The sequence below is a fragment of the Culicoides brevitarsis genome, chromosome 1, assembly GCF_036172545.1.
Source record: "Culicoides brevitarsis isolate CSIRO-B50_1 chromosome 1, AGI_CSIRO_Cbre_v1, whole genome shotgun sequence".
NCBI classification, from domain to species: Eukaryota; Metazoa; Arthropoda; class Insecta; order Diptera; family Ceratopogonidae; genus Culicoides; species Culicoides brevitarsis.
This window is the reverse complement of record NC_087085.1, coordinates 995,014-1,046,051: the sequence shown is the minus strand read 5'-3', so window position 1 is coordinate 1,046,051 and position 51,038 is coordinate 995,014. Positions and strand designations below refer to the sequence as shown.

Sequence of the window (51,038 nt, the reverse complement as noted above, 5' to 3'; positions counted from 1 at the left end):
AATTGAAACAAAAATCATGAAAAATTAGTCTACAAAATCCCATTATGACAATTTTAATAACATCATTAAATATTTTAAAATTTATTCTAATTATTATTGAAAAATTTCCATTTTATTTTTCGTGTCAAATGAAAATTTTCCAATATAATCTCATTGAAATATGAGTAACGAAAAAATCTCCATTTCAACTTTAATTGGCTTTTCAATTAATTTCCACTCTAAATTATAACAATAAACAAAAATAAACGAAATTGCGCAAAAATAAATTACATCTTCAATGACGAGGCAGCGAGAGAAGGACGACGACGTTTCATTATTTGATCCTTAATTTATGTTGTTGCGTATTTAATTAGGGTTCGACAGCATTTCAAACGACAAGGTCGCTAAATTTCTTATTCCGCGCTAAGTGCTCGAAACGTGGGCAACTTATAACCTTCAAACCCTTGTTTTATTTAAAATTTTCTTTCTTTTTTTTCCGCTCGACACGACAAGCAAAGATAAATAGATCACTTCAGATAAATTCCGATGAATTTTGTAACGCGTAATTCATTACGCAAACATCCCCATTTCGGAGCTGCGAAACAACTTGAAATCGAGAGATGCAAATAATTAGCTATCAGGGTGCTTTATTTCTCTATTTATTTGAATAAAATTTCGAGGAAATTTTAATAAAACATAAAATAAGCACGTTCCATTGTGTTCCGAATTCGAATTGAATTGTGCTTCGCGCAGCACGGGACAGAATAAATATAAACAACAAAACCATTTGTTTTTAGTTTTACAAAATAAAATATACAAATAAATAGAAATTAATGTGAGAGCACGTTGCGAAGCTGCTGCAGCTTTTCGGTGTAAATAATTTTTAAGGTGTCGGCATTCCAAAGAAAATTAATGTGGAATATAATTTGTTTCCTGCGCTCAACAAATATCCGACAAATATTACTTTTATTACAGCAACGGAGATAAATGAAGCACGAAATTAATGTTTTATTTATTTATTTTTACTTTTTTTTTTAGGGAAAATGGCAATTAATTGGACAAACGAGCTTTTGATGATTGCTGTTAGTGTTGATGGAGACGACTGTTTATTTACTTTTTGTTTTATTTTGGAGAAGCACTTTTCTATAATGGGCTTTTATTTTATTCAATTCGAAGAAAAACGCATTATTTTAAGTACTTTTGGCTTTGTCTGGATTTTTACTTTGAAGTTTTTAATGATTGCATTACATGAAAAACTTTCGCGAAAATTTTTTAAAATTTCTGAAAAGAAAAAAATTTGTTTAAGAAAAAATTTTATAAAAAAAATAAATAATTTTATTTAAAAAAAAATTATTTTAATAATTAAATTAATTTTATTTATTTTTTAAATTTAATTTGATTAATTAATTTTATTATTAATTCATTTAAATTAAAATTAAATAAAATTATTTTTAATTTTTTTTTTAATTTTATTTAATTGAAAAATACGTCAAAAAACAAATTAAAATAAATAAAAAATAAAATTTAATTTAATTATTATTATTATTTTACTAAAAAATTTTATTTTAATAAATTTAAAATTTTTTTTCACATTTTCTATTGATTACTTTTTTACTTTTTTTCACTTAGGTTAACTTCCCATGAACTAAGGATGAAAAAACTACCAAACAATAGTTTCACTCATCTCGTCATTCAAGAGTTGCAACTCAGACATCTCCTGAAAGAAAGAAATAAAGGAAAAAAGTTAATGAAAAAGTGTCTGACATCACACAACGACACGATGAAGCGAATGGGAACGAAGTTGAATGCACTTTTTGCCATCATCATGTCATTTTGTCATTGCATTGATGGAAGTGTGTCTTGCAATAATCCAATAAAAGAAAAAAAGTTAGAAAAAAGATGTCATCCAATAAAATAACATAAAATGGGAATCCCTCATAAAATATTAAAGAATGATTTTTTTCGTTCATCTCGTATTTTTTTTTGCTTTCAAATCCAATTCAATCTTGTAAGTAGAAGAACCTTTTCTTATGGGTCTACCACCTTTTGGACAGTTTTCATGTTTTTTCTCTGTGATAAATGATCCGATTTCGTTTTTTTCGGTGATATTGATATTTTTATTATCTTTGACTATTTCTCATTCCCTTTCTTAAAAACTTGAAGAAATTTGAAAGTTGTCGTCAGAAAATCGAGAAACGATAGAAAATTATGTATTTTGACCCAATGCACATTTTAAATTTAAAAAATAAAAAAAATTATCCTAATGCACATTTTATATATTTTTTATAATTTAATATTAATTTTTGAAAATTTTTTGCTTTTGTACTTTAAAATTTATTTGACAAAAATTTTTGTATTTTTTGCCCAGTTCACATTTTAAAATATTTTTAATTTCAAAATTAATTAATTTAATATAAAATCTAATTTTTAAATAAAAAAATCTAAACTTTGGTCAAAATTTTGGAAAGAAATGAGACAAATTTTTATTTGCAATAAAAAATGCCCAATGCAAATTTTGACCCAATGCATATTTTAAAATTTTATCCCAACTCATATTTTAAAATTTTATCTCAATGCAAATTTCGAAAATTCTAACCACGTGACAAAGCCCAATGCAAATTCAAAATTTCTCAAATTTTCATATTTAACCCCAATGCACATTTTTTTTGTTATTTTGTACAGACAGACAATTTTTTTTATTTTTCTCCAAAATTCGTTTAAAAAAAATCAAGAAAAAAGGCAAATGAAAAAAAAATCTGTAGCAATAAAATTTTTTCGATATTAAAAATGTCCTCATATCCCATTTTTATTTTTTTGACGATCACCTGTGCTTCTGCGAAACCCGGAGGAAAAGGAAAGGCCACACTTATGATAACTCATTTTTATAATCTCCTTATCCAATAAAGCAAAATATATGTGGGTGTTGTGACATTTTATCTTGTTGTGTGCAAGTTCTGGCAGGTAGACCAAAAATGGAACACATTGAGAGACAGAAGAAGAAAAAAAAATCGAAAAGTTTGCAATTTTTATGTGTAACTCTCGATTCATTTCTTTCTTCTTCGATTTTTTTTTGTTTTTGGTTTCATATGTTTGACAGAAAGAACTACGAGGTCTATCTAATGCCAGTTACGGCTTTGGTTTTAGGGTTTTATTATTATTACATTACTATCTATCTTTTTGGAGCGCACCAAAAACGAAAAAAACGAAGAAAAAACTAAGAGAAAATATCATAATTTATATTCGTTTCATGTAAGACTTCTTCTTCTTACTTTTTCTGCTTTTTTCGATAATGTACACATTTACTTCGTACATAGACTCAACTACTTTTGCTCTATTAGATATTTATTATAGTTTTCTATGGCGGCACGTATTGCCCGCATTATGTGCATCATCATGACATTATGCGAAATCTACAAAAATATACGTTTTATTTCATTTTTTTCCCTTCTCCATTATTTCTCGTGTACTTTCTCATCGATATTGGGAAAAAATAAGAAGCTTACGGAAAAATGGTAATTTTTATGACCTTCTTTTATTTTCTTCTCTCATTTTCTTCCTTTCACAGTAACACACATTCCCGCTAATTACAAAAGAATGACTTTACAAGAAAAACTTTTCATGGATGCAAAAAAGTTCATAACTCAACTCGCCACACTCGTGTCTGTCTGTCGTTCGCATTTCGTTGCATTTTTCAAAAAAAAAAATTAATGATTGTGGCGAAACGAAAATATGACTTGAATAATTTATGTTTTGCAAACACGTCAACAATAATATTATTAAATATTTTTTTGTTGTATTTTTTTTTCGTAATCCTTATTATCGTTGCAGTCATCCAGCGACGAGGCAGTTGTTTACTGCATTCAAATTAAAAATTGTGGCGCAAGGGTTTGTGGCTTGCATTTATTATTAACAGAAAAGTAGCAACGATGGGCGGATGCAGCAAAAAAAAAATATAATGAACTGGGTGATAAGTAAGATTAATTAATGAATGTTGGATGAGGGGAAATTTGAGAAGAAAAATGAAAAAAAAAAATTTTTTTTGTTTGAAAATATGTCGATAAAGTTTTTAATAAAATTAAAAATAATTATTTTTTTTAATTTTGACAAAAATTATTTTTTTTTTAAATTTAATTATTTTAATCTAATTTTTTAAAAAAAAAATTTTAATCTTTAAAAAAAAATTAATAAAATTGTAAGAAATCAAATGATTAATTCATTAAAATTTTAATTTAATTATTAAATTAATTAATTTTCATTAATAAAATTAATTAAAATATTTTTTTCATTTAATTTAATTTTTTTTATTAAAAAAAATAAACTAAAAAAAATATTTATCGAATAATTTTCTTCACTTTTAAAACAATTTTCTGACAAGCCGTTATCACAATACTTCAAATGTTAGATTATCTCCATTAAAAAATGCCATAAATCTCTTTGTAAATTTACCGTCCCTTGAATGACTTTCGTATTTCCTGCCTGTAAAGTGTTGCACTATCGAAAAACGTGAAAAGCATGCTTTTCATATCATTACCATCAATAATTTGTTCCAATATTGACACTGCCGATAAACACTTCATTTCATTGTTTTAATAATAATTTTACAAAAATTCGAGAATATAAATTACATTATCTCCATATGATAAATAAACGACACTCCGATAATGTAACAACACGTGAGAGGTGTGTAAAATGTTTGTTTTTGTCATTTTTTGTTGTTGTTGTCTCGAAAATTGTCATATCATATTTTCCGCCACACTGAACTCTGGCACATATGAAATAATTGTATTCATCACCACAAAACCAACAAAATGGATATGATTTTAATATTTTAATGCATGTGAGTTGTGTAAAAGCCATTGTTCAAAAACCGGATTCGTATTAAAAGTCCTATCCTTGTGTTTGTCTCGGGGAAAAAGTTTTGAAAAATTAATTAATAATTAAGTGTGGTTGACCAAAATAACCAGAAAATGTCATAAATTGTGACAAACAACAACAACAATGTGAAAGGATAATTTATTAAAGGTAATTGTCGAAATAAAAATTTTTTTTTTTTTAATAAACTGGCGGAGACGAGAGACACGCGCGCTAAATAAAATGTATGATTATCATTATTTATTAATGGCAAAATGATTATTTTCCAATTTTTGGGGACGCAGCGATAAATTTTAACAATGTGATAATTTTTTGATGATTATAATAATGAACGATTCGATGGACAAGAGTGCGTGACAAACTTTAAAATATGACAAATTTGTGTGTGTCACACGCAAAAAGGGGGAGACTCAGATGCGGAAAAAGTTTATTATATCGGAATGGAGTTCGATAATAAAATATTCAAATTCAAAGTTTTTTAATATTATTTTTTAAAAGCGTATTTTATGGAAAATTTTTAATTTTAGGTAAGAATTTTTTAACTGAAAAAAATCTATGCAATATATTTAATGTAATATTTTTTTTATTTTCAAAAAAAAAATAAATAATAATTTTTTTAATGAAATTTAATAAATTAAAAACAAAAATAATTATCTTGATGAAATTTTAAATTTTTTTTAATAATGTTTATTTTTAACTTAACTTTATTTTATTAAATATTTCAAATATTTTTAAAAGCAATATATTTTAAAAATATTTTAATTGTTAAAAAATAAAATTTAAAATAATGTTTAATTAAAATAAAACTTTAAATAAATTTAATTTAGGATTATTAATTTAATTATCATTAAATATTAATTATAATAAAATAAATAATATTATTTTTTTTTTTAATAAAAATAATATTAAAAATTTTAAATTTAATAATTGATAATTTTTTTTTATTATTTAATTAAATTAATAAAATTAATTATTAAAAAAATTAAAATTTTATTATACAAAAAAAAAAAATAAAAAAAAATAATAAACCTTTAAAATGTTAAAGGTGCATTGAGTATAAAAATAATTTTAAATAGAATTTTCTCATCTGCAAAATTTTTCAATTCATAAAAAAAAAATTTACTATTTTTTATCTTGACAGACAGAACACAAAACAAAGAAAAATTGGCAATATTGCAGAAAACTCACACAAAAAAATACATAAAATTAGAATGTGCGTCACAATTGTCTGTAAGTACTTAAATTTTTCTTTTTTTTCTTGTCATGTCGCTTCTGTGAAATTTTCTTCCTTTTTCAATATTTACTCCAACTGTGAGATTGGTCACATAAAGTATAAAAAATAAAAAAAAATCTTACCATTTTTATCATCTCATGAAAAGTGAAATGAATGAAAATGCGATTTTTCTTGCTTATCTTGACGTCATCTATTTTTTCTGTATTTTCTTTTCTTTTCTTGTCACTGATCCAAAATCAATGTCTATCAACTATTATCTCATTATCTTATTTTTTTTTGTATTATTTGTGTTAGGAAAATATTATTATTAATATTATTACATTAAATATTTATTTATTTTAAAATAATAAAAAAAACAAGATTTTTCTTCTTTTTTTGTAAAATTTACATTTTTCTCTTTTCTGAATCGTTTCGTCTTTGAAGCTACCTAAATAAAATTCTTTATCCATAATATTATTTATGTTAAAATTGATACAATTAAAAAATTAATAACAAATAAGATCACGATTTCACTGTCTTGTTTCCTCATCGTCGTTCGCATGTCTGCCGTTACTCTTCCGTTGTGTCAGTTGCTGGTCTGTGCTGAGCGACGTTTCGTTAACCACGGTAGTCGGTTGCATTTTATCATTTGCCGGATTGTCCCATGGCTGACGTTTGCCGCTACCGAAGACATTGTAGAATGTGGCACAGAAAATATAAACGCCGGCAGCGATGAAGAATACTTTTTGCCATGCCGCAATTGTGGGCTGTTTAAAGAAAAATTTTTTTAAAGAAAAATTTTTGAAAAAAAAATGAAAAATTTCAAAACTTACCTTTCCTTCGACCAAAATTCCCGCCGTGATTGGCGCAAGAAGTCCCGCCAAATTAGCGGTGCAGTTTGTGAGTGACATGAGAATGCCAGCGAAACGCGGAGTAATATCCAAATGGTTAATTTTGAAGCCGGAATAGATGCCGCCATTCAAGCCGACGCCAATTGTGAGCAACGCAACAGTTAGCACACGATCGCAGCCAGTGTAGGAAGCGGCAATTAGGCACACAGCGGGACCATATTGCCCAATGCTGTTGATAATTTTACGAGTTTGTGTGTGGTTAAAGCGTTTCGAGGAAATCATCCAGTCAGCTACCCAAGAAATCATAATGGAGAAAATCCACATTGCGAGGTATGGGAGTGACGAGAGGAAACCGTTCTGAAAAAGGAAAAAAAAAATAAAATAATTTTTAAAATTAAAAAAAAAATTAAATTAAATATTAATTAATGATAAATTAATTCGAATAAAAAAAAATTTAAAAATTAATTAAAAAAAAAATAAAATAAAAATTAATTATTTTCTTAATGACAAAATTTTCAAAAAAAAAAATAATTTAATTAATTTGAATTATTTATTTATTTAAAATTAATTTTAAATTTAATTTAATTATTAATTAAATTATTTTTTTTATTAATTTTATTTTTTTTTTAATTTGACTCTACAAAAACAAAATTCAAACAATTATTAAATTAAAATATTTTTTATTAATTTAATTAATTTATATTATTTTTTTAATTTTAAATGTATTTTTTAAAATAAAAAATATTTTAAAAATTATAAGAAATAAAATAAATATTTTAAATTGATTCAATTTCTAATAATTTCAAATTATATTTTTATTTTTAATTTAATTTTAAAATAATTAAATTTTATTATATATTTATTTTTTTATTTATTTTAATTAATATTTTTTTTAAATTTTAATTTATCAAAAAAAAACTATGAATTAATACCATGAAATAAGATGATAATATTTTAAATTTATTTTTAAAAATTTAAAATACTTACAGCTTTCAATGAGAATCGCAAAACTTGGTTCATGTAGGAAGGCAATTCAGTCATCAAAGTTTCGTAACCGTAATTCTGACCCATGTGAGCGAACAAAATCGCATAGAAAGGCAACGAAAACGCGATCGATTTGTATGGAATTGGCGGCGATTGCTAAAAATCAAACAAAAAATTACCAAAAATTCATTAAAAACCCCAAAAAACTTCCTTACCGTGACAGGAGCTGCTCCCCAAAGCGCATTCGTGATATATTTCCGCTCCTTCTCATCCATTTTCTTATCAGCTTCGGGATCTTCGTAGATCATCCATACAAATGCCAAAGACCAAATGACGCCAATCAATCCAAAAATGTAGAAAATCGAGGGCCAGCCTCCATCAAATCCGTATTCCGCGAGCAATCCAGACAACGGCATCGAAATAACAGTTCCAAACTGCGCGCCCGAATAAACTGCCGCTCCAACGCGACTTCTCTCATTCGGCGGAATCCATTTCGCGAGCAAGGCATGAGTACACGGCACAATTGGTCCCTCGCCCAAGCCCTGAATGAAACGCACGACGCACAACCAGAACAATCCTCCTTCGCGCGCCGCCACGGGCACCAAAAAAGCAAATGCGGAATTAATGAACATTCCCCAGCCGAGGAAATGCAAGGCACCGTAACGTTTTGCGAGCAATCCGAAAGGAATCTGCGGAAAAAATAGGAAATTCAAGACGAGACACGCAAAAATTAATCAACTAAAATCACCTGAGTTAACACGTAGCCATAGAAGAAGGATGACAAGACATACGCCTGCATCGTTGCTGTCCACACAAACTCGCCATCTTGTTGTTTCTCCTGCAAAAAAAAAGACGAAAAATATGATCAAAAAATTCGGTCATGAATATTAATAAGCCAAGCAAGACATGTGAGTTTAATTAAGAAAAATCTAATTTCACAAGATAAATTTCGGTAATTTACGACAGAGACGAGAGTGAAACGAAAAAGTTGGTGCTAAAATTGAATTTTATTGTCGAAACTTCCAAACAAACACTTTGATTGTTGTTTCGTTCAAGGCTAAATGCAAACTTTTAAACAGAAAAATAATTAAAGAACATGCGACAACTTCGGGAAAAAAAGTCGAAAGAAGAAGAAACTTAGGTGACAAATTTATTGCAATACTTTTCGAGTTTCTTTTAAATGGATTTTTCTTTAAAATAGAATTTGAAAGTGGTTTAAATTTATGGAAATATTTAAAATTGATAAAAATTTGTTTGGAAAAGTCAATTAAATGGAAATTTATGGCAATTTAATGACAGTTAATAAATTATTTTTTTTGTCTTTTACGCTAAATATTTTAAGTTAAAAAAAAATAATTTAAAATACGATTAATTTTTGAAAAATATTAATAATCGAACAACTTCATAAAATCTTATAAACAAATAAATAAAATTTCTTTTAATTATTTAAAAATTATTCTACCTAAATATTTTTTTATTATTATTTCATTTAAATAAAATATTTTTCATATTTAAAAAAAAAACATTTTTTAAATATAATAATTTAAAAAAATCATGAAAAATAAAATAAGTTATTTAAATATTAAATTTAATTATTTTTAAAAATAAAATGAAAAGTAAATTTAATTATTAAAAAATATTATATTTGATTACAAAATAAAATTTAAATTTAATTTTTTTTAAATAGGTAAAGAAATTTTTTTTATTTAATTTAATTTTAAAAAATTATTATTTTTTGTTAAAAAAAAAAATATATTTAATTAAAAATGAAAAAAAGTAAGTTATATTTTTAAAAATTATGATTTTTTGTAAAAAAAATTATATTTAATTAAAATGAAAAAAAAAAATAAATATTTTTAAAAGAATAAGAATTTAAAAAATTGATAAGTTAAAACAAAAAAAAATATAAAAAAATAATTTTAAAAATAAAAACTAACAATTTGTAGAATTAGTTTTAAATTAATTGTTTTAAAGCTCAATTAAATAATTTTTTGATTTATTAATTATTATTTTAACTCAAAAAATTATTTAAAAAAAAATTATTTAAAAAAAAATCTTCAAAAATTTAAAATAAATAAATAAAATTAATAAAAATAAAATGAAATGAGCAATATTCCCGGTTTAAAAATTAAATTCAAGTTCAATATGAAATATTCAACAAAAAAAAAATGGAAACATTAAAAAAAATTCCATCGATAAAAACGCAAACAAATCTTTAAAATCTGATGCAACTTCCAAGCAGAAAAAAAATCTTTTTTCCCTCTAATCAATCAATCAATTAAAAAGCTCAGAAAAAACCCCGACTTACCGTTGTATTTCCGTAATCTGTATTCGGACATTCATCATCGACTAGTTCTGCTTCTGACTCTAATGCTGTATGGTTGACCATGGCAACAATGGCTACCTGTTTTTCGAGACGAGAAAAAGTCGCATCAATCATGTTTGCGTGTCAAAAAAATGTGTGTAACCTTTCACTTACCGACATGTTTGTCCGCATAACATACGCATTCGCCATGCCGAGGAACAACATGAACGTTACGAAATGCCGTTTTCCCAATTTACCTGAAAAAAAAAGTCAAATAAAAAATATTATCTAACATGTTTTGATAAAACAAAAAAATTAAACAAAAGCTGATAACGAAAAAAAAAATTTTTTTTCAAAAGAGTCAAAAAATGAATCAGAAAATGCATTTACGCACCACACCCATATTCTGTGATTTATCTGTCGCTACAATGTCAGTTGTTTGCTATTTTTGTAGCAAATCTCTCAAATCTTATCAGATTTTTATCGCACCGTTTTACGATGTTTACAACTGGAAGCAACCAGTTAGACGCATTATTTTGCTTTTATTGCTCGTCACATGTGCTCACAATGTATTTACGCATTTATTTAAATGGCCGACGACTCGAGAGATAATCGCTCAAGGATTTTTTTCTTTGGTTTTTATCTCTCCCACGACGACATTCAGCGCAAATATTTGCTCACACGCCACTATTATGCATCGCCATGCAAAGTTTTTCCCATTGATAAGAAAATAAAACGTGACGTTACTCGCTCCCTCGTCGCCAAAACACACAAAAATGCAAGTTAGTAGCTCTTTAACCCTCCGTTACTATGCAAAAAGTACAAATTTTTTGACACTTGCTGCACGATGTGCGAGTTTATTCTCGGATTAAGATAAAATTTCATATAAAATGACATTTATGCTAAATAACTGACAAGATGACAAGAAGGAGATAACGTCGCGTTGTTTGGAGCGTCGAATACGAGAAAACGGAAAACTTTTCGTTATCGCGGAATTTTTGTCTCGTGGCTTCCAACTTTTTTTTTTAAAAAGCAAATTTTAAAAAATCTTCTGTTATGACATGAAAATGTGACGTTGGTGCGTGAATGACGTAAACTTGAACGTGAACACACAATCTGAATGATTTTTCAGAATATTCGCGTGAAATTTATGATATTTGTTTGTTTGTACAAACAAAGGAGTAAACACAAAATATTATGTAAAAAAATTAAGGCTAAGTGTGAGGTACAAAAGATAACGTCTATTTTTGGCGTCAATTGTCTCGCGTGAGTCATTGGATGCATTCATCTCGGATTTTGCATTTTTTTAATTAATTAGAAATTTTGGAGATGAGTAAATGGTTGAAGGTTAAGAATTTTATTCAACGTGAATTGGAATTTTTATTGAAAATTATTTTTTTTATTTGTGAAAAAAAAAATAATTTTTTATTATTTTTTTTTATTTAATTAATTTTTAAAAGAATATTTTTTTTCAAATTAAATAAATAAATTAATTAAAAAAATTAATATATTAAAATAAATTTAATTTAAATTAAATAAATAAATTTATTGAATGTAAATTTAATTTTACCTTTAAAATATTTTAATTTAAAAAAAATTTTTAATTTAATTTTCTGAAAAAGTTATTTTTCGAGCAACTATTTTTAAGCAAGAGAGATTTATCAAAAGACAGAATTAATTTTTTTTTTCTGTATAAAAATTTTAATAATTTATTTTAATTCTTTAGCATTGAAAATATTAAATTTAATTTAATTAAAAAAATTTAAATTAAATTAAATTTTTTTTTTATTTAAGCATTAAAACAAAATATTTTTTTAATAAAAATAATTTATAATTAAAATAACTTAAGATTTTTTTTTTAAATTATTCAATTTTAATTTTTTTAATTTAATAAAAATAATAAATATTAAAAAATTCTTATAAAAATATAAAAAAAATATTAAAAATAAAATTTAATTGAAAATTTAATTTTTTGTCACTAAAAATTTTTTTTATTTAATAATTAATTTTTTTTTAATTTTTTTAGGTATTAAAATTATTTTTTTATTAAATTTTTTATTTTTATTTATTTATAGAAAATTTTAAAATTTTTTAAACTTTTTACCAAAAAAAACTTTTTTTATTAAATTCATATTTTGCCCTTCATTTGACCAATTTTCATCAATCTAATTTATTATTTCTTAATTAAAATTGACAATTAAAACAACTTCAAACATTTGCATCATCATTACAGCTTTGCAACTTGAATCAACTTTGCGTGACCAGAATCTTCAACGTTTTGCAAAAAAAAATCAACACTTATCATCATCATCAACTAAAAATCACTCATCAACAAACGCCGTCATCGCAAATCACTGAACGACATTTCAAGCAAGTCACTCAGAAAATTTTAGAAAATGTCGCACGAGATCGATTTTTGTTGTTATCTACACACATCAAAGCTGCAAAAAATAAACAGAAAAAAAAATAAGTCACGAGGAACAGCAACACATTGATCTAAAATAATAATAAATAATCAACTAAATGAACTAAAAATAGCTGATGGCAGAAATTCTTCGAGTGTCGTTCGTTTTAATTATCGTCGCAAGCATGGCAAATCTCGCATGTTCAATTTTTTTTGTTTTGATTTTTTTTTCAGCGAAAGTGAAATTTTTTAGCGGCTGACAATTTTTTTGTCATAAAAATCTTTTTTTTATTATTGTTCATGAAAAGTCGGATGAGTCCAATTTCGTTCTTATCATAAAAAAATTGCAAAATTACCGAGAAAAATACATTCAATCAAGCAAAAACCTCGTTTTATTCGGAAACAATAAAACACACGTCTGATTCATTCATTTTTTTTTCTATTCATCATCGCCAGCAAAAAAAAAAAACTTCGTTTTCACATTCATTCGACGACTCGCGTTCACTGCTAAGTGGGCAATAAATTTACTTCATTATATTGACGAAACGAGCGGTCCGTCGTTCATTGTGTCTGTGTGTGTTTGTAAACAATTTACTTTTGTAATCAAGTGACCGGCAAATGACTTAACACGTGCTTTGCTCGTTTCCCCCCAACAAACTCATTAAATCGACTAAAAGAATTGCGGAACGCAAAATAATCGCCATAAAATAGATCAAGAGTTATTATGTAATAAAAATAAAATCGAAAATTCGCGGCGAAAAAAAATATTTAAATAAAAATTATATTCAGTTCATTGTCCTCTCTCTATTTTGCTCTCTCACTCTTTGAACGGCAACTCCACGCCGCGGCAAATTTTCTACGTTATCTGTGTCAATGTCACTGTGAACGGTCATTTTTATTGATTTTTTTTCTACTTAACACATGGGATTTAATATATATTATTTTTTATATGAAAAAAAATTTTTTTTCACGTAAATTGGTGCTAAATTAGATTTTATAGGCAACGATGCGAGACGACATCTCATCAGTGTTTTGTACATTTTTTAATTAAATTAAATGATTGATGAGGATTTCTTGATAATAATTATGAGTTTTAATTACCTCAAAAGTTTAAAAATGATTTTTTTCTTTAATCAATTTTTGATTTTATCAAAATAAAATTAGTTTTTAAATAATTTTTTTAATGAATTTTATTAATTTGAATAAAATTATTTTTTTATTTTAAATTTATTTTTTAAAAATTTAATTATATGATGTTTGAATAAATCAATAAATTCAAAATTAAATTTGTAAAAAATAAAATTTGAATATTTTTAATCCATTTAATTTTTTTTTGTTTTCACAAAATATTTTCAAAAATTTTAAAAAATTATTTGTTGTTTTTAAATATATATTTTTTTTTAAATTTAATGAAATTATTTAAATTTTTATAATAAAAATAATTATTTTTTTAATTTGTAAAATTTAAAGCAAAAAAGCTTGTACTTTAATTTTATTAATTTTTTTTTTTAAATTTTGTCATCTAATTAAAAAAAATATATAAAATATTCATGATTTTTAAATTAAAATAATTATTTAAAAATTTAATTAAAACTAATTCTACATTTAAAAAAATATTTTAATTTTTTTTTTAATATAAAGTTAATTTTATTTAATTTTTATTTAAATTTTAATTTAATATTTTAAATTTTAATTTAATTTTTAAAATCTTTAAAATTTTAAAATTAAATTTTTTTTAAAAAATTAATTAATTAAAAAAAAAATTTAAATTTTAAAAATTAAAAAAATTTTAAAAAAATTTTTTTTATATTTTAGTGAAAAATTAAAAATATTCCCAAAATAATAAATTTCCCATCACAAAAGCAACCTTGAAAAATTTCCAAAGCCTTTTTCCCTAATTCATCATAAAGTGTCATCACCCGCCGCCGTCTAATTATTATTTGCCAAACTCACACCAGATGCGATCGCTACAATTTCTCACACGCGACGACGTGACAATTGTGCTCGTTGTTCGAGAGCGGGTTTGAACAAAAATAAATATCGAGACATTGTTAATTTCATCACGATATGGTCGCATGTCATTGCATTTGTTTACTTTTTACAACAAGGAGTGTCTCATACGAAGAAAATTGAACGAAAAAAGGGGAAATCAAGTAAAACTTACTTCCGGATCTCTCATACTCTGGTCGGATATCTGCTTGGTCATACACGAGCACATGCCCGTTTCGACTTCTGTCTCCAGTTGAATTTGAACGTGAAACCATTTTTTCTGCTTCTTTAATATTTTTTTTTATTTCTATATTTACTAAATATTACTAAGTGTCACACTGATATTTTTCCACGTAAAACTATTTTTTTTTTTGGTTTGATGATGTTGGCTACCTACGATTTTAGCAAAAAAAAAATAATTTTTTTACAACTTTTTATCAGATTATTTTTGTACTTTTTGCGACGCACTCAACAAGAACCAACAACAACAACGACGACGACGACGATGGCTTGCTTGTTTGCTATAAATTCTAATTTTAGTGTAATTACAAGCAGGAGCACTTTCTTTTAATAGGATTATTTTGAAAATAAATGACTTTGTTTTCCGTTTTCTTTCGTGTTTCTATGAACGAGGCGTAATCGGAGGACAAATCTCGTGTTTGATAGTAAACACACACACACACACAGAAGAAGAAGAGTAAACAGAGATTATCAGTTAAAGGGATAACAAAGCTGCTGGAATGTTGAGTGTCATAAACAGAAAGAGGTCAAAAAATTTTTGTGACGTTCTATGAGAGTAATTTTGAAATAATTTTTGCTTTTTATGGAAAAAAATAAAGTATTATTGGGTTTTGGTCAATAAAATGAATAAAATTTGAGTTTTATGTTTCCAGTTTTTGAAAAATTCATTTCAAGATATTTTTGTAAAAAAAGTCAACTTTTAAAATTAATATTAATGGAATTTTTCTGATTTAAAATTCAGAACTAAATATAAAAAAATAGATGAAAATTAAAAAAAAATTAAAATTCTTGAAAATGTATAATTATTCAAATTTTCTGAGTAATTTTTTAAAATTTTTAAGTAATTTTCTTTAAATCCTTATAAAAATTTTTTTAAATTATTTTTTTTTAATAAATAATTAAAATTTGCTTTAAATTTTTGAAAAAATATTCTATTTTTTTTTTACTTTTTAAAGTTTAATTAATATTTATTTACTTTAAAAATTTGTGAAATTAAAACAAATTTTTAAGATTTTTTTTAAATAATTTGTTTTTTATTTTTAAAAATTAAATTTAACGAAAAAATTTATTTTTTTTTATTTTTTAAGCAAATTTCGGAAGAAAAAAAAAATTTAACAGTTGATTAAAATTTTAGTTATTTTATATTCAAATTTTTATAATTTGTTTAATTAAAATTTTATTAATTAATTTTTAATTTCTTTAATTAATTATTTTTCTTTTAATATTTATTTAAAGAAATTCAAGAACATTTATAAAAATTTAATTTTTAAATAATTTTTTTTAATTCATGAATTTTTTGCATTAATTTTGTCATATTTTTTTTTTTACTTTTAATCTACAAGTCACAAAATCATAAAAAAAATTTTCGGCTTTTTAATGTTTATTTTGTGAATAATAATTCAAATATTTATTTACTTATTTATGGAAGAAATATGAATATTTTTTTTCTTCAAAATTTAAATTTTTTAATTTTTTTTATAAAATTGATTAATTAAATTTTATTCAAATTTAAAAAAAAAATATATATTTTTTTTAACCAAAAAGTTTTAGAAATTTTTATAAAAAATTAATTTTTTTTTAATTTTTAAAATTCAACTTTTTTATCATGAATTAAAAAGCATCAGTCCAATTTTTTAAAATTCTCGATTCAAAATTAATTATTTTTTTTTCTAATATTTTTTTTAATCAAAAAGTCCTTTTAACTGACACTCTCTGTACATATTTCCATGATCGAATTTCGCACTTTTCCTCTTCTTCTCTTTCTTCGTCTAAACTAATAAAATAATTGTTCGCCTTCTTATTTTTATTTCTCTCGTTAGTGCAGCTCTTTTTTGTGTGCGAATTACTCCAACAATTAATGAGTATCACGCTGCTCGAGACAAACAACTGAACAAATCACAGTCAGCTTAATTCAATTATAAACAAGAATTAATTGGTAAAGTCTTTCTGTTTTCTATTCTGAACGGAAAAAATGTTTTCTGCATAGTTTCTTCGGAAAAACGTGTCACACTATTCTTCTCTCGTGCGCTCGTTATTTTCCCGAGTAACTTTAATCTGATTGCTTTCTCGTGTCGTCATTGTGTTCATTCTCGTGAAGGAATTTTTTTTTTTATCAATCTCACATTAATTTCACATTTAAATAATTTTTTTTAGATTTTTTTTTTTTTGAAGATTTTAAGAAAAAGTCTTGTTCGAAAGACGAGTAGATAAGAACTGACGAGATAAATCTGGGATGCCTTTAAAAGTGAATTATTTTATCATCGCGATAATTTTTCGTTGTTGTTGTTGTTGTTGTTGCTGCTGTTGATGAATTCAGTTGGTATTTACCCGACTCACAAGTAATTTATAAATTGTTTGACGTAAAATAATATTTTAAGTAATATTTGTCTCATCAGCTACTTTCAACTGATAAGCAGAATTTTTTGTCGTATTTGTTAAATAAACATGATTAGAAAAAAATTTATTATCACCACACATATTTTAATATATTTTTGCTCATTTTACGGTTCATCACTTGAATTTTTGTCACTTTGTGTCAAGAGCAAGGTTTCGTTGGGAAGCAGTTGTTATGTAAAACCCAAAAATACACGTTGTTCAACTCTTCGTCGTACAATTCGACTTTTGTACGAAAAAAAAAATCCAAGTTGTCAAGAAAAAATATTTTTTTTTTAAATAAAAAAAAAATTAATTATTAATAAATAAAAAAAATTAAAATTTTTGCCCGGAGGAATTTTGTTCTGTTTATATTTCTCACGCGCGCGCTTTTAATTGACTGATAGACCAACTTTGTAAAATGAAATTGAAAAGTGTCGAATCGTAGGCGTTGATTCTTGTTCATTTCATTTTACTCACAAAAAAAAAATAAATTTCACACACTGACAAAATCGTGTGACAATGTGTGCGTTCGCTCGTATCGGCGGCTCTCGTGTCGCTCCCATATGGTACATTATTACAACGACGACGACGACGATTATATATCATCATCATTAGAGCAGCAAACGTTGTTAGTTAAGAACTATTTATATACAATTTCAAGCAAATCGAGATCCTCCAACCGTTTTCTCTCGTCGTGTCGTCTTAAAAAAAATTGATCTTGAATGTGAAATTGAAATTTTTCGTGCGTTTGTGTGTGTTTTTCTGTCCCTCATGGCGAGTCTTACAACTTTTTTTTCAATTTTTTAAAATTACGTCAGAAATTCGCTTACCGAGAATTTCTGTACATGAGGTCCGTTCATTTGTAGGTCAGGCAAAAAAAATACAATATTTTTCAGACACACATGTGGCAGAGGCAAAAACATCTGATCTCATGTGTGAATTTTTTATTTTTCAATGGAATGCATTCACTTTTCGTGTTTCTTCTTTCTGTGAAGTGAATTTGAACGTCAAACACGATGATGTTTCTATTTGTGGAATAATGAGTGCATTATTATTCACACGCCGTTTTCGTTCGAAGCTTGCTTTGTTTCAACAAACAAAAAATAGTTAAAACAAAAATTGTGTAAAAAATATTTTTTTCTAATTGTTTTTGACCGTTAAGATGTTACGTGAGCATTTTATTAGTTTTTTGTAGGTAAAACAAATTATTTTTTATGGGTTTTTTCTTTTCATTAAGAATTAAGATGACATACTGTGGAGTGAAAAGTAGTTAATTTGAGAGTCAAAGAGAACAGTTAAGACCTCAAGTGAAAAATTCAAGAGTTTTAAATAAAAATTTAAGACCCAAAGAATTTTATTTAAAATTTCAGGCCAAAATTTAAGAATTCAAAAAAAAAATTATTGACCTTAAGAGAAAACTTTGAGACCTCAAAAAAAGAAATTAAGACCTCAAGGGAAAAGTTAGGACCTTAAGTGATGAATTTTAGGGTTAAAAGTATTAATTAGACCCCAAAAATTAAATTTTTAGCTTCAGGACAAAGTTTAATGTTTCAAAAGAAAACAATTGACCTCCGGAGATAATTTTGAGACCCTAAAAAGTAGAATTAAATTAAATTTTAGATGAATTTTTAAACAAAATTTGACGTCAAAAGATGAATCTAAGACGTCAGGAGATGGATTTCATATCTTAAGATAAAAAATTAGGACCTCAGGTGAAGAATCTAAGGGCTTTAAAGAAAATGTTAAGACCCTGAGAAATAAATTTAAAACTTTATGAAAAATTTAAGACTTCAAAAGAAGAATTAATGACCTCAAGAGAAAATTTTGAGACTTCAAGATAAATTTAAGAAAAATATCATAACATGGATTTAGAGGTCAAAAGATGACTTTAGGACCTTAAGAGATAAACTTGAGACCCGAAAGGAAGAATTTTAGACATCAAAAGAAACATTTTATACCAAAAGTGAAAAATTTAGGACCCAAAAAAATTTGAGACCTCAAAAGAAAAAATTAAGACCCCATAGTAAGACCTCAGATATTAATTTAAGACCATAAAAAACAATATATTGACTTCAAAAGAAGAATCTTGATCATAAAAAAAATAGGACCTCAGGAAATAAATCTGAAGCTTTCAAATCAAAACTAAGGACCCCAAGTGAAGAATTCAAAGAAAAAATATAAGACCCCTAAAAGTAAGTTTTCTTAAGAGCTTATAAGAAATTTTTAAAATGAGATCTACTTAAGACCAAAGAGGTAAATTTAAGACCCAAAATAAAAATTTGAGACCTCAAAATGTTCTAAATAGAATTAAATTCATCTACTTTTGATCCACAGGGCAACTTTTTTGTAAATTTTATGACTCAGTGACAAACGATCATTAAATATTTATATTTTTAATTAGAAGCCGGCGTGTGGATTTTTATTTGGCATATCTTTTAACGCAAAAAGAGGTAAATTTAGTCGATCAAAGGATACATTTTAATTCCTCGAGATGTTAATTTAACAAATTTTAAAATAAAAAATTAATTTTTATTTAAAAATTATTTTTAGATACTAAATTAACATCTTTTGGAATTAAAATAAATCCTTTGAAGTAACAAAAATACTTCATTAGATGTTATTGTAACCTCTAAAAGTCATAATTTGACTAATTTATGTTCTTCTAAGTATCATAAAAGGACAGTTTGTTTACCGGAAGCTCCCTTGATACATTTGTGACATTGCCCAAGGTAATCTTAGATGAATGAATATCTCTGGTTATTCTTAAATAAAAAATTACTTTCTCAGAAATACAACACACGATAGGAAGGTCGAAAATTGTAAAAATAGATTTCAAGTCGCAACGCAGGGGAAAATCATACAAATAACAATTTTTAATCTTCAATAAGCCGCTCGTCGCTTTTTTTTTGCTCATTGCACCGGCAAGGCTTATCACCTTTCAATACAGTCAGAAACTCATTTCACTTCCTCTGTCTGTGTTATCAATATTTCATTTACATTTGTGTTGACGTGAATTTTTGTCAAATCATTCATTCATTCATAAGTGTCCGAGCACATGTTCAAACAACAATCGTCGTCTAGCTGCATTCATTTCGATAAATTTCATTGATTTTTTTTTATTTCCTCATTTTTTTGAAACAACATTGAAGTGTATCTATGGACGTATGGCGTACATGTGCGCTCCATGTGACAAAAAAGCGATCGAATTCTCTTTTGAGAATTAAGTTCAGAGTATTGATATGACAGGTTTTATCATTTATTTATCTAGTGAACACAAATACACACTCACACACGAAGACGAAGTAAAGTCGAAATGAATAAATGAATCGACTACCTTTGACCATATGTTTGCTTACTTTGCATTTTATAGATACGACGTTTCTCTCTCCGAATCATCTGTTATTTGTTAAAATGATGAACGGCGATGGCACAACGAGAAGAAATTCCCTCTGAAAATCCCGTTAGAACCGAAATTCAATGCGAAAAACGAGTGAAGTTGCATTTTGTGTGGCAAATATTTCAGTGATGATGCACCGTTGACATGACAACACGTACAAATGGCGAATTCTCGGAAGGCAGACAGCAGAATTAATGCAGTTTGTTTACAATTTAGAAGGTGTCAACTAATGGAATTTACATGTCATAATAATTTGTGGCCTCTAATGGCGTTCTAAGCCGACTTACTGACAAGTAAAGGACGTTGTAAAATTTCCATTTTGCATAGTTGATGAGCTTAAAAAGGAATTTCTATAAAGCTTTGATTGATTCTGAGAAAATTAAATATTGACTTTTAATTGAATTTATGCAAAATTCCGTTATATGTGAGATTTTACGTCTTTAGGAGATTTTATGTCTTATTTAATTTAAATTATTCTTGAACAGATAGATAAAAGCTTCGAAGAAAGATTTTAAATTTGTTGAAAGGCTTGTGAATGTTTGTTATTTAATTTTTAAAATGATAATTTCAAGTAATAAGAAATTTTTACAACATCGTTAAATAATAGCAAAGAGTTATTTTAATTTTTCATTAAAAAAAATCACAAAATTTCATGGAAAAAAATTTAAAGACATTTTTTAATAAAATAAAATAAAAAAAATTAATTAAAAATTAATTCTTTTAAAACTAATCAAAATTAAAATTAATTTTTTTTATTATTTATTTAATTTATTAAAAAAAGAACTTATTTTTCTTTTAATATTTTTTTTCTAAATAATTATTTATATTGAATATTTTTTAATAAATTGATTATTTATTTAATAATATAATTTTTTAAATTGAAAGATTGAAAGAAAATATTTATTTCAAATAAAAAATATATATATTAAAAGAAAAAAATGTTTGATAAATAAATAAATAAATATTTTGTTATAATTAATTTTTAAAATAATTTTTTTTTATTTTTTCAAAAGTTAATAAAAAAATTTTTTAAATTTTTTCTTTATTTAATAATAATTTTTTTTATTATAATTTTTTAAAAATTATTTTTATTTTTTTACAAATTTTTTTTTTCATAAATTTTTACTCTTAAATTTTTTTATAAAAAAAATTAACTTAATTCACAAATTAAAATTATTTTTTTTATAATAAATTAATAAATTATAAAAATATGTAATGAAAATTTATTACTATTATTAAATTTTAGAATGTTGTGAAATTTTATTTATTTATTTTTTTTTCATAAAATATTAAATAAAAATTACAACGACATCCCATCTAAATATTTATGTGTTCTTTTTTTAATGACATTACTCCTTTTCATATAAAATTTCCGAACATTGTTGTTTTTATAATTCAATCATACACATGAGGAGCCTCAACAATAACAACAACATCGTCAACGCATAAATTGTCTGAACAATATACATATTTTGCGTTTATGGTAATATAATAATATTAAAATTATTATTAAATTAAATTAAACATAAAAATTTGCATCATATGTGGTTGCTGCTGTTTCTGCATTTTGTTGCAGAAAACCTTAAACTTTTTTTTATTATTATTTTTTTTAGAAAAGCTTCCATAAATACGATACGCACACCTGGCTAGAATGAATATTTAACAATTATTTTATGGAAATGTATGCGATTTTTCGTCATATAAACAAAAAAAAAAGTTTCCAACCACCGAGCGAGAGAGCGAGAGTTGCTCGACAAAAACGCAACAATGTTCCATGCGAACCATGCAGGCTCTTTTTTTTGTTGATAAAATATTATTTATGGAAAATAATATTAAACGAGAAAATTCGAGTAGAGCTCGTTGTATTAAATGTCACATGAAAATGTTGTATGGCACGTAATAAATTTGTTATTGTTGTTGAATGTATTTTATTATAACGTTTTTTTTTTCTTCTCTATTCCATATTTTGCAACAAAGAGGGTAGAAGAGGTATCGTCGCTCGGTATCGCTTCAGAGAAGAGAAGAGGAGAAACACGAGATTGCTGCTGCTGCACACAAAATGCGGATATTAGCTGCAACTTTATATTGAATTTATATTGAATATGTATAAAACGATAAAAATGCACGAAAGAGAAATTTAATAATATTTCACATTTGTTGCACTTTGTTGTTGCTGCATCAGCATTGTGATTATTTATTCTGTTAAGGGAACATTGTTGTTTGTTTGGGCTTAGGAAAAGTCTGCACCTGTAATTAAAATTAAATCTCTGGGTTGTTTTTTTTATTTTTTTTTTCATCTCTCAAAAAAATTTAGAATCAATAAAAATTTTGAGAAAAATAATTATGAGGTTCCATATTAAAAAAAAATTAAAAATTCTTAAATAAATTAAATATTTTAAAAATATTTAAAAAATAATAAAAAAAAAAATTAGAAAAATTTAAAATGTTAAAAAAATAAAATTAATAATATTTTTGCTTATTTAATTTAAATGAATTAGAAATTAATTAAAATAATTTTTCAAAATATTTTATAAAAAAAAATACTTAAATTTTTAAATATTTTTAAAAAATTATTAATTTATAAAAATGATTAATTTTTATACAATAAACAATTCAAAAATAATTGAAAAACAAAAATATAATAAAAAATAATAAATTTAAAAAAAAAATAAAATAAAAAAAAAATTTTTAAATAATTAAAATATTAAATTATTTAATAATTAAAATTATTTTTATACAGATTTTTAAAAAATATATTTTAAATTTGAAAAAAAAATAAATTATTTGTAAAAAAAATTAATCATTATTTAAAATTATTAAATTGATAAAAATAATTAATACATTTTTTTATTCAACAATGGTAATGAAAAAAAAATTAAATTTAAATTATTAATAAAATTACATAATAAATAAAAATCAAAAATTCTTCCTACAGGTCAAAAAACTTTTGTCAAACAATTACCGACCTTAAAATTCTTCAAATTGTCGCAAAACTCGATTTTTCAACATTTTACAATTTTAGTCGAAGTCAAAACAAATTACATCACAACTTTATTGACAAACACAAAAATAACAAATAATTGTGTTCAATTCAAAATAATTACCTTTTTTGTTTCATAAGGAGAGATGACATTGCTCGCCCACGTGTTTTTACTCAGCAGACGCTCATTGAATCAATTCAATAAAATAAACATTCCAATTTAACAACGAAAACTATTCATTCCGACGAAACTAGACAAAATTCTTATAATTTTATTACCAATTACTGCTTTTTTTGTTTTAGGTCGTAAATGTCAAGCCCATAAAAATGCTTTTTGTGGAAGAACGAGTTTGATTTTTTTTTTCAATTTTTTTGTGAAATGACGTCACTTGGATGTCAAATTTCCCATGCACGCCACTTTACATTAAACCACTTTCAATCGAGTTGCGAGCGACATTAATTAGACGCACGCCGGAAAAGCTCTCATGCCGCGTGACATTTTAATGGCGTTGTTGGCTTTTCATTCCCGCGTATGTTTATTTACTCAAAAATAACTTTAATGCATAATTTTTGACGCAAATTTATCTTGATGCCTTACATGCAAGTTATGTCATCATCATCATCATCATCATCGCGTCGCTTCTCGTCGCAAAAATTTGTGTTGTTAGTTTTGCATTAACTAAATAAACATTCGCTTGTGTCGGGATAAATTATGTACCCCGTGCGCTCGAGTTCAATTATATTAGACAAACTCGTGTCGGTGTTGCAAATATTTGATGGCACCCGATTTTTTTTTTGTGTTCCGTCGTGACTCGAACAAAAAAAATACAAATTCACATATTCATCTAATTTTTTTCGATGCGAGCCAGCGAACGACGTGCGAGAGTTATGCTTGTTATTTTTCTTGTTCGCAATGACGTTCACTTGTCTATAAAAAAGCTTCTCTCTCGTTTTTTTTCGAGTCAGCAGGAAAAAAAGCACGGTCCGGATATATTGCGTGAATATTCATGTGCAGCGAGCACATTATTATGGCTAACAAAATATTTGCAAAAAAGCTAAATATACAACATAAACAGTGAGAGGCATGGCGCTACCTGAATTTCATCCCGTTTGGCGTTCTTTTGTTCGTCATGCGATGCGATGGGAACACGCAAAGAAATTTTTTGGTAAGATTTTAGTTGATTTTAATTAAATTTGCAATTGAGGAGTACGAATTTGTGAAATTTGTGAATATTTTTGTTTATTTTGATGAGAAAAATTTATTTATTTTATGAAATTCTTGAATAAAATTTGAATAAAAAACAGTAAAAAAGTTTTCAGTTCATAAAATTAATTTAGGTATCGAGGATTAAAAATGGAGGAGTTCTAAAACGAAAAATTTTGTTAAAAAAAATGTTAGAGAAGTATCTCAAAATTATGAGAAAAATTAAAATACGAAGAAAGAAATAAAAAAAATGTAAAAAAAAATCGAATCATTAAATCTATTCATGAATTTGAGGAGTATGAAATTGTGAAATTTTACAATTTTTTAAGATATTTGTCAAAAATTTAAATAATATTAAAACAGATGAAATGAGAAATACGGAAATTATTCTTAAATTTTTATTTTTTTTTTTTGTTATTGAAATTTTTTATATGTAAGAAAATCAATTTAAGCATTGAGGAGTACAATATTGTGAAAAGAGGAGTATGAAATTTAAAAATTTGTTGAACATTTTAATTTTTTATTAAATTTAATTATAAAAAAAATAAATAAATAAATTAAAAAACATTAATTAAAATTTAAAAAAATTAAATAAAAAATTAAAAATCTTGAAAAATTATTAACTCTTAAAATTAGAAGTATAAAAATGTGAAGCAAAAAAATCATGAGGAGTAAGAAAATGTGAAATTTTAACTAAAAAAATAATTTTAAAAAAATCTTTAATTTCAGTAATAATATTTTTCCGCGTGTACCAAAGGTATAGAGCTTAAAACAACAACAACTCACGTTTCAGCAACCTTTTGTGTGTCGCACTCATGGAATTTTCATAGCGTATTAGTGTGATCCCCAACTCAAACATGATGAGATACAACTTTTTTTTTTATTGGGTACATATGCAATTTTTTTGTGTGTTCCTGCTCTCCGGCGGTGCCATTTGTGTACAGATTGGATTATAGATGCAATAAAGCGAGACAAAAATGTGTGCAATCACTTCTCCTTTTTAGAAACTCCCGCTTGGTTGCTGTGTGTTTTTATACATATTTTTTTTTGCATGACGCGTGATGCTTCATGTCATGTTGTTTTCCATGCAAATCACATTAAAGGTGAAATGTAAAGTTGTAAATCAAATTAAGTGAATGGATTTTTTTTTCGTGCGTAATTCAAACGAGGCACACTTTTTTTTGTCGTAAATTGCTTTACAAAGCGCGAAACTTTTGAAGTAATCGAACGATAATCGGATAATGAATGGAAAAAGTGTGTCAGAGCAGCAAATTTGGAAACTTCTAATCAGGTCTAGACGAATTTCGAGGAAATCATTAAACGCATTGAAAATTATCTCGCAAAACGTTTTTCTGCCAAATTCGGGGAATCAAAACACATTTTGTTTATCATGAAACTCATACTGAGTAAAAAAGAAAATTTTGAAAGCCTCACGAAGCACATTACGCTAAAATGTAGGCAAATAATCGAATTTTTGTTGCCTGGCTATATGCAATGATCATTACTGAACTCAACAAATGAAGTCTGATGTTGAAACCGCTTTTGTAGTAAATAAAGTTGTCAGTGAAAATGCATATCGAGCGATTTTATTCATTATTTTGGAATTATTAGGCATCGTTTTATGAAGTTTTATTTTTTTAGTGAATTTAGGTCACTTTTAAAATTTTTCGATATTTTGTAAATTAAATTAAAATTCAAATTTAGGTAATTAATTATTCGAAAGAAAAACTAATAATTTTATTTTTTTTTATTAATCAAATTAATAAAAATTATACCTATTATTTTTTAAATTAAAAATTTTTTCGTTTGACAAAAACTTTGAAATATTAAAAAAAATAATAAATAATAATAATAATAATTTAATTAAATATTTTAAATAAAAAAATAAAATAAATTTCGTTGAACAAAAAATTTTTAATTATTTATTATTTTTTTAAATTATTAAGATTATTTATTTAAAATTAAAATAAAAAAAAAATAATTAAATTTTTATTTTAAATAATTTTTTTATAATTAATTTAAAATAAATTTTAATAAAATTAATTTTTTAAATAATTTATTTTTTATTAATAATTATTATTAAAAAATTATTTTAAGTTAAATTTAATAATTTTTTTATTTTATGTATTATTTTAAAATTAATAAAATTTAATTTATTTAAAATATTTTATAAACTGAAAATTCACCATTTTTATTAAAAATAATTGAAACCTCCTCTTTTAATCAATAAAATTTTTCTATGAATTTCTCGCTTTTCACTTTTCATTAACTAAAACGAATATTTTATAAATGAACTATTTTTTCTCAATAAATGAAAGTTTCAAATTAATACAAAACGAAAACTAAATATTTATTTTAATCACGATATATATTAAATGAATGTCCATTAGTCAATTTTCGCTATCTAAAAACGTTAGGCGATCTAAAAACGAGAAAAAATGGACAAATTGATGCCAAAAGCATTTCAATTACTCTGATTTGAAAAAATTAAATGTACAAAAAATTAAATTGAATGCAATTTGCACTAAAATTGAAAAAAAAATCAAATTTAAATTAGTTTCGTCCTTTTTTATTTTTTTTTTATTTGAACATTAAAAGTAACTTTGTCCATTGACAAATAATAAATAATTCAGCCATGTCATGTCACTTCCAGATAATGATCGAAAAATTAACTCATTCCACGTTTTTTCTCCGAACGATAAAAAAAAATTGAAAAAAAAATGAATGTTAAAGCACTTTTTAGCTGGAAACAACAGAAAAATAAATCAATAATTCATCCAAATGCAATTATATTTTTATTTTTACTCGTTTTTACATGAAAATGACATTATACAATAAATAATGGGAACACGTTTATGAATGTACATTAATAACAAATAAATAAGTGGTGAGCGATAATTGCTCGTAGTTGCATTTGATTATTCCGTAAAATGCTCGGTAATCAATCATTTTCCCATTAATTCATTCACAAAACGCAGACGAACTGTCATGTTAATATTAATAAATGATTAAGTCGTTGCAATTTGTAATTTTAATTGTTGTTTCGTCATTCGAGTTCCGTTAATTTTTTTTTTTTTGTAATAATCGGGAGTTTGAGATAAAAATTTGGTAATTTTTTGCGGGAATTTTATCATCATCATTGTTTTTTTGTTATCTCCAAACACGCGTCAATTGATGAGTCATTAAATGAAGAGAACATTTGATTAAATAAAAAGTCTTGATAATAAACGATCGCGTTCGGAATGAACGTAAGTAGAGACAACGTGCTCCAATGGCCAAGTGGTAAGGCGTCTGACTTGTAATCAGAAGATCGGTAGTTCGATCCTGCCTTGGAGCATTTCATTTTTTTAAATAATAAAATTTTCCTTTGAAAATTACTTCAAAATAATTTTAAATAAAATTTAACTCAAATAAATAAATTTCATCAAAATAATTAATTAATTTAAGAATATTAAAAAATAATTAAATTAAATAAATAAATTTAATAATTAAATTAAATTAAATTAAAATTAAATTAATTAATAAAAAAAAAATAAATTAAATAATTGAAAATATTATACATAAATTTTGAAAAACTTTTAATTTTTTTTACTTAATATTTATTATTTTTTTATTTTAAAAAAAAATCTAAAAAATTTTTTAAATAATTTTAATTAAATATTGAATATTTTAATTTGATGTAAAAATAATAAAAAAATAAATAAAAAAAAATAATAATATTTTAACTTTAAATTTTTAAAAAATTACTACTAAAAAAATTGCAATTTTTTTTAATTTATAGAATTTTTAATTAACTATTTAAAAATTTAAAATTAAAAATAATAAAATAATATTTTTTTAAAGAATATATATTTTTTAATTTTAAATTTTATTTTTCTTAATTTTTCAAATTCAATTCAAATTTAATTTTCTCTTACTTTTTTTATTAATATTATTTTAAAAATTAATTTTATAAAATATTTCAAAACAATTTTTCTTGAAGGATATTTGGAAAATTTACTCTTGACATACTTCCCGCTAAAACCACTCCAATTGTCTTATCTCCGCAATAAAAGCTCACTCATTCACGTTCAAACCATTAAACTCGACATCAAAACCAATAAATTGATTAAAACAATAACTTCCATTGTAATTTATATGATGGGACTTCCCTCTCTTAATAAAAATGACGATGAGCCGTCGTCGATCAAGGGTCCAATTGTCAAAACACAAAAATCGCACAATAAAAATCTTATCCGTATCGCTCTAAGCTTATCTTGCATGACAGACAAAAGCAGCCGACATTTTTTTTATTAACTCCTCGCAGGTTGTTTATAAATTTTGTACGAAAAATAATTTTAATTCCTCGTACGTACGTGAAAAAAGACATTTCCTCCTTTGTCATAAACTCCGATGATGATCAAAAAGTTGGTTGATGGCACAAAAGACACACAATTTATTTATACAAACATTAAATGTGTGCGCCATTACCACAATATTGTCTACATTATTTTGTCACGTAGCTCACATTTCAACCTGCCTGACGAAAAAAGCACACACAATGCAGTTTTATATAACCCATCTATAAAATATCCGAGACAAGCACAATGGAGAGGACAGGAAAATTTGTCCAGCGAACAGTTTTTCTGCCGCCGTAACAACACGAAAAATTCAGGAATGCTATAAAATTTTTCATTCGAGCCGTAAATGCATCCCGTTGTATATTTTTATTTTACGGGCTCGGGTTGATTTTTATGTTCGTTACATTTTTGTACAATTTTTTACCGAAACACACACACACAAGTGCGATATATTGTCTCTATGCGGTGTAATAAATTTCTTTTATATTCTGTTATTTAGAATTTTATTTATATTAAATTGAGTTTATGTGAGAAAAAATTTGCGCTCAAACATATGGGAATCGATGCACTTTATCGTCTTGTAAGGAAACGTCCTTCCTCCTCGCATGAAGTGTGGTGCGTGCTTTGATTAAAATAACTTTTTTTTATCGTCGTCATGTTATGTCTACCGAAAAATATAACAATAAGAGACCTTATCAAACATGTCATCTTTAAATTAAATCACGCGTCAGACATTTATTATTAATTCCGTAACACACAAAATACACTATAAAGTTCTTTTTGTGCACTTTTTTTTTGTTATTTGTTATTTTAGGAGCAGTGAATGACGACGACGACGGTGTGCCATGCCGTCTTGCATTATATATGGCATTGTGCAGCGTTCGGGTGTTATAATAATAACTAACGTTCGCGTCTCGACAGCGGCAATATTGCAGCGAAATCACGTGCATCGAGCGTGGTTTGGTGCTTGTTGTGCAAGTTCGTTCGGTTGCGCGCGAGAGTTAATAATGCACAAGAGTGATGGGAGTCAAGTCAGGTAGCGATATTGAAAGTTAATGTTTGATAAGGATGAAATTTTTCTCGTTTTTCTACAGATTTTTATTCAAAAGAAATATTTTAATGTAATTCGAGATTGTAAAAAAATACAAATTATATTATTTTAAATTAATTTTTCAAAAAGATAATAATATTTTTTAAATATTTTTTTATATTTGTTTAAAATTTGATTTAAAATTAATTTTATTTATTTTTTGTATTTTATTATTTAATTTTTAATTTATCCAAAAATCTCAAGTGATAATCCAATTTTTTTCGTTTTTTTTTATTATATTCATTTGAAAATTAAAATTTAACAAAAAATAAATAACCAATAAATTAAAATAACCAATAATTATTTTTGAACCTTTTATTTTGTATGTAAATAAGGAAAATAATAAAACACATAAATTTTTAATTATTTTTTTTTTTATTAATTTTTTTAATTGAAAAAAATATTTTTTAATTAATATTAAATTCAAAGTTTACAAATATTTAATAAAAAATTCTAAAAATAAAAAAAAATATTTTGAAATAACTTTTTTTTTATTTTAAAGTTAAAATGTAAAGATTTTTCAAAAATTTATGAAAATAAATATTTAAATAAATTGAGATACAATCTCAAATAATTTAAATAAAATATTTTTTTTATCAATTATTTAATTTATTTTATTTTAATTGAAAGATTTTTTGGGTATATTGAATTAATTAAAAATAATTTTAAATTAAATAAAATAAATTAAAAAATAAATAATAAATTAAATAAAATAAAAAATATAAATATTTTTGAAATTTATAAATTTTTTCAAAAAAATTACACATAAAAAAAATAAATTTTTTAAACTATAAAAAAATTTATAAAAAGAAATATTTACTTAAAATATTATTAAATCTCATGTCAAAATTGATAAAAAAAAAACCATCACTCCAAAAAAAATTACTGTTCAAAAAATTATCTCTTAACCTTCTTTTCTCGATCCCTTTTCGTAACTCTTTCTTTTCTTATCTAAATTGCAATTCATTCTCAAGAACATTTTTTCTCCAACACCTCAATAAAAAAAAAGAAATTTCAAAACAATTGATAAAGAAAAACAATAAAACCAACTCGATATCCTTTTTAATATACATTAACACCTACTTAGCCAACGGAGACAAACGAGGATCTGTCTTTGTTGCGATAAAATTCTATTGTCACTCCCAATCGCTGATGTTCGCTTACAAGGTTATTTCACATGACCAACAAACATATTTTATACCGACTATTGGTTTCTTATCAAATCGTGAAACATTTTTTTTTTTTGTTAAACGTCGATGAAGAGAAACACACACGAGCAGCAGCAATAATAGGCAATTTGCGACAATTTATGACTTGATTAGGGAACAATAAAAGCGGATGGAACGAACAAAAAAAGATTTTTGCTTACTTTTGAGGTTTTTTGGCATTTATATGATTAAATTGAATATTTTTTTGTTGTGTCATAGAGAAAAATAATAATAATCGCACTCTATTTATTTTATTTTCTATTTTTATCAGTTCTTCACACGAATGGCACGAAAAGTTTAATCTTCGCTGCGAGACGAAGAAAATGTCGAAAAATGGGACAAAAAGGGGGTGAGCACAATGTAACACAATATCCCGGCAAATATAAATAAATCATATCAGCCACACTTCAGTGATTCATGATTCTCTCGGATTACAACGATTTTTCCTCACTTTTGATGCAATATCATAAATCAGGCACGACATTGTTGTAAGTTAATAAATTGAAAAAACAAAAGAGGGGATTTTGAATGAATTTTTAGATAATGAAAATGAAACGAATGAAGGTCATTTTCATCAGCAAATATTTGACAAGTTGTTATCTGCGTGCAACGAGTTCCATTAGGAAATATATCAATTAAAAATTGTCAAGTAGCCATGACCGATAAGATTTGCCGATTATTTATTGAATTTTTATTAATTAATAATTAAATTTATGGCAAACAGTAGCTTTTCGATAAGATTTGGCAACAAATTCGTTATCAGAATGACGTTTATCAGCATTTTATGACGATAATAAAATAATAAAAAAAATTACTCACTTTGCATTGGGTCCTTTTGTTGTCCTTCTTTGCTGGCTTTCGCCTCCATTTCTTTTGTAAATGTCATTTTTCTGTTTTTTTTTTATTTTTTTAATAAATTAATATCACTTTTAATCTCAGAATAAATTAATCTAAAGTCTATTTTTTAAACACTAACACTACAGTACAAAAAAAAAAGACCGGAATTAACCACGTTTTATATTTTTTTTAATTCCGGATTGGAATGTAGGTGTTGCGTTGCCCGTAGCTCCGCGCCGAATACAACTGCAAAGAAGAAAAATACAAAAATTTATAAATTTGTGAGGTTATTGATACAAATTTTTATCATGTTATCACGAATTATCTCTCTATCGCGCGCGTAGCTAGAACTATACTTAAATGTAATTTTTCGTGCACACAAAATAAAAAGTTGCTTGTTTACTTAAAAAAATCTTATTTACAATAAATATTGTGAGAGCTCTCTATAATCACGAGAATGACTTTCGAACGTGAAAGCAACGTGATCTTTTCCTTGAATGTCTTATCAAAATGTGGGATAAAAAGTCTAGACATGACTAATGAGTGCTGTGTCGAATACAAAACAGCACTTTGTTACCTTTTGTTTTTGTGTATTTTTCGTATAGCTTTGTACGTTTGTTGAATATATTTTGACAAATAAAAATAAGACTACTACGTATTTTTTTGAGAAATGTTTAATTTTTTAGGAAGTCAGAAAATGATAAATAAAGTAAATATTAAACAAAAATAAATATTTTTGTCAGAAAAAATAATAAAAATGTCAAATTTTAAATTATTTTTAATTGAAAATTAAAATTTTGAGGGAATAAAATTATTTCTCGAATTTATTTTATTTTATTTTAGTTTGAACTTTAATTATTTTTTTAAATTAATTTAATTTTTTTAATTTAATTTTAACTTAATTCTATATTTTTTTCAAATTTAATTTTGAAAAAAAAATTTTTTTTTTGAATAATTTTAAATTTATTTAAACTTTTCAATGAACGATTTTAAACTTAATTTTATAATATTTTATTTAAAAAAAAAATATTAAATTATTATTGATTATAAAAAAAAAATTAAACAAAAAAAAATATTTTTCAAGGAAATAAAAAAATAACCTCCAAATGTTTATTTTTTATTTATATTTAATACATTACTTAAAGATCAATTAAATGAATTTTAATTAAAAAAATAAATTTTTTATTTCATGTTGACTCAAAACTATTTTTTGAAAAATTTTTTTTTAATTTTAATTGATTAAATTTTGTTGATTTTAAGATAATTTTTTGAATTTAATTTTGTAAAAAAATATTTTTAAGAAATTTAAATTAATTATTCAATTAATCAAAAAATAAGTTAATTAATTTAAAATAAAATTTGAAAAAAATTAATTAATTTAAATTAAATTTTTTAAATTTGAAATAATTTTTAAATTGATTTTTAAATTAATTAAATATTTTTTTATTTGAATTTATTTTTTTAGGTATTATAAAAATTAATTACTAATAAAATAAATTTTAAAAAATTTCAAAAAAATATTTTTAAAAAAAAAATTTTAATTTTAATAAATAGTTTAAAATATTTTTTTTAATTGTTTTAAAAAATTATTATTTTTAAAAAAAAAAAAATGAAAAATAGAACAAAAATTTCTTCACTACACTTCTGACGTACCTTCAGCTGCTTTGTATTTACTGTGCAAATAAGTAGTAAAAAAATAACAATAAAGCTCATTGTTACTCAATCATATTTACTTAATGATGTGACAATAGAAATTTAGTACAACTCATGTACTTACATTCATTTTCTACTACTCTAAAAAAATTTTTTTGAATGACATTTAAATTATTCTTAACTAAAATGATCACCTTTTTACTTTTATTATTAAAACGACTGTCTGCCAATCAAGATTATGTCACAGAATTTTTTCTTTCTATTTATTTAGAAGCTCGTAAAGTTATTGAAGAAAACAGGAAAAACATTAATAATGACGATAATAAAAAAAAAACTATAGAAAATTTTGCATTATATTTTTTTTATAAAAAAAAAAATAAAAAACATGCAAAAAGGATAAAAATTTGTACGAAGAACAAAAAAGTATCTTCAACAGAAAATATTTTATGATTATGGGCTTTAAATAAACTTCCATAAGAAGCAGCAAAAAATAAATGGAAAATGTGCATTGAATATTTTATCATCGGCAATAAACATAATCAATAAAATAATGAAAATTGCATGAAAAAATTTGAATTTTCCCTGAATTAGCTGATCCCTTTTTTTTTATTAGATTTTTATTATTTTACAAACAATATTTTTTTAAATATGCATCAAAGCACAAACTTAAAAATTTACTTTGATTTATATATTTCCAGTTGCTGCTTCGTTTCTCTTTTCGGATAAATTTTAATATTCTTTGTGTCTCTTTTGTGACATGCCAAGCACATAGAAGAAATAAAACTTGTTGAGTACTTAAAAAAAAATTAAAATAAAAAAAATGAACGGATTGACGTGCGAAGCAGAAGAAATCGAACTAACGGGCCGACTCGTGCGATGATGTAATTTAATTTAATTGAGCTTTTTTTTCTTAAGCACCACAAAAAAAAATAATTTATTCACAACAAAGTGAATGTTATCATCTGTATCATAAACTCTGGTTGCAAATAATTAACGTTTTGCCGTGTTTACAACTGAAATCACTGAAAATCGCTCAAGCACGAACTTTTTTCTCAGCAAAAGTGTTTGTTTGTAAATACAATAAAAATTTAATAATAAGTTGAGATCACGCCACATGTAAAAATTCAATACAATGTTCATTCAATAAAATTACTGCTTAATGTTCATTGATATTAAAAAAAAAATATTTTTTCGTTAGAATTATCATTAGCATTGATAACGAACGATACGGATAATTAACTTTTGAAATTTTCATTTAAAGAAGGTCTCGAATTTTTTGGCAAAGTATCGAACGAACGGAAACAGACCTTGTCTTATCTGACCTCCGTGTAGGAAAAACCTTCGTTGAAGAAGCACGGAAGCGCGTGTCGTGTCGTGTCGTCTACCTTTGTGTCGTATGCAGCGCTTCATTTGCGTCAATGCCGAATTCTTTTGATTCCAAAGAATGAATGATAATAACATTAATCATTATATCTACTACACATAAAAATATATTGAAAGCGAATCTTTGCAAAAAAAATAATTCAGAACCTGTATTTGTTTGTTATTTGAGTATTTTTCATTTTAACAAAAAATATTGTTTGAATAAAAAATTGAATTTTTTTAATTCTCGAATCTGGATGAAACAAGATTTTTGCACGATGCAATCATTATTTTTTTTAGCCAAATTTATTGCTCAACTTTTGTTTATTTTAATATTTTTTGTTTTTTAATGGTCATTGAACGCGTTCAAAGTCACTTTGAACACTTTTTTTCGTCAGTCAGAACATAACTAGAAGTTGACACATAATAAAACTTCCGCAACCAAACAAAAAATACCGATCGACCTTGAATAATTTAAAAAAAGATGCGAAGTCATAAATAAATAAACAAAAAAAAAAAAATATTGAAATCTGAACTTCTTAAAATACGTAATTTTTTTAAGAAGAGTTTTTGAACTTTTAAGTGTTATTGCTAATTTAAAATTAATTTTTAATTTATATGTTGAATTAATTAATTAATATTTTGAATTAATAATAATTTAATATTTTAAAAAATATTTTTTTTAACTTTATTAAAAATAAATTTAATTTTTTTTAAAATTTAAATTAAATTTAATTTAATTTGTTTGTTAATATTTTTATTTTAACTTTATTAAAAAATAATTTATTTTTTTTATTTATATTTAATTTAAATTATTTAAATTTTCAATCATTTTTTAAACTTTTCTATAAAAAAAAGTAATTTTTTAATTTAATTTTAATTATCAATTTTATTCTTTTTTAATTTGTCAAAAAAAATTTTTCATTAGGTTTCATTTATTTATTAATTTTTAATTTATATTTTTTTAACTTTTTTAAAAATAATTTTATATTTTTTTGAATCTTAATTTTTTTAATTTTAATACAAAAATAATTTTATAATTTTTAATTAATATTTTTTTACCTTTATTAAAATTAATTTAATGTTTTTTAAATTAAATAATTTCAACTTTTTATTCTTAAAATTTTAATTTTTATACAAAAAAAATTTATTATTTTAATTATTTATTTTTTTTTATTCACTGTGAAAATTTCAAAAAAACAAATAAATTTTTATTATTTTAATTATTTATTTTTTTTTTATTTTATTCACTGTGAAAATTTCAAAATTGAAAAAATATTTTCACCGATTTTTTATTTATTTTTAATTAATAATAATTTCATTCTTTATTTTTTATTATAATTAATCAGATCTAACGTCGCACTTTTAACACTTTTCTGTTAATTCTAACATAACTAGAATTTAGCACCTTATTTTACTTCCGTAAACAAAAAAAAATTGACCTTGAATTTGAAAAAAAAATCCGTGCGTAAACATAAATAAACAAAATTGGTGAGCAAGGAAATCAGAGAGAAAAATAAACACTTTTAAATCAAATACTTGAAATAATAAATAAATATGAATAAATTTTACCTTATAAGCGGAACAGTTAAATTTTATTTTAAAATTAATAAAAAAAAATGTTAACTACACAATTTATTTGCACTTTGCTTGAACATGCTTTTAATGTCAAATTCAAATTAATAAATAAATAAAAGTTTTCACTAAAATATTTGAAATTTCAAATTAATTGAACTTGATTGTTTGAGAACACGAGTGGTACTAAATTATAATCAACTGCTTTAATTCTAATATAAAGTTGAATGAAAACGTGAATTACACTTTATATGTACTCTACAATTTATCAGAGTCATAAAAACGTTTTGTTGTCAAATGATGTATTGACATCGCATATCGCTCGCTCATAAATTCCGAGTGTACGTTCCGAGCCAAACCGAGATTATCTATAATAATAAATATATAATTGTCGCACCTCTCTGTACACGAGTTTCTGTAGTTTTCCGAGTCTATTGAATTCTAGCGAAGAATCCACTTAATGCATGATAAGCACAATTTTATCACAAATTTACAAAAAAAAAATTAAATATCAGCTGCAATAAAGTAATAAATGTTGTTCACTCACCACGATTATAGCCGCGCAACTGACTGACGAAATTTACAACGAAAAAAGAAGTGCCGATGATAAAGATTCAAACTTTTGATATATTATCGAGAACTGGTTTCGTTTGAACGTACATACATTTTTTTCGACGGATTTTTTTTATTTAGTTTTTTTTTCAATTTTAGTTTTAGAAAGCTAATGAGAGCATGTCGACCTGAATAAAATTAATGTCGATAATTTTTGTAAAGTCAAATATTTGGTGAGACAATAAATCTAAATAAAATGACGAGGCATTAAAATTTTCTAAGCAGCGCGAGTGAGGACGGGAAACAAACTGACTCTGCCGATGATCTTTTATCGCGATGTGTGTGTGTGTCGCATATGAATTTGTACACAAATGGCATGTGCTACAGTGTTGCGCGTTTTGCGTTTCGTCATTCTACTGTTGTTGTCGTGCCGTAGAACATTTATTTATTTATTGTTATTATTTATATACAATTTATTCTGCAGCAAAGAAATTTTAAACGGATTGGAAGTGATGGAAGGGAATTTTCGGAAGTTACCGTTGGTTGAAAAAATTAAAGAATTTCTCAAAAAAATTAAAAAAAAGGTTTGAAAAAATTTTATAATTTTTTTAAAAATAATTTTTATTTTTTTATTATTTTTGATACAATTTTGACAAAATATTGAGAAAAAAAAATCAATAAATATAAAAAATTATTAAATTTGGAAAAAAATTTCTAAAATACGCATAAGGTTAATTTTTAACAAAAAAGGTAAATTTTTCAAAATTTAATTTATTTTTTTTTAATAAAAAATAATATGTCGAATAATGTTTAAATCAAAAATAGTTAGTAAAAAGTAAAAAAAATTAAAAAAAAATAGTAAAAAATTAATTAGAGAATTTGACATAACTTGTTTGAAGAATTTTGGAAAGACTAATAATTTAATTATTAAATATTTTTTATTATTTAATTTTAATTATTTAATTTTTTTTAAGACTAATATTTTAAAAAATATTTGAAAATTGATTATTTTAAAAATTTTTATTTAAAATTATTATTTCCATCAAATTTTTATTTATTCATTTGTTTTTTTTTGTGTATTTTTTATGTAGTTTAATAAATTTTGGTCATTTATTTCATTTTCTTAATTTTTTAAAAATTCTTTTAAGTGCTTAAAAATTAAAAAAAAACGTAATAAACATAAATTAATAACTAAAAATTTAAAAATAAAAAAAAATAATAATTTTTCATCAAATTGTGCATTGGGTAAAGAAAATGTTTAATTTTTCAAAAAAAATTCAAATAAAAAAATTATTTAATTTAAATTAAATATTTTAATAATAAGAAAAAAATTTAACAAATAAAATAATAATTAAAAATAAATAAAATTTTAAATACTTAAAAAATATTAAAACTTAAATTAATTTTTTTTAATTTATAAAAAATGATAAAAAATATTTTCTAATTTTTTTCTCTTCTAACATTTCCGTCAGAATATCTCCTTGCAGTGCCGACATTTTATATGCTATTTGTCAAACACTTAACAAAAATATATAAATAATTTATTATTTACAAAAAAAAACATCGTGAACTACAAACGTACATAATAATAATAACACGTCCCGGCATGCATTGTACTACACTGCCAAGCAAAGACAACCAATGACACCAACTTGTTAATAATTATGTTAAACACACATACTCAGGTACTCTTACTCTCGTACAGACGTCATCATCGCTTGTTTGCTACTAACGAAGACACCTACAAAAACATTGAATTATTTTACAAACACTTTGTCTCTTGAAATCGTACGAAGATCATTAAAACAGGACAAGGAAAGACCTTTCGTTCGAACGCCGGCAAGCTCGATGACAATTAAAAAAATAAACTAAAGCATGGAATAAAACAATAACAAGTGTTTGTATATAATTTGCACGGATCTGTAAACACGCCACAGTTGCCACATGTGTGAGCTTTTCGTCGTCGTTTTATTGTGTGCAATTACTTGCACTTTGTTTACATTTTTCGAGTGCGGGTGTGCAATGCAATTTCTTGACTCGACAGATAACTGAAGTGCATTTGCAGGGAAAAGAATAACAAAACTGACAAATAAATGTTTATTTTCTTCCACACAAACACGAATAACACACATCAACTGAACTGAAGAGGATTTAATGCGGAGACATTGTGTCTCTTTCTACGCGTGTTTGTGGAATTTTGTATGAAGCACTTTTGCACAAAAATGGTGATTTATTTTAATTTTGTGTCTGTTTGTCGCCGCCGCCACATGTCGAAGAAAACAAGTTTTAAAAGGCATTCTATGGAAAAAATTCAAATTTAAACAGAAGTTGGCGTCTTTTTAAAAAAAAAAAATTAAAAATATGCATTGGGGCAAAAATTTCAAATGTACTTTGGGGCATCATTTTTAAATCTAATCGACCAAAAAATTAAATTAAGAATAAATATTTAGAAAGAATTTTTGATATTAGGTCAAAATTTTAGATTTTTTGGTATGGAAAAATTTATAAAATGTGCACTGGGACAAAAGTTTTGAGTTTACTTTAGAAAAAAATTTAAAAAAAAAATTAGACCTTAATATTAAACGAATGAATCGGTAAATAATTTCAAAATTGAGTCAGAATTTTTATTAATTCCAAATATAGAGGAATTTTAAAATATACATTGGGCCAAGTAATTTCAAAAATGTTCAACTTTTTTGGGGCATAATTTTAAAATTAAATTTGTAATTTATTTTGGATTGTGTATTGGTAAAAATGTGCCTTGGGTAAAAATTTCATAATGTTCAAAAAAAAATTTTTTTTTTGGCAAATTAACAAACTTATTGGGTCGAAATTTTGAAAACTGCATTAAGTTAATAATTCGAATACATATTTGAAAAAATTAAAAATTAATCAATAGGAAAAAATTTTAAATTGTGCATTGGGGCAAAATTTTTTACTAAATTTTATCGTTTAAATACTTTACTATTAATAATTTTTTTTCCAACGACAACTTTTTATATGTTTCTTTAAATGTCTCGGAAAACATGTCATCTACTACAAAAATTTTTTGTTACAAGTAAATTGCAATTTATTGGAGCGTGTTTGAATACTTATCAAGAAGGAGGACGGGTTTGAACTGAATAAGCAAGATTTCTCGTTCATTGATGATAATTAATGGATGTAATTATTTCATGCGGTTTCGATTCACGTGCTGCGTTGTGTGTGTCGTTTGAATAAAATTTGAATAATTGCGAAAAACTCCCAGTTAATTGATTGGGTTGGCTTGTTGATAGTTGCTCACAAAACGATTCAAATCAAGATTATGGTAATGAGGAAAAAGTGAAAAGAAAAAGAAAGAAAAAAAGGTGTTTGTAGTTGGCACTTTGTCGTTCGTCAAAAAGGAGTAAAAAGAAGATGAAGAAGGAAATTTGTCATTTTTATGTCGCAATTTTTCCCTTTGACACACAGGAGACTAGCAATTACGGCAAAATGGCATCATGGTAGCAAATAATTGCAAAGTAAATAACAGAAAATACTAATTTGACAAAGGAAATGCTTTTTTATCGAAAAAAAATATTTTAAAAGTTTTAATAAAAAAAAATGTCTTTGATGCAATTTGTTGAACATGCTCACGTCATTTTGTGGTAGTTTAAATTCTTCAAAAAAAATTGCAAAAAAAAATTTCATTTTAATCGTATCGTCATAAAAATGTGAATCAAACATGCAATGCAGTTTTATTTATTTTTTTCTTTTTTTTAGGAATTTAAATCATTTTTTTGTGGAATGAGAAAAAAACACGAGGCACAAACAAACTGTCTCCATGATTGTTGCGAAGGACTTTAAAAGCATCCAACGAGACATGACAATTTCAATTTCAATTGGAAAAAGAAACAAAATAGAAAAATTGTCCAATATTTGTTTTCAATTAATATGATTGCTAGCAACGACATGGAAGAAAAATAAAAAAAAATGTGACTTGTTCTTTCGATTGCCTTGGATACAACGCTGCTTCGAGGATGTTTTCATTTAATTTTAGATTTTTTTTAATTGTTAGAAACTGACGAGACATAGAAAAAATAAAAGTTATGACGACAGGTGCCAAGCCCAATTTGAATGAATAATTGTGGATTGATTTTTATTGAAAATTTATAAAAAAAAAAAAGGAAATATAATATGCGAAAAATAATTGGAATGGAATTACATGACGGGAAAAAAATTATCGGAAATTTGAACTTTGTTCATTAAAAATATTTTAATTAAATTTCATGAACAATGAATTCAAAAATTTAAATTAATTAATTAATTTTAAAAATAAAAAAAAAATATTTTAATTTTAATTTTATTTATTAAATTAGAAATGTTAAAAAATTATTCATTGCTAATTTTTTTTATTTTTTTAATTTTTAAATAACAAAAAAAAAATAAAAAAAAAAATTAGCAATGAATAAATTTTTAACATTTCTAATTTAATAAATAAATAAAATTTTAATTAATAAATTTTTAAATAATTAAAAAATTATTCAACGGACATTTATGTACAAATTTAAAAAATAAATATTAATTAAAAACAAATAAAATATTTACTTTACATTTTTTAAATTTTAATTATTTAATGATTTAAAATTTAAAATAATAAAATAAATAAATTTTATATTAATTTAAAAAAAAAATAAAAATGCAAAATTTAATTTGAAAATAAAAAAAGTATTTAATTTGAATTTAATTCAAGCAAAATAATTTGAATATTTAATTTCAACATTTTCATAAAAAAAAATCGTGACGTTGTTTGAAAAATTTTCTCCCTTTAATTAATGACCCAAAACTTAAGAAACCATTGAATGACTCGTTTAAGCGATAAAAAAAATCATAATTTTTCCCCCTAAGCCATTGTCCAAAGTTTTTAATTTCCTCTTTGTCACAAGCACGGAAGTAAAGCGCGCGCCATAAAACAATTAAAAAAGTTTGTAATAAATTCTTAAATACCAGTAGATGACACATGAGTAATTTTCTTACATTTTTTTTTCTCCTGCAGTCCCTTGAACCTCCTTTACGCAACGCACGCTATTATTTAATGAAGCACATCCAATTACTCACACCATTTTGATACACATCTTCATTATAAATTTTTCCTCTTTTTCTTTTCTTTTTCATGCTTTATTGATATAAATTATTATTTTTTTTTCTTTTTGCTTCAAGATGACACGAGAAATACGGAAACTCCTTTGTCCTTCTCAAACAATGGCGATATCAAGGACATCTAAAGTCATATAAAGAGCAGAGTCATTAATAAAAATTATTAAACTCTCACCTACAGAGGGATGCGACACATTAAAAAAAAATATTGTAAAAAGAGGAAAAATGCGAATAATTAGCTTCACAAAGGCTTCACACACAATATCAGTAATAATTATTACACACTTTTTTTTTAATAACGTTGAGAGGATACAAAAAAGGTGTCAAAGAATGATTATTAATTTCTTTTTTTTTATGAAGAGCTGTTGATGATTTTTTTTCACCATCAACGATGGAAAAAATCCTTTTTTCAACAATTTTGTTTTTTTTTTTTTGAAACCATGCGACAAAGGAAGGACGAGTAATATCCTCTGAGATGCTAATCTAATTTATATAAATGCAGATGAGTTTTTTTTCGTTTAACTGACATGACACTCACTTTTGCCACTTTACTGTACTGGAGCGTCGTAACTCTTTTGTACATTTTTTCATCTAATTTTTTAGATAAATTTTCGTTTTAATATATTTTTTCTTTCTTAAGAGAAAGGGTTTCATCGCCCCTTTACAATAATTTTTCTTTTGTACCTTTTTTTCGTCTTATTATTTTCAACTTAAATTACATTTTCTTGAAGATTTGAATGGAGCGAGGACAGCGAGAGCTTATTTATGCGGGTATGTCTTTAGCAATTATATCCGTTTTCTTTCCCTCATTTTTTTCTTTCTTTTGTTTGATTATTATTTTTATCTTGTTTTTCTTTATTTTAAATCCGGTTTCGTATTATCATCGCAATTCGCAAAAATTGAAAGATTTTCATTTCATTTATCTTATCGCTGTTTTTCCATTCTTTTATTAAATTTTTCGCGTGAGTTTTGCGTTGATTGACATTTGCTTGTGATAATTTTTTTTTAAATATGTTATCAGGCAATGAACAGTTATTTGATTTTTTTAACATTGTTTTAGAAATTGTATGAGAATTTTTAATCAAGTCAATATTTAGACAAGCTCACGGAATCGTGATGAAAAAAATTTATTTAAATAGCAAATAATTTTTTATGATAAAAAAACATTTTTTTTTCAGTCACGAAGTTTTTTAAATAAACATTTTTTATCATTTTGATATTTTTTTCTTAAATGAACAAAAAAATTAAGTTTTATTTATATTTAGGTATTTAATTTTTTTTTGCGAATTTATTTATTTTAATTAAAATTAAAAAATGGTTTATTGAGAAAAATAATTTTGAAAAATTTTATTCTTAATAAATTTAATTAAATTTGGATAAATTTTTTGACACATAAAAAATTTCTAAATAAGTCTAAATAAAACTAAAAATTGTTGAAAAAAATAAACAATAAAATTAAAAATAAATATTAAAAATTAGAAAATAAAATGAAAATTATTTTTTTTATTTAAAGAATATTTTTTTATTCATAAGAAAATTCTAAAAAACACAAAATAAAAATAAAAATTATTCAAAAAATTTGAAATAAATTAAAATTAATTTTGACTTTGCTTAAAAATTATTTTTAAATAAAAAATCATTGAAATTAATCAAAAAAAAAATTAAATTTAAAATTTATTTTTGTGAAAATTTATAATCAAGCCTTTTGATTTATTTATTTTATTATTTTTTATTATTTAAATTTAAAAAAAATCAGAAAATCAAAAATAAAAAAAAAATAACTTATGAAATAATTTAAAAAAATTTTTTTTCTTAAATTAATTTTATTATTTATTTTATTAATATTATTAATTTTTATATTATTTTATTTAAATATTATTTCTAAAATAAATTATTTTCTTCAAATTTGCACCCACAGAATCACAAAAAATCTTATTTCATTAAACAAATACTTCCTCACGTTCTTTGACATTCTAACATCTTTTTTTCTACTAAATAACTCGCCAAACAAAAACCTGACAAGACACACACCGTTATTACCATATAAAACGATAGTTTGCGCAAAATTTTTCTCTGTGCATCTGATGATGATACTTTTACTCATCATTTTTCTTTGTTTTATTTTTGCAGGTTCATTCCGGAAAAAGATATACTTGTTCCAACAATAACACGAGGCAAACTAACGAGATAAAGAAAAATTCTTTTTTCTCATCATCAGAGGAAAAAAAGCACACAGAACGAGAACAACTAATGAAAATATAAAAAGAAACTACGAAGGAACGTGACTGGACCGATTTTAACGCAATAATCTGTTTTTTTTCGTTTCTGTTACATTACAAGAAAAATACCCACAAAATACTTGTAATCTCCGAAAAATGTACAAAAGCCGACGTTTTTCGACAGAACATCTTCATTTCCGATTTTTTTTTCTTTTTTTCGTTTCAGAAATTTTTTTGCATAATATTGGCGCGATGAACATGAAAAAGGCAGAAAAGATATTATAAATTAATCCAAACCAAGCAAAAAAAATTTTTTTTTTCTTCTAATTGACTGACTTCGGGGAACGCAATTGACAAAACATTCGAAACAAAATGTTTAACACTTTGCATTATTATCATAATATTAGTCATACAAACTATAAATTCCAATTTGCCCCATGCATGCAGCAAAACAGCAAAAGCAACCAGCAGCAGCACATTTGACTAAACTATGCAAAACTTTTTCCATACATTTGAAATACTTTCATTAAACATGTTATGCGGTAATTTTAATTCAAAAGTAAAATGAGTCTCTGTACTTGCCCGTATGGCATAGCATGGCAGAAGCCAGAGACGAAACATTAAAATAAAATATAATGGAAAATGTTTCTGCAGTTATATAATCTAAAAAACCAAAAACTTTTCCGGAATATTTAATTAATTCATGCATGAAAAAAAAAATCAGTCTGACATTATACTGCAACTCGTTTGTCCTTGCTGCGCTGTCGTCTGACGACACACAACTCGACGACAGTAACTGAAAGAGAAATTTTTAAATGTTTTGATGGTCGTTGAGTTGTCGTCGTCGTCTAAAGTTAAGGTTGAGGTGTCTCTCTCACCAAAGCCAGTTAAAAAGTTTTTTTTTTGTACAAAAACTAATTAAGGATGAGTTACGAACTAATTGTGTAATAATTACTAAATGCAGCACTTTTTATGACACGCCACTTTTATGCGGGAAATTTTTACGCGTTGAAGTTTACTTCACGAAAACGAAACGAAAAAACGAGTGTCATAAATATCGACACCGAATACTCTCGTTTCACGTCAACGAGATAGCGCAAAAATTATTGCTTCCTCCGAATGAAAATTATTCGCCACATAAATTAAAAGGAGGAATTTTCCGGCTTTTCTTTGGTCGCACGAAAAAATTTGTACATTAAAAAGTCATTATGTACCATTTATCATTTATTGCATGTTCATGCGAGAAGTTATCAAAAGGTAAAAAAAAATTGCGATATGATAATTTAACATATATCGGAGTTTTTCGGAGAAGGACTTGCGGTTTTGAGCATTAACGAAAAAAAAAATAAAAGTAAAGTCTTATTATTTCCTGCAATATGGATTTTTTTCTATAGAAAACCACGCTGAAAAAGGGAAGAAAAAAAAATAATATCCAATTAAAAGTTTTAATTAAGTTAACACAGAGAGAAAACTTGCGTACAATAATAACATTATAATATTTTGTGCAAAAAGAAAGTCTATACGAAGGTTTCGCGGTAGACAAACTGTGACATTGTTGCTTAAAAAACACGTAGATGTAGAGCGAAGGTATGCGTATTAAGAACTTAAAAAAGTTTACTTTATCCCATTGAATAATTCTGAGTTTACTTCTAGCTTCGCTTGTTTGTAAGTTTTGCCTTATTTACATTCGTTCGTTACGAGTTTTAATAGTGAAAAAGGAACAAAAAGTATTGTTTTTGAATGAGAAAAGAGGATTTATGGAGAAAAAAAAGTTACTTAATTACTTGATGATTTCTGGAAAATATAATGATTGGCTTAAGTTGAGTACTTTTCAAAAAAAGTTGCAGTTAGAGGCTTACGTTAATTCAGAAAGGATACCATGGAGACAAATGCATTGAAAGAGATTATAATTAAAATTTCCGAATGAATGCACAGAAATGACATTTTTCATCTCATGACTTTTTAAAAATCAAATTTTAGTTATCGATTCATAAGTTAAGGTCGTTTCAAGGTTAAAAGTTGAGTTCAGTTAAAACGAATGAATTAGAATAAATTTATAAAAATAAATTTCCTTTTAAAACCAACCTTTTATTCAGGATTCTTCAAATTATTGAGTTTCCGCATTTCAGTGAATCCGCCTTTAAAAGCGAATTCAGTTTCAAAATTGTCAGAATATGCTTTTAAAATATTCATAAACTCTTCAAATTAATAGCCAATGAGAACTTTCAACTATTAGTTCAGAACTTGCCTTTTTTTCGAAACCCCTCATGACACTTATAGGAAGTTTATTTTCTGACGAAAAAAAAGATAATTCAATAAACTTTTAAGTAGCATAAGTTATTTGTTGAATCCAAAGAGGATGATTAGAGTCATATGAGCGATATTCAAGTTAAAATTCTAGTTAAATTTTTGAGGACTTTCTTATCGCTCAACAGTTGACAACTTTATATTTTTGATCAAAATCGTGACAAATACACTTGTTGTCAAAGACTCTATCAAATTCAGGATAAAACTTTGATAACTTTCATGAAAAATTGTCAAGGTAAATGACCTCACTTAGATAAACATAGACGTTTAACCAATTTTGATACTGCACGCACAATAAAAAAAAGTTGGAAATTGCCTAAAACTAATATAACATTGTTAAAACTTATCAGTTTTCAATTAATTAGTAATGGAGTTTTTGACATTTGGAACATTTTTGATGTTTGGATTCATATACATTGGGATCATCAACCAATACTCTTTTATCATCGATGGTTCAACATTAGCCTTCATCTTCTTCAGTTTTTGTTTCATTAATGAAAAGTTGATCAGTAAGACTTCAAGCATTTCATTTGCTTTGTATTCAATAGCTTGGTATAACTTGGATCTGAAAACACAAAAAATGATATTAATCTGTGGAAATGGAAGTTTTATAGATTGCAAACTCAAATCTGGAAGACTGAACAATCGAACATCATTCAGACATTTTGCTGAGTTGATCAAAACTGTATACACGTGCACGCTCATTGTCAAGGACTTATTGGGGCAATAAGCTCAATTCAGCGAAAAAGAAATTTCCGTTAACTTTTTAAAATGACGCCCTTTTATTGTATTCCTCAGTTGACTTCTAAAAATCTACATTGCAAGTAAATAAATTTTATTTCTGATTATTGTTACACGCCCAAAGAGCTTTGAAATTCCAAGAGAGCTTCAGGAAACGTTTATGATTTGAATTTAATTATACAAAAAACCTTGTTAGTTTTGAATTACCTTTCAACAAGTCAAGTTCAAGATCAAAAATGAACTGTCATCAAAAGAAACCCAATTTCATGGATACTTGGAAAATAATCGACAAAGTCAGCATTGTTGGAGGTCTTCTGATCTTCCCAAACTCGAGTTTTAAGAATAAACATATATGGATCTCAAGAATTTTATCGTTAAATCAACCTTTGAGTTGGGTAGTGATGATGTTTATGAGTTACCATACTATGAAAATCACAACTAACTATTTGATGTCCTCGATCTTAATGACAATTTTTATTATTGATATTTTGTCAACTACTTATGGATGTTTTTCAATTTTTGTTCATTCAAAAGACGTTGCTGAACTATTGAATTGGTGTAAAAACTTGTACAACTTTGAGAAAATGTTTAGTTCAAAAACTATTGAAATAAGCAAGAAATGCATTTTTTGGGCAAACATAACATCGGAAAAGTTTGTAAAGATCATCTTCGGAATAGTGTTTGCAGATGTATTCTTAATCACAATAGGATTTGCGGCTTTTGGAATGCTGCTACCAGATGATATCGTACCCAAATATGAGCCTCCTGTACCGTTTTACTTGCCTTTCAAACAGCAAAATACTTTGGTATCGTTTTTGGTAACAACTCTTTGCCAAGTATTTATAGTATTTAATATGGGTTGTGGATTTGTCGTACTATTAGGATGCTTTTATGTAACAATTATACACTTTTATGCTTTTCTGTGCATCATTGAAGAAAGTATCAGACTATATGGTAAAACAATAGCTTTCAAAGAACATACAAAGGAAGATGAATGGATAAAGACTATCATCGATCTCATATGCATCGCCAATCGAAAGATTTGTATCATCAATAATATCTTTAGTTACTATATTTTAATATTGGAGCTCGTAACTTTTGGATCTTTAATATTGGGTGGATTTATGTTTGTTGGAATTATCAACCAATACTCCTTCATACTTGACATGTCAGTAGCTGGATTCCTCTTCTACTGTTTTTGCTTCGTCAATGAGAAGTTGATTAGCAAGACCTCAAGCATTTCGTTTGCCCTATATTCAGTACATTGGTATAATTTGGACCTGAAAACACAAAAATTGTTGTTAATCAGTGGTAACTTAAAATTTATCGATGGCGGGATAAAATCTGGAGGTTTTTCCGACCGATTGTCATTCAATCACTTTTCTGTTTTGATTAAAGCCGGATACACTTGTACGATCATCTTAAAGGATTTTATGCAACAATAAGTCTAATTATTTTCAATATGCTGCTTGTTAGATGCTTTTAAACTGATTTGAGTTTATAGTGTACAATTTAAATCTAAATGGATAAAGAAGTTTTATCGATTGCTTACTGAAATCTGGAAGACTGAAAAATCGAACTGTGTACACGTGCACGCTCATTGTCAAGGACTTGTTGAAGGAATATGCTCAATTCAGCGAAAAATTAATTCCTGCTAACTTTCTACAATAACGCCTTTTTATCCTATTCCTGAGTTGACTTCTAAAAATCTACATTGGAGGTAAATAAATTCTTACTTTAACACGCCCAAAATGTTTTGAAATTCCAAGAGAACTTCAGAAAATTAATATTATTCGATTATAGTTTAATAAAACCTTGTTAGTTTTCAATTACCTTTCAACGAGTCAAGTTCAAGTTCAAAAATGAATTGTCATCAAAAGCAACCCAAGTTCATGAACATTTGGAAAATGATTGATAAAGTCAGTATTGTTGGCGGTCTTTTCATCTTTCCAAATTCGAATTTCAAAAAAAATCACAAATGGATCTCAAAACTTTTATTGTTGAATCAACCATTCTGTTGGGCAATGATGTTTGTATTTGGTTATCACACTATGAAAATCACAACTAACAAATTGATGACAACGATCTTAACCACAATTTTTTTCGTTAATATTGTTTCGATTTCATGCGGATGTATTTCAATTGCTGTTCATCCAAAAGATGTCGCTGAACTATTGGATTGGTGTGAAAACTTGTACAATTTTAAGAAAGTATTCAACTCCAAAATCATTGAAGTAGGCAAAAAATGGATCTTATGGGCAAATGTACTATCAGAAAAGTTTATAAAATTATTCTTTGGATTAATGATTGTAGATGTAGTATGTGTCACAATAGGATTTGCAGTTATTGGAATGTTGCTACCAAATGACGTCGTACCCAAATATGAACCTCCAATACCGTTTTACTTGCCTTTTGAGCAGCAAAATACTTTGATATCGTTTTTGGTGACAACTATATGCCAAACAAAAGTTACATTCGACATGGGTTATGGATTTCTTGTACTTTTAGGAAGCTTTTATGTAACTATCATACACCTTTATGCTTTTTCGTGCATCATTGAAGAGAGTATCAAACTATATGGTAAAACAATAGCTTTCAAAGAACATATCAAGGAAAAAGAGATGCTTGAATGGATCAAAACTATCATTGATCTCATTTACATCGCTAATCGCAAAATTTGTATCATCAATAATATCTTTAGTTACTATATATTAATATTGGAGCTCGTAACTTTCGGATCTTTCATAATGTGTGGTTTAATGTTTGTTGGAATCGTCAACCAATACTCCTTCATTGTTGACATGTCAACTTGTGCTTTCATCTTTTACAGTTTTTGTTTCATCAATGAGAAGTTGATTAGCAAGACCTCAAGCATTTCATTTGCTTTATATTCAGTTCATTGGTATAATTTAGACCTGAAAACACAAAAATTGCTGTTGATCAGTGGTAACTTAAGTTTTATCGATGGCGGATTGAAATCTGGAGGCTTTTCTAATCGATTGTCCTTCAATCACTTTTCTGTTTTAATCAAAACTGCATACTCTTGTACGATCCTTTTGAAGGATTTTATGCCACAATAAGTCTAATTAATTTTCAATATGCTGCTTGTTAGATGCTTCTGCGCTGCTTTTAATCCCGCATTGAGCTTCTTAAAATTAATGAAATAATACATACATACCGCTTCTTGCATAGAAAAAGTTTTTTAATCCATTTTTCTTTTCTTCATTGTGAACGAGATGAATTTT

At 25.1% G+C, this 51,038-nt stretch overlaps 1 protein-coding gene and 1 non-coding gene across 6 annotated transcripts; one reads left to right on the top strand and one right to left on the bottom strand.

Annotated features, from left to right (window-relative positions):
- Window positions 1-6,262: 6,262 nt before the first annotated feature.
- On the bottom strand, window positions 6,263-37,539 carry LOC134827924 (putative inorganic phosphate cotransporter). 5 transcript variants are annotated; one of them, XM_063840816.1, is made up of 9 exons: window positions 17,166-17,606; window positions 14,773-14,990; window positions 10,379-10,461; window positions 10,208-10,303; window positions 8,648-8,737; window positions 8,115-8,588; window positions 7,903-8,055; window positions 6,898-7,272; window positions 6,263-6,831 (listed from the first exon to the last, which is right to left on the bottom strand). In XM_063840816.1, exons 2-9 carry the CDS (start codon window positions 14,870-14,872, stop codon window positions 6,595-6,597), a joined length of 1,608 nt encoding a protein of 535 aa, XP_063696886.1. In that variant the 5' UTR covers window positions 14,873-14,990; window positions 17,166-17,606; the 3' UTR covers window positions 6,263-6,594. The 5 variants fall into 5 exon arrangements, with proteins under 5 accessions (XP_063696886.1, XP_063696885.1, XP_063696888.1 ...); XM_063840815.1 differs by having other exon boundaries at window positions 17,175-17,606; XM_063840818.1 differs by lacking the exons at window positions 14,773-14,990; window positions 17,166-17,606 and adding exons at window positions 32,252-32,515; window positions 37,407-37,539 and having other exon boundaries at window positions 6,264-6,831.
- Trnat-ugu (transfer RNA threonine (anticodon UGU)) lies at window positions 28,060-28,131 on the top strand. Its single transcript has one exon. It is a non-coding gene; the product is annotated as a tRNA-Thr (tRNA).
- Window positions 37,540-51,038: the final 13,499 nt, after the last annotated feature.

What these genes read in the sequence shown, in the direction of transcription:
- LOC134827924 (XM_063840816.1), bottom strand. Translation starts at nt 14,872, where the DNA reads ATGGTTTCACGTTCAAATTCAACTGGAGACAGAAGTCGAAACGGGCAT. An exon ending in TTATGCGGACAAACATGTCG is followed by an intron (nt 10,304 to 10,378) that starts GTAAGTGAAAGG and finishes CTCGAAAAACAG; the next exon opens with GTAGCCATTGTTGCCATGGT. An exon ending in GGGGAGCAGCTCCTGTCACG is followed by an intron (nt 8,056 to 8,114) that starts GTAAGGAAGTTT and finishes TTTGATTTTTAG; the next exon opens with CAATCGCCGCCAATTCCATA.